The sequence below is a fragment of the Hydractinia symbiolongicarpus genome, chromosome 2 (assembly GCF_029227915.1).
Source record: "Hydractinia symbiolongicarpus strain clone_291-10 chromosome 2, HSymV2.1, whole genome shotgun sequence".
Lineage (NCBI taxonomy): Eukaryota > Metazoa > Cnidaria > Hydrozoa > Anthoathecata > Hydractiniidae > Hydractinia > Hydractinia symbiolongicarpus.
This window is the reverse complement of record NC_079876.1, coordinates 39,879,221-39,951,309: the sequence shown is the minus strand read 5'-3', so window position 1 is coordinate 39,951,309 and position 72,089 is coordinate 39,879,221. Positions and strand designations below refer to the sequence as shown.

General features: G+C 36.9%; 1 long non-coding RNA gene across 1 annotated transcript; it reads left to right on the top strand.

The window, feature by feature from the left end:
• The first annotated feature begins 29,020 nt into the window (after window positions 1-29,020).
• On the top strand, window positions 29,021-33,834 carry LOC130630746 (uncharacterized). The gene is made up of 3 exons (XR_008982116.1): window positions 29,021-29,255; window positions 29,457-29,651; window positions 33,636-33,834. It is a non-coding gene; the product is annotated as an uncharacterized LOC130630746 (long non-coding RNA).
• Window positions 33,835-72,089: the final 38,255 nt, after the last annotated feature.

Here is a 72,089-nt window from a genome sequence, read left to right as displayed (position 1 = left end):
TCCCGTAAATCCCGGACTCGGCCCGTATAGTCAAAAGTATACAAAGAAAGTACCCAGGGTGTAAACTCATTTCCCGAACGATTTTTTAAATTATTTTTTCACCACTAAAACGCATGAGACTTGTAGCTTTTAAAAATGTTTTCATTTTTGATGAGACGCTGAATAAAAGAAGTTTAATTGTCGGCAAACGAAAACCCGCCATTTCCCGTAAACCCTGGACTCGGCCCGTATAATCAAAAGTATACAAAGAAAGTACCCAGGGAGTAAACTCATTTCCCGAACGATTTTTTAAATTATTTTTTCACCACTAAAACGCATGAGACTTGTAATTTTCAAAAATGTTTTCAATTTTGATGAGACGCTTAATGAAAGTGGTTTAATCGCCGGCAAACGAAAACACGCCATTTCCCGTAAATCCCGGGCTTGGCCCGCATAGTCAAAAGTATACAAGGAAAGTACCCAGGGAGTAAACTCATTTCCCGAACGATTTTTTATATTATTTTTTCACCACTAAAACGCATGAGACTTGTAGTTTTCAAAAATGTTTTCATTTTTGATGAGACGCTGAATAAAAGAAGTTTAATGCCGGCAAACGAAAACCCGCCATTTCTTGTAAACCCTGGACTCGGCATGTATAATTAAAAGTATACAAAGAAAGTACCCAGGAAGTAAACTCATTTCCCGAACGATTTTTTAAATTATATTTTCACCACTAAAACGCATGAGACTTGTAGTTTTCAAAAATGTTTTCATTTTTGATGAGACGCTGAATAAAAGAAGTTTAATCGCCGGCAAACGAAAACCTGCGATTTCCCGTAAATCCCGGACTCGACCCGTATAGTCAAAAGTATACAAAGATAGTACCCAGGGTGTAAACTCATTTCCAGAACGATTTTTTAAATTATTATTTCACCACTAAAGCCCATGAGACTTGTAGTTTTCAAAAATGTTTTCATTTTTGATGAGACACTGGATAAAAGAAGTTCAATCGCCGGCAAACGAAAACACGCCATTTCCCGTAAATCCCGGGCTTGGCCCGCATAGTCAAAAGTATACAATAAAAGTACACAGGGTGTAAACTCATTTCCAGAACGATTTTTTAAATTATTATTTCACCACTAAAGCCCATGAGACTTGTAGTTTTCAAAAATGTTTTCATTTTTGATGAGACACTGGATAAAAGAAGTTTAATCGCCGGCAAACGAAAACACGCCATTTCCCGTAAATCCCGGGCTTGGCCCGCATAGTCAAAAGTATACAAGAAAAGTACCCAGGGAGTAAACTCATTTCCCGAACGATTTTTTATATTATTTTTTCACCACTAAAACGCATGAGACTTGTAGTTTTCAAAAATGTTTTCATTTTTGATGAGACGCTGAATAAAAAAAGTTTAATGCCGGCAAACGAAAACCCGCCATTTCCCGTAAACCCTGGACTCGGACCATATAATTAAAAGAATACAAAGAAAGTACCCCGGGAGTAAACTCATTTCCCGAACGATTTTTTAAATTATATTTTCTCCACTAAAATGCATGAGACTTGTAGTTTTCAAAAATGTTTTCATTTTTGATGAGACGCTGAATAAAAGAAGTTTAATTGTCGGCAAACGAAAACCCGCCATTTCCCGTAAACCCCGGACTCGGCCCGTATAATCAAAAGTATACAAAGAAAGTACCCAGGGAGTAAACTCAATTCCCGAACGATTTTTTAAATTATTTTTTCACCACTAAAACGCATGAGACTTGTAATTTTCAAAAATGTTTTCAATTTTGATGAGACGCTTAATGAAAGTGGTTTAATCGCCGGCAAACGAAAACACGCCATTTCCCGTAAATCCCGGGCTTGGCTCGCATAGTCAAAAGTATACAAGGAAAGTACCCAGGGAGTAAACTCATTTCCCGAACGATTTTTTATATTATTTTTTCACCACTAAAACGCATGAGACTTGTAGTTTTCAAAAATGTTTTCATTTTTGATGAGACGCTGAATAAAAGAAGTTTAATGCCGGCAAACGAAAACCCGCCATTTCTTGTAAACCCTGGACTCGGCATGTATAATTAAAAGTATACAAAGAAAGTACCCAGGAAGTAAACTCATTTCCCGAACGATTTTTTAAATTATATTTTCACCACTAAAACGCATGAGACTTGTAGTTTTCAAAAATGTTTTCATTTTTGATGAGACGCTGAATAAAAGAAGTTTAATCGCCGGCAAACGAAAACCTGCGATTTCCTGTAAATCTCGGACTCGACCCGTATAGTCAAAAGTATACAAAGATAGTACCCAGGGTGTAAACTCATTTCCAGAACGATTTTTTAAATTATTATTTCACCACTAAAGCCCATGAGACTTGTAGTTTTCAAAAATGTTTTCATTTTTGATGAGACACTGGATAAAAGAAGTTTAATCGCCGGCAAACGAAAACACGCCATTTCCCGTAAATCCCGGGCTTGGCCCGCATAGTCAAAAGTATACAATAAAAGTACCCAGGCTGTAAACTCATTTCCAGAACGATTTTTTAAATTATTATTTCACCACTAAAGCCCATGAGACTTGTAGTTTTCAAAAATGTTTTCATTTTTGATGAGACACTGGATAAAAGAAGTTTAATCGCCGGCAAACGAAAACACGCCATTTCCCGTAAATCCCGGGCTTGGCCCGCATAGTCAAAAGTATACAAGAAAAGTACCCAGGGAGTAAACTCATTTCCCGAACGATTTTTTATATTATTTTTTCACCACTAAAACGCATGAGACTTGTAGTTTTCAAAAATGTTTTCATTTTTGATGAGACGCTGAATAAAAAAAGTTTAATGCCGGCAAACGAAAACCCGCCATTTCCCGTAAACCCTGGACTCGGACCATATAATTAAAAGAATACAAAGAAAGTACCCCGGGAGTAAACTCATTTCCCGAACGATTTTTTAAATTATATTTTCTCCACTAAAATGCATGAGACTTGTAGTTTTCAAAAATGTTTTCATTTTTGATGAGACGCTGAATAAAAGAAGTTTAATCGCCGGCAAACGAAAACCTGCGATTTCCCGTAAATCCCGGACTCGACCCGTATAGTCAAAAGTATACAAAGATAGTACCCAGGGTGTAAACTCATTTCCAGAACGATTTTTTAAATTATTATTTCACCACTAAAGCCCATGAGACTTGTAGTTTTTAAAAATGTTTTCATTTTTGATGAGACGCTGAATAAAAGAAGTTTAATCGCCGGCAAACGAAAACCCGCGACTTCCCGTAAATCCCGGACTCGGCCCGTATAGTCAAAAGTATACAAAGAAAGTACCCAGGGAGTAAACTCATTTCCCGAACGATTTTTTAAATTATTTTTTCAACACTAAAACGCATGAGACTTGTAGTTTTCAGAAATGTTTTCATTTTTGATGAGACGCTTAATGAAAGTGGTTTAATCGCCGGCAAACATAAACCCGCGATTTCCCGTAAATCCCGGACTCGGCCCGTATAGTCAAAAGTATACAAAGAAAGTACCCAGGGAGTAAACTCATTTCCCGAACGATTTTTTAAATTATTTTTTCAACACTAAAACGCATGAGACTTGTAGTTTTCAGAAATGTTTTCATTTTTGATGAGACGCTTAATGAAAGTGGTTTAATCGCCGGCAAACATAAACCCGCGATTTCCCGTAAATCCCGGGCTTGCCCCGTGTAGTCGAATGTATACAAAGAAAGTACCCAGGGAGTAAACTCATTTCCCGAACGGTTTTTTAAATTTTTTTTTCACCACTAAAACGCATGAGACTTGTAGTTTTTAAAAATGTTTTCATTTTTGATGAGACGCTGAATAAAAGAAGTTTAATCGCCGGCAAACGAAAACCTGCGACTTCCCGTAAATCCTGGACTCGGCCCGTATAGTCAAAAGTATACAAAGAAAGTACCCAGGGAGTAAACTCATTTCCCGAACGATTTTTTAAATTATTTTTCACCACTAAAACGCATAAGTCTTGTAGTTTTCAAAAATGTTTTCATTTTTGATGAGACGCTGAATAAAAGAGGTTTAATCGCCGGCAAACGAAAACCCGCGATTTCCCGTAAATCCCGGGCTTGGCCCGTATAGTCAAATATATACAAAGAAAGTACCCTGCGAGTAAAATCATTTCCAGAACGATTTTTTAAATTATTTTTTCACCACTAAAACGCATAAGACTTGTAGTTTTCAAAAATGTTTTCATTTTTGATGAGACGCTGAATAAAATAAGTTTAATCGCCGGCAAACGAAAAACCGCGATTTCCCGTAAATCCCGGGCTTGGCCCGTATAGTCAAAAGTATACAAAGAAAGTACCCAGGGAGTAAACTCATTTCCCGAACGATTTTTTAAATTTTTTTTTTCATACTAAAACGCATGAGACTTGTAGTTTTCAAAAATGTTTTCATTTTTGATGAGACGCTGAATAAAATAAGTTTAATCGCCGGCAAACGAAAAACCGCGATTTCCCGTAAATCCCGGGCTTGGCCCGTATAGTCAAAAGTATACAAAGAAAGTACCCAGGGAGTAAACTCATTTCCCGAACGATTTTTTAAATTTTTTTTTTCATACTAAAACGCATGAGACTTGTAGTTTTCAGAAATGCTTTCATTTTTGATGAGACGCTTAATGAAAGAGGTTTAATCGCCGACAAACGAAAACCCGCGATTTCCCGTAAATCCCGGGCTTGGCCGTATAGTCGAATGTATACAAAAAAAGTACCCTGTGAGTAAACTCATTTCCAGAACGATTTTTAAATTATTTTTTCACTACTAAAACGCATAAGACTTGTAGTTTTCAAAATTGTTTTCATTTTTGATGAGACACTGAATAAAAGAAGTTTAATCGCCGGCAAACGAAAACCCGCGATTTCCCGTTAATCCCGGGCTTGGCCCGTATAGTCAAAAGTATAAAAAGAAAGTACCCAGGGAGTAAACTCATTTCCCGAACGATTTTTTAATTTATTTTTTCACCACTAAAACGCATGAGACTTGTAGTTTTCAAAAATGTTTTCATTTTTGACGAGACGCTGAATAAAAGAAGTTTAATCGCCGGCAAACAAAAACCTGCGATTTCCCGTAAATCCCGGACTCGGCCCGTATAGTCAAAAGTATACAAATAAAGTACCCAGGGAGTAAACTTATTTCCCGAACGATTTTTTAAATTATTTTTTCAACACTAAAACGCATGAGACTTGTAGTTTTCAGAAATGTTTTCATTTTTGATGAGACGCTTAATGAAAGTGGTTTAATCGCCGGCAAACATAAACCCGCGATTTCCCGTAAATCCCGGACTCGGCCCGTATAGTCAAAAGTATACAAAGAAAGTACCCAGGGAGTAAACTCATTTCCCGAACGATTTTTTAAATTATTTTTTCAACACTAAAACGCATGAGACTTGTAGTTTTCAGAAATGTTTTCATTTTTGATGAGACGCTTAATGAAAGTGGTTTAATCGCCGGCAAACATAAACCCGCGATTTCCCGTAAATCCCGGGCTTGCCCCGAGTAGTCGAATGTATACAAAGAAAGTACCCAGGGAGTAAACTCATTTCCCGAACGGTTTTTTAAATTTTTTTTTCACCACTAAAACGCATGAGACTTGTAGTTTTTAAAAATGTTTTCATTTTTGATGAGACGCTGAATAAAAGAAGTTTAATCGCCGGCAAACGAAAACCTGCGACTTCCCGTAAATCCTGGACTCGGCCCGTATAGTCAAAAGTATACAAAGAAAGTACCCAGGGAGTAAACTCATTTCCCGAACGATTTTTTAAATTATTTTTCACCACTAAAACGCATAAGACTTGTAGTTTTCAAAAATGTTTTCATTTTTGATGAGACGCTGAATAAAAGAGGTTTAATCGCCGGCAAACGAAAACCCGCGATTTCCCGTAAATCCCGGGCTTGGCCCGTATAGTCAAATATATACAAAGAAAGTACCCTGCGAGTAAAATCATTTCCAGAACGATTTTTTAAATTATTTTTTCACCACTAAAACGCATAAGACTTGTAGTTTTCAAAAATGTTTTCATTTTTGATGAGACGCTGAATAAAATAAGTTTAATCGCCGGCAAACGAAAAACCGCGATTTTCCGTAAATCCCGGGCTTGGCCCGTATAGTCTAAAGTATACAAAGAAAGTACCCAGGGAGTAAACTCATTTCCCGAACGATTTTTTAAATTTTTTTTTTCATACTAAAACGCATGAGACTTGTAGTTTTCAAAAATGTTTTCATTTTTGATGAGACGCTGAATAAAATAAGTTTAATCGCCGGCAAACGAAAAACCGCGATTTCCCGTAAATCCCGGGCTTGGCCCGTATAGTCAAAAGTATACAAAGAAAGTACCCAGGGAGTAAACTCATTTCCCGAACGATTTTTTAAATTTTTTTTTTCATACTAAAACGCATGAGACTTGTAGTTTTCAGAAATGCTTTCATTTTTGATGAGACGCTTAATGAAAGAGGTTTAATCGCCGACAAACGAAAACCCGCGATTTCCCGTAAATCCCGGGCTTGGCCGTATAGTCGAATGTATACAAAAAAAGTACCCTGTGAGTAAACTCATTTCCAGAACGATTTTTAAATTATTTTTTCACTACTAAAACGCATAAGACTTGTAGTTTTCAAAATTGTTTTCATTTTTGATGAGACACTGAATAAAAGAAGTTTAATCGCCGGCAAACGAAAACCCGCGATTTCCCGTTAATCCCGGGCTTGGCCCGTATAGTCAAAAGTATACAAAGAAAGTACCCAGGGAGTAAACTCATTTCCCGAACGATTTTTTAATTTATTTTTTCACCACTAAAACGCATGAGACTTGTAGTTTTCAAAAATGTTTTCATTTTTGACGAGACGCTGAATAAAAGAAGTTTAATCGCCGGCAAACAAAAACCTGCGATTTCCCGTAAATCCCGGACTCGGCCCGTATAGTCAAAAGTATACAAATAAAGTACCCAGGGAGTAAACTTATTTCCCAAACGATTTTTTAAATTATTATTTCACCACTAAAGCCCATGAGACTTGTAGTTTTTTAAAATGTTTTCATTTTTAATGAGACGCTGAATAAAAGAAGTTTAATCGCCGGCAAACGAAAACCCGCGACTTCCCGTAAATCCCGGACTCGGCCCGTATAGTCAAAAGCATACAAAGAAAGTACCCAGGAAGTAAACTCATTTCACGAACGATTTTTTGAATTATTTTTTCACCACTAAAACGCATGAGACTAGCAGTTTTCAAATTTGTTTTCATTTTTGATGAGACGCTGAATAAATGAAGTTTAATCGCCGGCAAACGAAAACCCGCGACTTCCCGTAAATCCCGGACTCGGCCCGTATAGTCAAAAGTATACAAAGAAAGTACCCAGGGAGTAAACCCATTTCCCGAACGATTTTTTAAATTATATTTTCACCACTAAAACGCATGAGACTTGTAGTTTTCAAAAATGTTTTCATTTTTGATGAGACGCTTAATGCAAGAGGTTTAATCGCCGGCAAACGAAAACCAGCGATTTCCCCTAAATCCCGGGCTTGCCCCGTGTAGTCGAATGTATACAAAGAAAGTACCCAGGGAGTAAACTCATTTCCCGAACGATTTTTTAAATTTTTTTTTCACCACTAAAACGCATGAGACTTGTAGTTTTTAAAAATGTTTTCATTTTTGATGAGACGCTGAATAAAAGAAGTTTAATCGCCGGCAAACGAAAACCTGCGACTTCCCGTAAATCCTGGACTCGGCCCGTATAGTCAAAAGTATACAAAGAAAGTACCCAGGGAGTAAACTCATTTCCCGAACGATTTTTTAAATTATTTTTCACCACTAAAACGCATAAGACTTGTAGTTTTCAAAAATGTTTTCATTTTTGATGAGACGCTGAATGAAAGAGGTTTAATCGCCGGCAAACGAAAACCCGCGATTTCCCGTAAATCCCGGGCTTTGCCCGTATAGTCGAATATATACAAAGAAAGTACCCTGCGAGTAAAATCATTTCCAGAACGATTTTTTAAATTATTTTTTCACCACTAAAACGCATAAGACTTGTAGTTTTCGAAAATGTTTTCATTTTTGATGAGACGCTGAATAAAAGAAGTTTAATCGCCGGCAAACGAAAACACGCCATTTCCCGTAAATCCCGGGCTTGGCCCGCATAGTCAAAAGTATACAATAAAAGTACCCAGGGTGTAAACTCATTTCCAGAACGATTTTTTAAATTATTATTTCACCACTAAACCCCATGAGACTTGTAGTTTTCAAAAATGTTTTCATTTTTGATGAGACGCTGAATAAAAGAAGTTTAATCGCCGGCAAACGAAAACCTGCGATTTCCTGTAAATCCCGGACTCGACCCGTATAGTCAAAAGTATACAAAGATAGTACCCAGGGTGTAAACTCATTTCCAGAACGATTTTTTAAATTATTATTTCACCACTAAAGCCCATGAGACTTGTAGTTTTCAAAAATGTTTTCATTTTTGATGAGACACTGGATAAAAGAAGTTTAATCGCCGACAAACGAAAACACGCCATTTCCCGTAAATCCCGGGCTTGGCCCGCATAGTCAAAAGTATACAATAAAAGTACCCAGGGTGTAAACTCATTTCCAGAACGATTTTTTAAATTATTATTTCACCACTAAAGCCCATGAGACTTGTAGTTTTCAAAAATGTTTTCATTTTTGATGAGACACTGGATAAAAGAAGTTTAATCGCCGGCAAACGAAAACACGCCATTTCCCGTAAATCCCGGGCTTGGCCCGCATAGTCAAAAGTATACAAGAAAAGTACCCAGGGAGTAAACTCATTTCCCGAACGATTTTTTATATTATTTTTTCACCACTAAAACGCATGAGACTTGTAGTTTTCAAAAATGTTTTCATTTTTGATGAGACGCTGAATAAAAAAAGTTTAATGCCGGCAAACGAAAACCCGCCATTTCCCGTAAACCCTGGACTCGGACCATATAATTAAAAGAATACAAAGAAAGTACCCCGGGAGTAAACTCATTTCCCGAACGATTTTTTAAATTATTTTTCACCACTAAAACGCATAAGACTTGTAGTTTTCAAAAATGTTTTCATTTTTGATGAGACGCTGAATAAAAGAGGTTTAATCGCCGGCAAACGAAAACCCGCGATTTCCCGTAAATCCCGGGCTTGGCCCGTATAGTCAAATATATACAAAGAAAGTACCCTGCGAGTAAAATCATTTCCAGAACGATTTTTTAAATTATTTTTTCACCACTAAAACGCATAAGACTTGTAGTTTTCAAAAATGTTTTCATTTTTGATGAGACGCTGAATAAAATAAGTTTAATCGCCGGCAAACGAAAAACCGCGATTTCCCGTAAATCCCGGGCTTGCCCCGTGTAGTCGAATGTATACAAAGAAAGTACCCAGGGAGTAAACTCATTTCCCGAACGATTTTTTAAATTATTTTTCACCACTAAAACGCATAAGACTTGTAGTTTTCAAAAATGTTTTCATTTTTGATGAGACGCTGAATAAAAGAGGTTTAATCGCCGGCAAACGAAAACCCGCGATTTCCCGTAAATCCCGGGCTTGGCCCGTATAGTCAAATATATACAAAGAAAGTACCCTGCGAGTAAAATCATTTCCAGAACGATTTTTTAAATTATTTTTTCACCACTAAAACGCATAAGACTTGTAGTTTTCAAAAATGTTTTCATTTTTGATGAGACGCTGAATAAAATAAGTTTAATCGCCGGCAAACGAAAAACCGCGATTTCCCGTAAATCCCGGGCTTGGCCCGTATAGTCAAAAGTATACAAAGAAAGTACCCAGGGAGTAAAGTCATTTCCCGAACGATTTTTTAAATTTTTTTTTTCATACTAAAACGCATGAGACTTGTAGTTTTCAAAAATGTTTTCATTTTTGATGAGACGCTGAATAAAATAAGTTTAATCGCCGGCAAACGAAAAACCGCGATTTCCCGTAAATCCCGGGCTTGGCCCGTATAGTCAAAAGTATACAAAGAAAGTACCCAGGGAGTAAACTCATTTCCCGAACGATTTTTTAAATTTTTTTTTTCATACTAAAACGCATGAGACTTGTAGTTTTCAGAAATGCTTTCATTTTTGATGAGACGCTTAATGAAAGAGGTTTAATCGCCGACAAACGAAAACCCGCGATTTCCCGTAAATCCCGGGCTTGGCCGTATAGTCGAATGTATACAAAAAAAGTACCCTGTGAGTAAACTCATTTCCAGAACGATTTTTAAATTATTTTTTCACTACTAAAACGCATAAGACTTGTAGTTTTCAAAATTGTTTTCATTTTTGATGAGACACTGAATAAAAGAAGTTTAATCGCCGGCAAACGAAAACCCGCGATTTCCCGTTAATCCCGGGCTTGGCCCGTATAGTCAAAAGTATACAAAGAAAGTACCCAGGGAGTAAACTCATTTCCCGAACGATTTTTTAATTTATTTTTTCACCACTAAAACGCATGAGACTTGTAGTTTTCAAAAATGTTTTCATTTTTGACGAGACGCTGAATAAAAGAAGTTTAATCGCCGGCAAACAAAAACCTGCGATTTCCCGTAAATCCCGGACTCGGCCCGTATAGTCAAAAGTATACAAATAAAGTACCCAGGGAGTAAACTTATTTCCCAAACGATTTTTTAAATTATTATTTCACCACTAAAGCCCATGAGACTTGTAGTTTTTTAAAATGTTTTCATTTTTAATGAGACGCTGAATAAAAGAAGTTTAATCGCCGGCAAACGAAAACCCGCGACTTCCCGTAAATCCCGGACTCGGCCCGTATAGTCAAAAGCATACAAAGAAAGTACCCAGGAAGTAAACTCATTTCACGAACGATTTTTTGAATTATTTTTTCACCACTAAAACGCATGAGACTAGCAGTTTTCAAATTTGTTTTCATTTTTGATGAGACGCTGAATAAATGAAGTTTAATCGCCGGCAAACGAAAACCCGCGACTTCCCGTAAATCCCGGACTCGGCCCGTATAGTCAAAAGTATACAAAGAAAGTACCCAGGGAGTAAACCCATTTCCCGAACGATTTTTTAAATTATATTTTCACCACTAAAACGCATGAGACTTGTAGTTTTCAAAAATGTTTTCATTTTTGATGAGACGCTTAATGCAAGAGGTTTAATCGCCGGCAAACGAAAACCAGCGATTTCCCCTAAATCCCGGGCTTGCCCCGTGTAGTCGAATGTATACAAAGAAAGTACCCAGGGAGTAAACTCATTTCCCGAACGATTTTTTAAATTTTTTTTTCACCACTAAAACGCATGAGACTTGTAGTTTTTAAAAATGTTTTCATTTTTGATGAGACGCTGAATAAAAGAAGTTTAATCGCCGGCAAACGAAAACCTGCGACTTCCCGTAAATCCTGGACTCGGCCCGTATAGTCAAAAGTATACAAAGAAAGTACCCAGGGAGTAAACTCATTTCCCGAACGATTTTTTAAATTATTTTTCACCACTAAAACGCATAAGACTTGTAGTTTTCAAAAATGTTTTCATTTTTGATGAGACGCTGAATAAAAGAGGTTTAATCGCCGGCAAACGAAAACCCGCGATTTCCCGTAAATCCCGGGCTTTGCCCGTATAGTCGAATATATACAAAGAAAGTACCCTGCGAGTAAAATCATTTCCAGAACGATTTTTTAAATTATTTTTTCACCACTAAAACGCATAAGACTTGTAGTTTTTAAAAATGTTTTCATTTTTGATGAGACGCTGAATAAAATAAGTTTAATCGCCGGCAAACGAAAAACCGCGATTTCCCGCAAATCCCGGGCTTGGCCCGTATAGTCAAAAGTATACAAAGAAAGTACCCAGGGAGTAAACTCATTTCCCGAACGATTTTTTAAATTTTTTTTTTCATACTAAAACGCATGAGACTTGTAGTTTTCAGAAATGCTTTCATTTTTGATGAGACGCTTAATGAAAGAGGTTTAATCGCCGACAAACGAAAACCCGCGATTTCCCGTAAATCCCGGGCTTGGCCGTATAGTCGAATGTATACAAAAAAAGTACCCTGTGAGTAAACTCATTTCCAGAACGATTTTTAAATTATTTTTTCACTACTAAAACGCATAAGACTTGTAGTTTTCAAAATTGTTTTCATTTTTGATGAGACACTGAATAAAAGAAGTTTAATCGCCGGCAAACGAAAACCCGCGATTTCCCGTTAATCCCGGGCTTGGCCCGTATAGTCAAAAGTATACAAAGAAAGTACCCAGGGAGTAAACTCATTTCCCGAACGATTTTTTAATTTATTTTTTCACCACTAAAACGCATGAGACTTGTAGTTTTCAAAAATGTTTTCATTTTTGATGAGACGCTGAATAAAAGAAGTTTAATCGCCGGCAAACAAAAACCTGCGATTTCCCGTAAATCCCGGACTCGGCCCGTATAGTCAAAAGTATACAAAGAAAGTACCCAGGGAGTAAACTTATTTCCCAAACGATTTTTTAAATTATTATTTCACCACTAAAGCCCATGAGACTTGTAGTTTTTTAAAATGTTTTCATTTTTAATGAGACGCTGAATAAAAGAAGTTTAATCGCCGGCAAACGAAAACCCGCGACTTCCCGTAAATCCCGGACTCGGCCCGTATAGTCAAAAGCATACAAAGAAAGTACCCAGGAAGTAAACTCATTTCACGAACGATTTTTTGAATTATTTTTTCACCACTAAAACGCATGAGACTAGCAGTTTTCAAATTTGTTTTCATTTTTGATGAGACGCTGAATAAAAGAAGTTTAATCGCCGGCAAACAAAAACCTGCGATTTCCCGTAAATCCCGGACTCGGCCCGTATAGTCAAAAGTATACAAAGAAAGTACCCAGGGAGTAAACTTATTTCCCAAACGATTTTTTAAATTATTATTTCACCACTAAAGCCCATGAGACTTGTAGTTTTTTAAAATGTTTTCATTTTTAATGAGACGCTGAATAAAAGAAGTTTAATCGCCGGCAAACGAAAACCCGCGACTTCCCGTAAATCCCGGACTCGGCCCGTATAGTCAAAAGCATACAAAGAAAGTACCCAGGAAGTAAACTCATTTCACGAACGATTTTTTGAATTATTTTTTCACCACTAAAACGCATGAGACTAGCAGTTTTCAAATTTGTTTTCATTTTTGATGAGACGCTGAATAAAAGAAGTTTAATCGCCGGCAAACGAAAACCCGCGACTTCCCGTAAATCCCGGACTCGGCCCGTATAGTCAAAAGTATACAAAGATAGTACCCAGGGTGTAAACTCATTTCCAGAACGAATTTTTAAATTTATTATTTCACCACTAAAGCCCATGAGACTTGTAGTTTTTAAAAATGTTTTCATTTTTGATGAGACGCTGAATAAAAGAAGTTTAATCGCTGGCAAACGAAAACCCGCGACTTCCCGTAAATCCCGGACTCGGCCCGTATAGTCAAAAGTATACAAAGAAAGTACCCAGGGTGTAAACTCATTTCCCGAACGATTTTTTAAATTATTTTTTCAACACTAAAACGCATGAGACTTGTAGTTTTCAGAAATGTTTTCATTTTTGATGAGACGCTTAATGAAAGTGGTTTAATCGCCGGCAAACATAAACCCGCGATTTCCCGTAAATCCCGGGCTTGGCCCGTATAGTCGAATGTATACAAAGAAAGTACCCTGTGAGTAAACTCATTTCCAAAACGATTTTTTATATTATTTTTTCACCACTAAAACGCATGAGACTTGTAGTTTTCAAAAATGTTTTAATTTTTGATGGGACGCTGAATAAAAAAAGTTTAATAGCTGGCAAACGAAAACCCGCAATTTCCCGTAAATCCCGGACTCGACCGGTATAGTCAAAATTATACAAAGAAAGTACCCAGGGAGTAAACTCATTTTCCGAAGGATTTTTTAAATCATTTTTTCACCATTAAAACACATGAGACTTGTAGTTTTCAAAAATGTTTTCAGTTTTGATGAGACGCTGAATAAAAGAAGTTTAATCGCCGGCAAACAAAAACCTGCGATTTCCCGTAAATCCCGGACTCGGCCCGTATAGTCAAAAGTATACAAAGAAAGTACCCAGGGAGTAAACTTATTTCCCAAACGATTTTTTAAATTATTATTTCACCACTAAAGCCCATGAGACTTGTAGTTTTTTAAAATGTTTTCATTTTTAATGAGACGCTGAATAAAAGAAGTTTAATCGCCGGCAAACGAAAACCCGCGACTTCCCGTAAATCCTGGATTCGGCCCGTATAGTCAAAAGCATACAAAGAAAGTACCCAGGAAGTAAACTCATTTCACGAACGATTTTTTGAATTATTTTTTCACCACTAAAACGCATGAGACTTGCAGTTTTCAAATTTGTTTTCATTTTTGATGAGACGCTGAATAAAAGAAGTTTAATCGCCGGCAAACGAAAACCCGCGACTTCCCGTAAATCCCGGACTCGGCCCGTATAGTCAAAAGTATACAAAGATAGTACCCAGGGTGTAAACTCATTTCCAGAACGAATTTTTAAATTTATTATTTCACCACTAAAGCCCATGAGACTTGTAGTTTTTAAAAATGTTTTCATTTTTGATGAGACGCTGAATAAAAGAAGTTTAATCGCTGGCAAACGAAAACCCGCGACTTCCCGTAAATCCCGGACTCGGCCCGTATAGTCAAAAGTATACAAAGAAAGTACCCAGGGTGTAAACTCATTTCCCGAACGATTTTTTAAATTATTTTTTCAACACTAAAACCCATGAGACTTGTAGTTTTCAAAAATGTTTTAATTTTTGATGGGACGCTGAATAAAAAAAGTTTAATAGCTGGCAAACGAAAACCCGCAATTTCCCGTAAATCCCGGACTCGACCGGTATAGTCAAAATTATACAAAGAAAGTACCCAGGGAGTAAACTCATTTTCCGAACGATTTTTTAAATTATTTTTTCACCACTAAAACATATGAGACTTGTAGTTTTCAAAAATGTTTTCATTTTTGATGAAACGCTGAATAAAAGAAGTTTAATCGCCGGCAAACGAAAACACGCCATTTCCCGTAAATCCCGGGCTTGGCCCGCATAGTCAAAAGTATACAATAAAAGTACCCAGGGTGTAAACTCATTTCCAGAACGATTTTTTAAATTATTATTTCACCACTAAACCCCATGAGACTTGTAGTTTTCAAAAATGTTTTCATTTTTGATGAGACGCTGAATAAAAGAAGTTTAATCGCCGGCAAACGAAAACCTGCGATTTCCTGTAAATCCCGGACTCGACCCGTATAGTCAAAAGTATACAAAGATAGTACCCAGGGTGTAAACTCATTTCCAGAACGATTTTTTAAATTATTATTTCACCACTAAAGCCCATGAGACTTGTAGTTTTCAAAAATGTTTTCATTTTTGATGAGACACTGGATAAAAGAAGTTTAATCGCCGGCAAACGAAAACACGCCATTTCCCGTAAATCCCGGGCTTGGCCCGCATAGTCAAAAGTATACAATAAAAGTACCCAGGGTGTAAACTCATTTCCAGAACGATTTTTTAAATTATTATTTCACCACTAAAGCCCATGAGACTTGTAGTTTTCAAAAATGTTTTCATTTTTGATGAGACACTGGATAAAAGAAGTTTAATCGCCGGCAAACGAAAACACGCCATTTCCCGTAAATCCCGGGCTTGGCCCGCATAGTCAAAAGTATACAAGAAAAGTACCCAGGGAGTAAACTCATTTCCCGAACGATTTTTTATATTATTTTTTCACCACTAAAACGCATGAGACTTGTAGTTTTCAAAAATGTTTTCATTTTTGATGAGACGCTGAATAAAAAAAGTTTAATGCCGGCAAACGAAAACCCGCCATTTCCCGTAAACCCTGGACTCGGACCATATAATTAAAAGAATACAAAGAAAGTACCCCGGGAGTAAACTCATTTCCCGAACGATTTTTTAAATTATTTTTCACCACTAAAACGCATAAGACTTGTAGTTTTCAAAAATGTTTTCATTTTTGATGAGACGCTGAATAAAAGAGGTTTAATCGCCGGCAAACGAAAACCCGCGATTTCCCGTAAATCCCGGGCTTGGCCCGTATAGTCAAATATATACAAAGAAAGTACCCTGCGAGTAAAATCATTTCCAGAACGATTTTTTAAATTATTTTTTCACCACTAAAACGCATAAGACTTGTAGTTTTCAAAAATGTTTTCATTTTTGATGAGACGCTGAATAAAATAAGTTTAATCGCCGGCAAACGAAAAACCGCGATTTCCCGTAAATCCCGGGCTTGCCCCGTGTAGTCGAATGTATACAAAGAAAGTACCCAGGGAGTAAACTCATTTCCCGAACGATTTTTTAAATTATTTTTCACCACTAAAACGCATAAGACTTGTAGTTTTCAAAAATGTTTTCATTTTTGATGAGACGCTGAATAAAAGAGGTTTAATCGCCGGCAAACGAAAACCCGCGATTTCCCGTAAATCCCGGGCTTGGCCCGTATAGTCAAATATATACAAAGAAAGTACCCTGCGAGTAAAATCATTTCCAGAACGATTTTTTAAATTATTTTTTCACCACTAAAACGCATAAGACTTGTAGTTTTCAAAAATGTTTTCATTTTTGATGAGACGCTGAATAAAATAAGTTTAATCGCCGGCAAACGAAAAACCGCGATTTCCCGTAAATCCCGGGCTTGGCCCGTATAGTCAAAAGTATACAAAGAAAGTACCCAGGGAGTAAACTCATTTCCCGAACGATTTTTTAAATTTTTTTTTTCATACTAAAACGCATGAGACTTGTAGTTTTCAAAAATGTTTTCATTTTTGATGAGACGCTGAATAAAATAAGTTTAATCGCCGGCAAACGAAAAACCGCGATTTCCCGTAAATCCCGGGCTTGGCCCGTATAGTCAAAAGTATACAAAGAAAGTACCCAGGGAGTAAACTCATTTCCCGAACGATTTTTTAAATTTTTTTTTTCATACTAAAACGCATGAGACTTGTAGTTTTCAGAAATGCTTTCATTTTTGATGAGACGCTTAATGAAAGAGGTTTAATCGCCGACAAACGAAAACCCGCGATTTCCCGTAAATCCCGGGCTTGGCCGTATAGTCGAATGTATACAAAAAAAGTACCCTGTGAGTAAACTCATTTCCAGAACGATTTTTAAATTATTTTTTCACTACTAAAACGCATAAGACTTGTAGTTTTCAAAATTGTTTTCATTTTTGATGAGACACTGAATAAAAGAAGTTTAATCGCCGGCAAACGAAAACCCGCGATTTCCCGTTAATCCCGGGCTTGGCCCGTATAGTCAAAAGTATACAAAGAAAGTACCCAGGGAGTAAACTCATTTCCCGAACGATTTTTTAATTTATTTTTTCACCACTAAAACGCATGAGACTTGTAGTTTTCAAAAATGTTTTCATTTTTGACGAGACGCTGAATAAAAGAAGTTTAATCGCCGGCAAACAAAAACCTGCGATTTCCCGTAAATCCCGGACTCGGCCCGTATAGTCAAAAGTATACAAATAAAGTACCCAGGGAGTAAACTTATTTCCCAAACGATTTTTTAAATTATTATTTCACCACTAAAGCCCATGAGACTTGTAGTTTTTTAAAATGTTTTCATTTTTAATGAGACGCTGAATAAAAGAAGTTTAATCGCCGGCAAACGAAAACCCGCGACTTCCCGTAAATCCCGGACTCGGCCCGTATAGTCAAAAGCATACAAAGAAAGTACCCAGGAAGTAAACTCATTTCACGAACGATTTTTTGAATTATTTTTTCACCACTAAAACGCATGAGACTAGCAGTTTTCAAATTTGTTTTCATTTTTGATGAGACGCTGAATAAATGAAGTTTAATCGCCGGCAAACGAAAACCCGCGACTTCCCGTAAATCCCGGACTCGGCCCGTATAGTCAAAAGTATACAAAGAAAGTACCCAGGGAGTAAACCCATTTCCCGAACGATTTTTTAAATTATATTTTCACCACTAAAACGCATGAGACTTGTAGTTTTCAAAAATGTTTTCATTTTTGATGAGACGCTTAATGCAAGAGGTTTAATCGCCGGCAAACGAAAACCAGCGATTTCCCCTAAATCCCGGGCTTGCCCCGTGTAGTCGAATGTATACAAAGAAAGTACCCAGGGAGTAAACTCATTTCCCGAACGATTTTTTAAATTTTTTTTTCACCACTAAAACGCATGAGACTTGTAGTTTTTAAAAATGTTTTCATTTTTGATGAGACGCTGAATAAAAGAAGTTTAATCGCCGGCAAACGAAAACCTGCGACTTCCCGTAAATCCTGGACTCGGCCCGTATAGTCAAAAGTATACAAAGAAAGTACCCAGGGAGTAAACTCATTTCCCGAACGATTTTTTAAATTATTTTTCACCACTAAAACGCATAAGACTTGTAGTTTTCAAAAATGTTTTCATTTTTGATGAGACGCTGAATAAAAGAGGTTTAATCGCCGGCAAACGAAAACCCGCGATTTCCCGTAAATCCCGGGCTTTGCCCGTATAGTCGAATATATACAAAGAAAGTACCCTGCGAGTAAAATCATTTCCAGAACGATTTTTTAAATTATTTTTTCACCACTAAAACGCATAAGACTTGTAGTTTTTAAAAATGTTTTCATTTTTGATGAGACGCTGAATAAAATAAGTTTAATCGCCGGCAAACGAAAAACCGCGATTTCCCGCAAATCCCGGGCTTGGCCCGTATAGTCAAAAGTATACAAAGAAAGTACCCAGGGAGTAAACTCATTTCCCGAACGATTTTTTAAATTTTTTTTTTCATACTAAAACGCATGAGACTTGTAGTTTTCAGAAATGCTTTCATTTTTGATGAGACGCTTAATGAAAGAGGTTTAATCGCCGACAAACGAAAACCCGCGATTTCCCGTAAATCCCGGGCTTGGCCGTATAGTCGAATGTATACAAAAAAAGTACCCTGTGAGTAAACTCATTTCCAGAACGATTTTTAAATTATTTTTTCACTACTAAAACGCATAAGACTTGTAGTTTTCAAAATTGTTTTCATTTTTGATGAGACACTGAATAAAAGAAGTTTAATCGCCGGCAAACGAAAACCCGCGATTTCCCGTTAATCCCGGGCTTGGCCCGTATAGTCAAAAGTATACAAAGAAAGTACCCAGGGAGTAAACTCATTTCCCGAACGATTTTTTAATTTATTTTTTCACCACTAAAACGCATGAGACTTGTAGTTTTCAAAAATGTTTTCATTTTTGATGAGACGCTGAATAAAAGAAGTTTAATCGCCGGCAAACAAAAACCTGCGATTTCCCGTAAATCCCGGACTCGGCCCGTATAGTCAAAAGTATACAAAGAAAGTACCCAGGGAGTAAACTTATTTCCCAAACGATTTTTTAAATTATTATTTCACCACTAAAGCCCATGAGACTTGTAGTTTTTTAAAATGTTTTCATTTTTAATGAGACGCTGAATAAAAGAAGTTTAATCGCCGGCAAACGAAAACCCGCGACTTCCCGTAAATCCCGGACTCGGCCCGTATAGTCAAAAGCATACAAAGAAAGTACCCAGGAAGTAAACTCATTTCACGAACGATTTTTTGAATTATTTTTTCACCACTAAAACGCATGAGACTAGCAGTTTTCAAATTTGTTTTCATTTTTGATGAGACGCTGAATAAAAGAAGTTTAATCGCCGGCAAACAAAAACCTGCGATTTCCCGTAAATCCCGGACTCGGCCCGTATAGTCAAAAGTATACAAAGAAAGTACCCAGGGAGTAAACTTATTTCCCAAACGATTTTTTAAATTATTATTTCACCACTAAAGCCCATGAGACTTGTAGTTTTTTAAAATGTTTTCATTTTTAATGAGACGCTGAATAAAAGAAGTTTAATCGCCGGCAAACGAAAACCCGCGACTTCCCGTAAATCCCGGACTCGGCCCGTATAGTCAAAAGCATACAAAGAAAGTACCCAGGAAGTAAACTCATTTCACGAACGATTTTTTGAATTATTTTTTCACCACTAAAACGCATGAGACTAGCAGTTTTCAAATTTGTTTTCATTTTTGATGAGACGCTGAATAAAAGAAGTTTAATCGCCGGCAAACGAAAACCCGCGACTTCCCGTAAATCCCGGACTCGGCCCGTATAGTCAAAAGTATACAAAGATAGTACCCAGGGTGTAAACTCATTTCCAGAACGAATTTTTAAATTTATTATTTCACCACTAAAGCCCATGAGACTTGTAGTTTTTAAAAATGTTTTCATTTTTGATGAGACGCTGAATAAAAGAAGTTTAATCGCTGGCAAACGAAAACCCGCGACTTCCCGTAAATCCCGGACTCGGCCCGTATAGTCAAAAGTATACAAAGAAAGTACCCAGGGTGTAAACTCATTTCCCGAACGATTTTTTAAATTATTTTTTCAACACTAAAACGCATGAGACTTGTAGTTTTCAGAAATGTTTTCATTTTTGATGAGACGCTTAATGAAAGTGGTTTAATCGCCGGCAAACATAAACCCGCGATTTCCCGTAAATCCCGGGCTTGGCCCGTATAGTCGAATGTATACAAAGAAAGTACCCTGTGAGTAAACTCATTTCCAAAACGATTTTTTATATTATTTTTTCACCACTAAAACGCATGAGACTTGTAGTTTTCAAAAATGTTTTAATTTTTGATGGGACGCTGAATAAAAAAAGTTTAATAGCTGGCAAACGAAAACCCGCAATTTCCCGTAAATCCCGGACTCGACCGGTATAGTCAAAATTATACAAAGAAAGTACCCAGGGAGTAAACTCATTTTCCGAAGGATTTTTTAAATCATTTTTTCACCATTAAAACACATGAGACTTGTAGTTTTCAAAAATGTTTTCAGTTTTGATGAGACGCTGAATAAAAGAAGTTTAATCGCCGGCAAACAAAAACCTGCGATTTCCCGTAAATCCCGGACTCGGCCCGTATAGTCAAAAGTATACAAAGAAAGTACCCAGGGAGTAAACTTATTTCCCAAACGATTTTTTAAATTATTATTTCACCACTAAAGCCCATGAGACTTGTAGTTTTTTAAAATGTTTTCATTTTTAATGAGACGCTGAATAAAAGAAGTTTAATCGCCGGCAAACGAAAACCCGCGACTTCCCGTAAATCCTGGATTCGGCCCGTATAGTCAAAAGCATACAAAGAAAGTACCCAGGAAGTAAACTCATTTCACGAACGATTTTTTGAATTATTTTTTCACCACTAAAACGCATGAGACTTGCAGTTTTCAAATTTGTTTTCATTTTTGATGAGACGCTGAATAAAAGAAGTTTAATCGCCGGCAAACGAAAACCCGCGACTTCCCGTAAATCCCGGACTCGGCCCGTATAGTCAAAAGTATACAAAGATAGTACCCAGGGTGTAAACTCATTTCCAGAACGAATTTTTAAATTTATTATTTCACCACTAAAGCCCATGAGACTTGTAGTTTTTAAAAATGTTTTCATTTTTGATGAGACGCTGAATAAAAGAAGTTTAATCGCTGGCAAACGAAAACCCGCGACTTCCCGTAAATCCCGGACTCGGCCCGTATAGTCAAAAGTATACAAAGAAAGTACCCAGGGTGTAAACTCATTTCCCGAACGATTTTTTAAATTATTTTTTCAACACTAAAACCCATGAGACTTGTAGTTTTCAGAAATGTTTTCATTTTTGATGAGACGCTTAATGAAAGTGGTTTAATCGCCGGCAAACATAAACCCGCGATTTCCCGTAAATCCCGGGCTTGGCCCGTATAGTCGAATGTATACAAAGAAAGTACCCTGTGAGTAAACTCATTTCCAAAACGATTTTTTATATTATTTTTTCACCACTAAAACGCATGAGACTTGTAGTTTTCAAAAATGTTTTAATTTTTGATGGGACGCTGAATAAAAAAAGTTTAATAGCTGGCAAACGAAAACCCGCAATTTCCCGTAAATCCCGGACTCGACCGGTATAGTCAAAATTATACAAAGAAAGTACCCAGGGAGTAAACTCATTTTCCGAACGATTTTTTAAATCATTTTTTCACCATTAAAACACATGAGACTTGTAGTTTTCAAAAATGTTTTCATTTTTGATGAGACGCTTAATGAAAGAGGTTTAATCGCCGGCAAACGAAAACCAGCGATTTCCCCTAAATCCCGGGCTTGGCCCGTGTAGTCGAATGTATACAAAGAAAGTACCCAGGGAGTAAACTCATTTCCCGAACGATTTTTTAAATTTTTTTTTTCACCACTAAAACGCATGAGACTTGTAGTTTTTAAAAATGTTTCCATTGTTGATGAGACGCTGAATAAAAGAAGTTTAATCGCCGGCAAACGAAAACCCATGACTTCCCGTAAATCCTGGACTCAGCCCGTATAGTCAAAAGTATACAAAGAAAGTACCCAGGGTGTAAACTCATTTCCCGAACGATTTTTTAAATTATTTTTTCACCACTAAAACACATGAGACTTGTAGTTTTCAAAAATGTTTTCATTTTTGATGAGACGCTGAATAAAAGATGTTTAATCGCCGGCAAACGAAAACCCGCGATTTCCCGTAAATCCCGGGCTTGGCCCGTATAGTCGAACATATACAAAGAAAGTACCCTGCGAGTAAACTCATTTCCAGAACGATTTTTTAAATTATTTTTTCACCACTAAAACATATGAGACTTGTAGTTTTCAAAAATGTTTTCATTTTTGATGAGACGCTGAATAAAAGATGTTTAATCGCCGGCAAACGAAAACCCGCGATTTCCCGTAAATCCCGGGCTTGGCCCGTATAGTCGAATATATACAAAGAAAGTACCCTGCGAGTAAACTCATTTCCAGAACGATTTTTTAAATTATTTTTTCACCACTAAAACGCATAAGACTTGTAGTTTTCAAAAATGTTTTCATTTTTGATGAGACGCTGAATAAAAGAAGTTTAATCGCCGGCAAACGAAAAACCGCGATTTCCCGTAAATCCCGGGCTTGGCCCGTATAGTCGAATGTATACAAAAAAAGTACCCTGTGAGTAAACTCATTTCCCGAACGATTTTTTAATTTATTTTTTCACCACTAAAACGCATGAGACTTGTAGTTTTCAAAAATGTTTTCATTTTTGATGAGACGCTGAATAAAAGAAGTTTAATCGCCGGCAAACGAAAACCTGCGATTTCCTGTAAATCCCGGACTCGGCCCGTATAGTCAAAAGTATACAAAGAAAGTACCCAGGGAGTAAACTCATTTCCCAAACGATTTTTTAAATTATTATTTCACCACTAAAGCCCATGAGACTTGTAGTTTCTAAAAATGTTTTCATTTTTGATGAGACGCTGAATAAAAGAAGTTTAATCGCCGGCAAACGAAAACCCACGACTTCCGGTAAATCCCGGACTCGGTCCGTATAGTCAAAAGTATACAAAGAAAGTACCCAGGGAGTAAACTCATTTGCCGAACGATTTTTTAATTTTTTTTTTCATACTAAAACGCATGAGACTTGTAGTTTTCAAAAATTTTTTCATTTTTGATGAGACGCTGAATAAAAGAAGTTTAATCGCCGGCAAACGAAAACCTGCGATTTCCCGTAAATCCCGGACTCGGCCCGTATAGTCAAAAGTATACAAAGAAAGTACCCTGCGAGTAAACTCATTTCCAGAACGATTTTTTAAATTATTATTTCACCACTAAAGCCCATGAGACTTTTAGTTTTTAAAAATGTTTTCATTTTTGATGAAACGCTGAATAAAAGAAGTTTAATCGCCGGCAAACGAAAAACCGCGATTTCCCGTAAATCCCGGGCTTGGCCCGTATAGTCGAATGTATACAAAAAAAGTACCCAGGAAGTAAACTCATTTCCCGAACGATTTTTTAATTTATTTTTTCACCACTGAAACGCATAAGACTTGTAGTTTTCAAAAATGTTTTCATTTTTGATGAGACGCTGCATAAAAGAAGTTTAATCGCCGGCAAACGAAAACCTGCGATTTCCCGTAAATCCCGGACTCGGCCCGTATAGTCAAAAGTATACAAAGAAAGTACCCAGGGAGTAAACTCATTTCCCAAACGATTTTTTAAATTATTATTTCACCACTAAAGCCCATGAGACTTGTAGTTTTTAAAAATGTTTTCATTTTTGATGAGACGCTGAATAAAAGAAGTTTAATCGCCGGCAAACGAAAACCCGCGACTTCCCGTAAATCCCGGACTCGGCCCGTATAGTCAAAAGTATACAAAGAAAGTACCCAGGGAGTAAACTCATTTGCCGAACGATTTTTTAAATTTTTTTTTCATACTAAAACGCATGAGACTTGTAGTTTTCAAAAATGTTTTCATTTTTGATGAGACGCTGAATAAAAGAAGTTTAATCGCCGGCAAACGAAAACCTGCGATTTCCCGTAAATCCCGGACTCGGCCCGTATAGTCAAAAGTATACTAAGAAAGTACCCAGGGAGTAAACTCATATCCCAAACGATTTTTTAAATTATTATTTCACCACTAAAGCCCATGAGACTTGTAGTTTTTAAAAATGTTTTCATTTTTGATGAGACGCTGAATAAAAGAAGTTTAATCGCCGGCAAACGAAAACCCGCGACTTCCCGTAAATCCCGGACTCGGCCCGTATAGTCAAAAGTATACAAAGAAAGTACCCAGGAAGTAAACTCATTTCACGAACGATTTTTTAAATTATTTTGTCACCACTAAAACGCATGAGACTAGCAGTTTTCAAATTTGATTTCATTTTTGATGAGACGCTGAATAAAAGAAGTTTAATCGCCGGCAAACGAAAACCCGCGACTTCCCGAAAATCCCGGACTCGGCCCGTATAGTCAAAAGTATACAAAGAAAGTACCCAGGGAGTAAACCCATTTCCCGAACGATTTTTTAAATTATATTTTCACCACTAAAACCCATGAGACTTGTAGTTTTTAAAAATGTTTTCAATTGTGATGAGACGCTGAATAAAAGAAGTTTAATCGCCGGCAAACGAAAACCTGCGATTTCCCGTAAATCCAGGACTCGGCCCGGATAGTCAAAAGTATACAAAGAAAGTACCCACAGTGTAAACTCATTTGCCGAACGATTTTTTAAAATTTTTTTTCATACTAAAACGCATGAGACTTGTAGTTTTCAAAAATGTTTTCATTTTTGATGAGACGCTGAATAAAAGAAGTTTAATCGCCGGCAAACGAAAACCTGCGATTTCCCGTAAATCCCGGACTCGGCCCGTATAGTCAAAAGTATACAAAGAAAGTACCCAGGGTGTAAACTCATTTCCCGAACGATTTTTTAAATTATTTTTTCACCACTAAAACACATGAGACTTGTAGTTTTCAAAAATGTTTTCATTTTTGATGAGACGCTGAATAAAAGATGTTTAATCGCCGGCAAACGAAAACCCGCGATTTCCCGTAAATCCCGGGCTTGGCCCGTATAGTCGATTATATACAAAGAAAGTACCCTGCGAGTAAACTCATTTCCAGAACGATTTTTTAAATTATTTTTTCACCACTAAAACACATGAGACTTGTAGTTTTCAAAAATGTTTTCATTTTTGATGAGACGCTGAATAAAAGATGTTTAATCGCCGGCAAACGAAAACCCGCGATTTCCCGTAAATCCCGGGCTTGGCCCGTATAGTCGAATATATACAAAGAAAGTACCCTGCGAGTAAACTCATTTCCAGAACGATTTTTTAAATTATTTTTTCACCACTAAAACACATGAGACTTGTAGTTTTCAAAAATGTTTTCATTTTTGATGAGACGCTGAATAAAAGATGTTTAATCGCCGGCAAACGAAAACCTGCGATTTCCCGTAAATCCCGGGCTTGGCCCGTATAGTCGAATATATACAAAGAAAGTACCCTGCGAGTAAACTCATTTCCAGAACGATTTTTTAAATTATTTTTTCACCACTAAAACCCATGAGACTTGTAGTTTTTAAAAATGTTTTCAATTTTGATGAGACGCTATACAAAAGAAGTTTAATCGCCGGCAAACGAAAACCCGCGATTTCCCGTAAATCCCGGTCTCGGCCCGTATAGTCAAAAGTATACAAGGAAAGTACCCAGTGAGTAAACTCATTTCCCTAACGAATTTTTAAATTATTTTTTCACCACTAAAACGCATGAGACTTGTAGTTTTCAAAAATGTTTTCATTTGTGATGAGACGCTGAATAAAAGAAGTTTAATCGCCGGCAAACGAAAACCTGCGATTTCCCGTAAATCCAGGACTCGGCCCGGATAGTCAAAAGTATACAAAGAAAGTACCCACAGTGTAAACTCATTTGCCGAACGATTTTGTAAAATTTTTTTTCATACTAAAACGCATGAGACTTGTAGTTTTCAAAAATGTTTTCATTTTTGATGAGACGCTGAATAAAAGAAGTTTAATCGCCGGCAAACGAAAACCTGCGATTTCCCGTAAATCCCGGACTCGGCCCGTATAGTCAAAAGTATACAAAGAAAGTACCCAGGGTGTAAACTCATTTCCCGAACGATTTTTTAAATTATTTTTTCACCACTAAAACACATGAGAGTTGTAGTTTTCAAAAATGTTTTCATTTTTGATGAGACGCTGAATAAAAGATGTTTAATCGCCGGCAAACGAAAACCCGCGATTTCCCGTAAATCCCGGGCTTGGCCCGTATAGTCGATTATATACAAAGAAAGTACCCTGCGAGTAAACTCATTTCCAGAACGATTTTTTAAATTATTTTTTCACCACTAAAACACATGAGACTTGTAGTTTTCAAAAATGTTTTCATTTTTGATGAGACGCTGAATAAAAGATGTTTAATCGCCGGCAAACGAAAACCTGCGATTTCCCGTAAATCCAGGACTCGGCCCGGATAGTCAAAAGTATACAAAGAAAGTACCCACAGTGTAAACTCATTTGCCGAACGATTTTGTAAAATTTTTTTTCATACTAAAACGCATGAGACTTGTAGTTTTCAAAAATGTTTTCATTTTTGATGAGACGCTGAATAAAAGAAGTTTAATCGCCGGCAAACGAAAACCTGCGATTTCCCGTAAATCCCGGACTCGGCCCGTATAGTCAAAAGTATACAAAGAAAGTACCCAGGGTGTAAACTCATTTCCCGAACGATTTTTTAAATTATTTTTTCACCACTAAAACACATGAGACTTGTAGTTTTCAAAAATGTTTTCATTTTTGATGAGACGCTGAATAAAAGATGTTTAATCGCCGGCAAACGAAAACCCGCGATTTCCCGTAAATCCCGGGCTTGGCCCGTATAGTCGATTATATACAAAGAAAGTACCCTGCGAGTAAACTCATTTCCAGAACGATTTTTTAAATTATTTTTTCACCACTAAAACACATGAGACTTGTAGTTTTCAAAAATGTTTTCATTTTTGATGAGACGCTGAATAAAAGATGTTTAATCGCCGGCAAACGAAAACCCGCGATTTCCCGTAAATCCCGGGCTTGGCCCGTATAGTCGAATATATACAAAGAAAGTACCCTGCGAGTAAACTCATTTCCAGAACGATTTTTTAAATTATTTTTTCACCACTAAAACACATGAGACTTGTAGTTTTCAAAAATGTTTTCATTTTTGATGAGACGCTGAATAAAAGATGTTTAATCGCCGGCAAACGAAAACCCGCGATTTCCCGTAAATCCCGGGCTTGGCCCGTATAGTCGAATATATACAAAGAAAGTACCCTGCGAGTAAACTCATTTCCAGAACGATTTTTTAAATTATTTTTTCACCACTAAAACCCATGAGACTTGTAGTTTTTAAAAATGTTTTCAATTTTGATGAGACGCTATACAAAAGAAGTTTAATCGCCGGCAAACGAAAACCCGCGATTTCCCGTAAATCCCGGTCTCGGCCCGTATAGTCAAAAGTATACAAGGAAAGTACCCAGTGAGTAAACTCATTTCCCTAACGAATTTTTAAATTATTTTTTCACCACTAAAACGCATGAGACTTGTAGTTTTCAAAAATGTTTTCATTTGTGATGAGACGCTGAATAAAAGAAGTTTAATCGCCGGCAAACGAAAACCTGCGATTTCCCGTAAATCCAGGACTCGGCCCGGATAGTCAAAAGTATACAAAGAAAGTACCCACAGTGTAAACTCATTTGCCGAACGATTTTTTAAAATTTTTTTTCATACTAAAACGCATGAGACTTGTAGTTTTCAAAAATGTTTTCATTTTTGATGAGACGCTGAATAAAAGAAGTTTAATCGCCGGCAAACGAAAACCTGCGATTTCCCGTAAATCCCGGACTCGGCCCGTATAGTCAAAAGTATACAAAGAAAGTACCCAGGGTGTAAACTCATTTCCCGAACGATTTTTTAAATTATTTTTTCACCACTAAAACACATGAGACTTGTAGTTTTCAAAAATGTTTTCATTTTTGATGAGACGCTGAATAAAAGATGTTTAATCGCCGGCAAACGAAAACCCGCGATTTCCCGTAAATCCCGGGCTTGGCCCGTATAGTCGAATGTATACAAAAAAAGTACCCTGTGAGTAAACTCATTTCCCGAACGATTTTTTAATTTATTTTTTCACCACTAAAACGCATGAGACTTGTAGTTTTCAAAAATGTTTTCATTTTTGATGAGACGCTGAATAAAAGAAGTTTAATCGCCGGCAAACGAAAACCCGCGACTTCCCGTAAATCCCGGACTCGGCCCGTATAGTCAAAAGTATACAAAGAAAGTACCCAGGGAGTAAACTCATTTGCCGAACGATTTTTTAAATTTTTTTTTCATACTAAAACGCATGAGACTTGTAGTTTTCAAAAATGTTTTCATTTTTGATGAGACGCTGAATAAAAGAAGTTTAATCGCCGGCAAACGAAAACCTGCGATTTCCCGTAAATCCCGGACTCGGCCCGTATAGTCAAAAGTATACAAAGAAAGTACCCTGCGAGTAAACTCATTTCCAGAACGATTTTTTAAATTATTATTTCACCACTAAAGCCCATGAGACTTGTAGTTTTTAAAAATGTTTTCATTTTTGATGAGACGCTGAATAAAAGTAGGCTGTTCAGTCACGTGACTTTTTGCCGTGTTCGGAAATTCAGCTTAAAACAAGCTCGCACACGGCAACGCGTATTTTGTTATTGCGCGTGATGGCACTTATTTTAAATCGTCGAATTCGGCACCTATTTCGCTTAAGACAGATGGTGTATGGGCAGATAGTGATTGTTAAGTACCTTAAATTTGTTTTTTTGAATGAGACTTGTTTAAACGACCAACAGTGTATTCAGATTTCGACGAGGGAAATGTAAACTTGGCGCAAACAGAGGAAAGTGCATGACGTATCAGGTAGTCTCACTTGAAATTAGTTTATATTAAAAATATCCTTTCAATTTCTATTCTTATTCCTAACTTTCCTGCATGACAAATCTGGAGAAAAAGCATTTTTTGTTTATATCGAACCCCCGTCTTAAAGTTCTATGTGACTTGCTGCAGTGCAACAACGAATTTCGACTTTTTATTTATTTTATTTTATTATATAATTTATAGTCTTGGAATGATGGCTATTAATCATGGCTATGTGCTAGATATTCCAGTTAACATTAGACACAGCTACTAAACTAAAGCACCAAAGCTAGCTAGCTACCTAGCTATATATATATTAGCCGAAGTAGTGGACCAGAAGATGGAGTGTGTGATGTTGTGTTTAATTATTCCATACCACTGTGTGGTTAATAGATAAAGGTATATTTTGCTTACTACTAGTGTGATTTGGTTTTTAAACACTTAAAGTATTAGGCTTGGAAATTTGTTGATTCCAGATACCAATTTGTTACCCACTCAGTTCTTGCAAACTGTTTACTGTTTACCATTATTCTTTTTTACAAAAACGCCTCTCTTCCAACTTTCCAGGCCTAAAGTTAGCTAAGAGTCAGAGTAGGTTACTTTATAGCTAGCTTATACTGTTTTAAAAAGCAAGATTTAGATAATAATTGAAGAGATAATGATTATATAATGTTATTTTTGTAAATATTCCATTGTTTAGTATGTATAGCTATATCATAATTGCTGACGTAAACTAGAAAGGCAGATAATACACAGTCTAGGTAGGAATGGTATTTTAAAAATAATATGCATTGGTTAAAAGTTTTGCAGCTTATGTTAGACAATAAAATTATTAGTGCAGTTTCGCTTGATATATTTTCAGCTTTAAAAATGAGTATTAAAAATAAACAAGTTTATGATCTTTTTTCTTCATTGAATGAAAAAAGCATTAAAGAAGTAAGTGATGGATTTGTTTTACTTGGTGTTGAAATAACATGTCCAGAAAAAGCGTTATATACAAAAGTTAAAAGACTAGTAGAGAAAGTAAATGGTCTGAAAAAAAGGAAAGCTAATTCTGCTATAGAAACTTTGTTGGAAGCTGAGTTTAGTGTTCCAGTGCAAATTACCCCACATCAGCGATCTATTGATGCGGCTAGTTCTAGAAATGAAGTTTTGTTTAAAGAGAAAATGAAACAATTAAAGGAGGAAAACAAAAGTTTAAAAAGAAAGTGCGAAAATTTTCAAGAATTAGAAATTCAATACAACACACAAGTCAAAGAGGTTAAGAAACTTAGTAACGAGTTATTTGTAGCAATGAAGGATGAAAATAAGTTGACAGCAGAATATCGTCGTATAAAGAACAATTATCTTGAAGTAGAGGAAAAACTTAGAAATGTGGAATTGAAATTTAAAGATAATAGCAAAGCGAGGGCAGATAAATTGAGAAATTTATCAAAGAAAATTAAAAACAGAGATGATAAAATTAATAAAATGGAATCAGAAATAGCTGAATTGATATCTGGTACTGAGAATAAAAGTGATGAGTTGGATGACATGAAAGTAAACTTGAACAGACTCAATGATAAATTAGAAAACAGTGAAACTATAGTTGATGATCTGCGGAATGAGAAAGCAAAACTGAAAAGAAAGACGCACAGTTTGTTGCTAAAAATTGAAAACCAGAAAAAATTGATTGACCACAAAGAAGTGAATGATATGAAGTGTTTAAAAAGTGATTATGACAAACTCTGTACAAACATGAAGCAACTTACTGAAGAAAATCGTGATTTGCAAATGCTCGTTTCGTTATTAAACGACAATGAAATTGTAACATTTGAAGGTGGTCGTTATTCAGACGAAATAAGAGAAGTTGTTATGGAATTACTTTCCTTGAATGTCAGCATGGGAAAGGTAAATGATGTGATCAAGGTTGTACTTGAAAAACTTGCAAAAAAAAGGGTTGACAGGTTGCCTTCACAAGGTTTAAAAAGTCATTTAATGCAAGAAGCATTAATTTTAGCACAATTACAGGTTGCAGAAGCAATGATTGATAATGACAAGGAGGCGTTTGGTAATTGTTTACATGGAGATGGTACATCAAAATACCATAAACATTATCAAAATTTTCAGATTACAACATCGAAAGGAAAAACTTTAACATTTGGATTATCAGAAGTTGCAGGTGGAGATGCGGCAATAGTAATGAAAAATTTTACTGACACAATTGATGACATGTGTGACATTCTGAAAGAATGTGACAAGGATGCAAATTTTTCCCGGCTTGTCACATCAATCAAATCTACAATGTCGGATCTTGGCCCTATTAATCCTTTATTTAACTCACAACTGAAATCTTTAAGGGAAAAATTATTACCAAATGTTGTAGAAAACTGGAATTATTTAAGCGAAACACAAAAAACGGACATGACCGATATGGGAAATTTCTTTTGCAAATTACATCTTCTGCCAAATTTTGCCTCAGAGGCAGATAAAGTTCTGCATTCATTTGAGAGAATGGTCCTCTGTGATGACTATGAAACAGTATTTGCCTTCAATAGTGCAAAAGAATCTTCTGCTTCTAGATTAGTGCGTACAGCTTGTAAAGCTTTTCATGTGCGTGGAAGTGACGAATGTGGAGTAGCATCGTATTTTAACTCGTTTTTAGCTGGTCGCAATCAGAAATCTTACTTTGTACCATTTATTGGAAATCGTTTTAACATATTGTTTTATAACGCTGCTGCATTATATTACCATCGTGATGCAGTCGTATCTTTTCTTTCATCATGGCCTGATCCTAATAATTTACTGAAAGCTGTAAATGAAGACGTATCAAATAAGTTGTTTCTTAGTGAAGTCAGAGCACTTGGCATTATTGATAAATTATTGACTGGTCCATTGTGGCGATTAATAGAGTCTTGTGAAAGTATCCTCGAAATAAATCCATACCTGTTACAACTTAAAGTCAAACTATCTGCACTCTGCAACAATTGTTCATCACTTCTATCTGGCAGTCATATTTTCCAAGAGGATGGTATTATTGTACACAACAAAGATGAATTATTTATCAAGCTATTTGAGGATACAGGTGATGATGAATTGGATATTCTAACACAGCAAGCCCTTGAAATTATTTGCCATGCAATTCTCATCATCTTAGAGCGTCAATGTAAGGATCAACTGCCTGGAGGAAAGTACTGGAGCCCCAGTCAGATAATAAAGGAGACGTCATCAATTGTACCAGTAACCAATAAGGCTTCTGAAAGTGACTTTGCAATTTTGGATTTGTTAGTGAAAACGAAGCCAAGTGCCAATGTTGAAACATTGCAGGCTTTAACCATGTGGTCGCGTAACAAAACACTTGATTGGTTTGAACAGAAGTCTTATGATGAGAAAAAAAGTATGATGGAATCAGCCAGACATAATGTGGAAAAAATGAAGGCGAAGTATAAATCAAGGAGAAAAGAACTGTTGGAGGAGAGGAAAAGGAAATTGCTTGCTAAACAAGATATGAAAAAGAAAGCTGAAGAGAAAATAGCATTGAAGAAAGTGGAAGCTTTTAACAAATTGCTTGAGCTAAATGTCCAGGCTTGGATATCTGTTGATGAACTGAAAAAAAACATCATGGATATATCATCACAAAAACGTGCAGAAGTTTTGCTAGCGCAAATGAATTTTTACAGGCATGTTATGCCTTTCAAATGCAATTCCAAATTGTTTAACAAAACAAAACAGAGTGGAAACAAAAGAGTTGATTTGTCTTGGGAAGAGCTTCTTGAAAACTTTGTTAAAATCATGCATGTAACATTTTCATCATCTGCAGAAAAGGTAACAAAGGATAACCTGAAGTCGAAGGAAGATAGAGATGAAGTAGTTGCAACCCAAAAAAAGGAACTGATGGAAAAGATCAAGAAAGAAAGGATGAAAAAACTGTCTGAACAACAAAAAAGCAACAAACTCCCTTCCTTCATCAAAGACCCTGATTGTTTAGTTGGTTTACACATACGGCATCATTTAAAGGAAGAAGATGAAGAGGATGCATATTGGTGTAAAGGGGAAATTCTAAGTGTAGCAAAACGACATTCCAATCCTAAACGCACGTTGTTTAATGTAGTATATGAGTCAGAACCTGAGACAGTTTGGAGTTTTCCAATAATTTTAGATTTTGAGAAGGGAGACGTTATTATGTTATCTTAGAATATAGTTAGTTATAGTATAGTTATATATTTGAGGGAAGAAATTTTTGTGGTAATGTATTTCGTTCAAACCGTGGAACTTTTTTATGGCAAAAACTTCTTCCTTTGAGGATCATTGTTTTGTCAACTTGTGACATGTGGTATATATTGTTCTATTAAAACATTTAGCACTTATGGTAGCTTAATATTTTGCGTTCTTTTTTTTATTTAGGTGCTAAAAGGTGCAGTTGTTCCATTTTCATCTGGTCTGCATATTTATACTCTGTCAAATATTTTGCAAGCTTTAAGAGTGTTTGTCAAAGTTTTATAGTTACCAACTTAGTGTTTTACAGTGGTTCCTGTGGACTTTCTTTTTACATTTCCTTAAATTTGAAATATCTTTTCAGCTATTACGTTATTTTCTCTGGCTGGTCTGCAAAAATATAAATTTCTTACATTTCTATGAAGTCTCTCAATGTTAAGATTACAGTTTATAAACATTTTTGCCGGTTATTGTATAATTGTTTTGCTTTTATACATTGATTTTATGTTATTTTTGAGCTACAGCATCATTTTTACTATCTGGTCTGCAAATTACACTCTTGTCAAATATTTTGTACTCTTCAAGAGTGTTTGTAAAATTTTTGAATAGTTACTAATTTGTGGTGTTTTATTATGTTCCTGTGAATTTTTTTCGCATTTTCATCAATTTGGAAAGATTTTTTCAACTATGACGTCATTTTTTCTATCTGGTCTGCAAATTACACTCTTGTCAGATATTTGTACTCCTTAAGAGTGTTTGTATAATTTTTGAATAGTTACTAATTTGTGGTGTTTTATTATGTTCCTGTGAACTTTTTTGCATTTTCATCAATTTGGAAAGATTTTTTCAACTATGACGTCATTTTTTCTATCTGGTCTGCAAATTTACACCCTTGTCCGAAATTTCGTACACTCTAATGAACTTTGTTTAACGTTAAGATTACAGTTTATAAAATTGTTTACTGGTTGTTGTATACTTTCTTGCGCTTTTAGAGCAATTTGTAGTAATATTTGAGCTATGACGTCATCATTACGTCATTTCTAAAAATAAACCATCAAAAATTAATATATTTTTTCTTTTACAAATATACTATCTACTGTAAAAATTTTAAGTTCTTACCATGTCTCAATCTGGAGTTATTGATTTTTAAAGATAGAAATTGTGAAAAAAAACCTATACATGACCCCCGTCTTTGTGCCGTGTTTTGTTGCGAAATTGGCCGAAAAACGCAACAAAAAAGGGCTATACTATCTATCATAAAAATAACAATAACTAGAGAATGGCTTGGAGTTAGGAGTTGCGCGACCCCTCGTTGAAACCGTATAGAAATGTAGAAAACGTTGCATACGGCTAGAAGGTCGAGCGGCGCATAGAAAAATTTGACCTGAACAGCCTAATAAAAGAAGTTTAATCGCCGGCAAACGAAAAACCGCGATTTCCCGTAAATCCCGGGCTTGGCCCGTATAGTCGAATGTATACAAAAAAAGTACCCAGGAAGTAAACTCATTTCCCGAACGATTTTTTAATTTATTTTTTCACCACTAAAACGCATGAGACTTGTAGTTTTCAAAAATGTTTTCATTTTTGATGAGACGCTGCATAAAAGAAGTTTAATCGCCGGCAAACGAAAACCTGCGATTTCCCGTAAATCCCGGACTCGGCCCGTATAGTCAAAAGTATACAAAGAAAGTACCCAGGGAGTAAACTCATTTCCCAAACGATTTTTTAAATTATTATTTCACCACTAAAGCCCATGAGACTTGTAGTTTTTAAAAATGTTTTCATTTTTGATGAGACGCTGAATAAAAGAAGTTTAATCGCCGGCAAACGAAAACCCGCGACTTCCCGTAAATCCCGGACTCGGCCCGTATAGTCAAAAGTATACAAAGAAAGTACCCAGGGAGTAAACTCATTTGCCGAACGATTTTTTAAATTCTTTTTTCATACTAAAACGCATGAGACTTGTAGTTTTTAAAAATGTTTTCATTTTTGATGAGACGCTGAATAAAAGAAGTTTAATCGCCGGCAAACGAAAAACCGCGATTTCCCGTAAATCCCGGGCTTGGCCCGTATAGTCGAATGTATACAAAAAAAGTACCCAGGAAGTAAACTCATTTCCCGAACGATTTTTTAATTTATTTTTTCACCACTAAAACGCATGAGACTTGTAGTTTTCAAAACTGTTTTCATTTTTGATGAGACGCTGCATAAAAGAAGTTTAATCGCCGGCAAACGAAAACCTGCGATTTCCCGTAAATCCCGGACTCGGCCCGTATAGTCAAAAGTATACAAAGAAAGTACCCAGGGAGTAAACTCATTTCCCAAACGATTTTTTAAATTATTATTTCACCACTAAAGCCCATGAGACTTGTAGTTTTTAAAAATGTTTTCATTTTTGATGAGACGCTGAATAAAAGAAGTTTAATCGCCGGCAAACGAAAAACCGCGATTTCCCGTAAATCCCGGGCTTGGCCCGTATAGTCGAATGTATACAAAAAAAGTACCCAGGAAGTAAACTCATTTCCCGAACGATTTTTTAATTTATTTTTTCACCACTAAAACGCATGAGACTTGTAGTTTTCAAAAATGTTTTCATTTTTGATGAGACGCTGAATAAAAGATGTTTAATCGCCGGCAAACGAAAACCTGCGATTTCCCGTAAATCCCGGACTCGGCCCGTATAGTCAAAAGTATACAAAGAAAGTACCCAGGGAGTAAACCCATTTCCCGAACGATTTTTTAAATTATATTTTCACCACTAAAGCCCATGAGACTTGTAGTTTTTAAAAATGTTTTCAATTTTGATGAGACGCTATACAAAAGAAGTTTAATCGCCGGCAAACGAAAACCCGCGATTTCCCGTAAATCCCGGTCTCGGCCCGTATAGTCAAAAGTATACAAGGAAAGTACCCAGTGAGTAAAGTCATTTCCCTAACGAATTTTTAAATTATTTTTTCACCACTATAACGCATGAGACTTGTAGTTTTCAAAAATGTTTTCATTTGTGATGAGACGCTGAATAAAAGAAGTTTAATCGCCGGCAAACGAAAACCTGCGATTTCCCGTAAATCCAGGACTCGGCCCGGATAGTCAAAAGTATACAAAGAAAGTACCCACGGTGTAAACTCATTTGCCGAACGATTTTTTAAAATTTTTTTTCATACTAAAACGCATGAGACTTGTAGTTTTCAAAAATGTTTTCATTTTTGATGAGACGCTGAATAAAAGAAGTTTAATCGCCGGCAAACGAAAACCTGCGATTTCCCGTAAATCCTGGACTCGGCCCTTATAGTCAAAAGTATACAAAGAAAGTACCCAGGGAGTAAACTCATTTCCCAAACGATTTTTTAAATTATTATTTCACCACTAAAGCCCATGAGACTTGTAGTTTTTAAAAATGTTTTCAATTTTGATGAGACGCTGAACAAAAGAAGTTTAATCGACGGCAAACGAAAACCCGCGACTTCCCGTAAATCCCGGTAAATACCGGTCTCGGCCCGTATAGTCAAAAGTATACAAGGAAAGTACCCAGTGAGTAAACTCATTTCCCTAAGGAATTTTTAAATTATTTTTTCACCACTAAAACGCATGAGACTTGTAGTTTTCAAAAATGTTTTCATTTTTGATGAGACGCTGAATGAAAGAGGTTTAATCGCCTACAAACGAAAACCTGCGATTTCCCGTAAATCCCGGACTCGGCCCGTATAGTCAAAAGTATACAAAGAAAGTACCCAGGGAGTAAACCCATTTCCCGAACGATTTTTTAAATTATATTTTCACCACTAAAGCCCATGAGACTTGTAGTTTTTAAAAATGTTTTCAATTTTGATGAGACGCTATACAAAAGAAGTTTAATCGCCGGCAAACGAAAACCCGCGATTTCCCGTAAATCCCGGTCTCGGCCCGTATAGTCAAAAGTATACAAGGAAAGTACCCAGTGAGTAAACTCATTTCCCTAACGAATTTTTAAATTATTTTTTCACCACTAAAACGCATGAGACTTGTAGTTTTCAAAAATGTTTTCATTTTTGATGAGACGCTGAATAAAAGATGTTTAATCGCCGGCAAACGAAAACCTGCGATTTCCCGTAAATCCCGGACTCGGCCCGTATAGTCAAAAGTATACAAAGAAAGTACCCAGGGAGTAAACCCATTTCCCGAACGATTTTTTAAATTATATTTTCACCACTAAAGCCCATGAGACTTGTAGTTTTTAAAAATGTTTTCAATTTTGATGAGACGCTATACAAAAGAAGTTTAATCGCCGGCAAACGAAAACCCGCGATTTCCCGTAAATCCCGGTCTCGGCCCGTATAGTCAAAAGTATACAAGGAAAGTACCCAGTGAGTAAAGTCATTTCCCTAACGAATTTTTAAATTATTTTTTCACCAATATAACGCATGAGACTTGTAGTTTTCAAAAATGTTTTCATTTGTGATGAGACGCTGAATAAAAGAAGTTTAATCGCCGGCAAACGAAAACCTGCGATTTCCCGTAAATCCAGGACTCGGCCCGGATAGTCAAAAGTATACAAAGAAAGTACCCACGGTGTAAACTCATTTGCCGAACGATTTTTTAAAATTTTTTTTCATACTAAAACGCATGAGACTTGTAGTTTTCAAAAATGTTTTCATTTTTGATGAGACGCTGAATAAAAGAAGTTTAATCGCCGGCAAACGAAAACCTGCGATTTCCCGTAAATCCTGGACTCGGCCCTTATAGTCAAAAGTATACAAAGAAAGTACCCAAGGAGTAAACTCATTTCCCAAACGATTTTTTAAATTATTATTTCACCACTAAAGCCCATGAGACTTGTAGTTTTTAAAAATGTTTTCAATTTTGATGAGACGCTGAACAAAAGAAGTTTAATCGACGGCAAACGAAAACCCGCGACTTCCCGTAAATCCCGGTAAATACCGGTCTCGGCCCGTATAGTCAAAAGTATACAAGGAAAGTACCCAGTGAGTAAACTCATTTCCCTAAGGAATTTTTAAATTATTTTTTCACCACTAAAACGCATGAGACTTGTAGTTTTCAAAAATGTTTTCATTTTTGATGAGACGCTGAATGAAAGAGGTTTAATCGCCTACAAACGAAAACCTGCGATTTCCCGTAAATCCCGGACTCGGCCCGTATAGTCAAAAGTATACAAAGAAAGTACCCAGGGAGTAAACCCATTTCCCGAACGATTTTTTAAATTATATTTTCACCACTAAAGCCCATGAGACTTGTAGTTTTTAAAAATGTTTTCAATTTTGATGAGACGCTATACAAAAGAAGTTTAATCGCCGGCAAACGAAAACCTGCGATTTCCCGTAAATCCCGGACTCGGCCCGTATAGTCAAAAGTATACAAAGAAAGTACCCAGGGAGTAAACCCATTTCCCGAACGATTTTTTAAATTATATTTTCACCACTAAAGCCCATGAGACTTGTAGTTTTTAAAAATGTTTTCAATTTTGATGAGACGCTGAACAAAAGAAGTTTAATCGACGGCAAACGAAAACCCGCGACTTCCCGTAAATCCCGGTAAATACCGGTCTCGGCCCGTATAGCCAAAAGTATACAAGGAAAGTACCCAGTGAGTAAACTCATTTCCCTAAGGAATTTTTAAATTATTTTTTCACCACTAAAACGCATGAGACTTGTAGTTTTCAAAAATGTTTTCATTTTTGATGAGACGCTGAATGAAAGAGGTTTAATCGCCTACAAACGAAAACCTGCGATTTCCCGTAAATCCCGGACTCGGCCCGTATAGTCAAAAGTATACAAAGAAAGTACCCAGGGAGTAAACCCATTTCCCGAACGATTTTTTAAATTATATTTTCACCACTAAAGCCCATGAGACTTGTAGTTTTTAAAAATGTTTTCAATTTTGATGAGACGCTATACAAAAGAAGTTTAATCGCCGGCAAACGAAAACCCGCGATTTCCCGTAAATCCCGGTCTCGGCCCGTATAGTCAAAAGTATACAAGGAAAGTACCCAGTGAGTAAACTCATTTCCCTAACGAATTTTTAAATTATTTTTTCACCACTAAAACGCATGAGACTTGTAGTTTTCAAAAATGTTTTCAATTTTGATGAGACGCTATACAAAAGAAGTTTAATCGCCGGCAAACGAAAACCCGCGATTTCCCGTAAATCCCGGTCTCGGCCCGTATAGTCAAAAGTATACAAGGAAAGTACCCAGTGAGTAAAGTCATTTCCCTAACGAATTTTTAAATTATTTTTTCACCACTATAACGCATGAGACTTGTAGTTTTCAAAAATGTTTTCATTTGTGATGAGACGCTGAATAAAAGAAGTTTAATCGCCGGCAAACGAAAACCTGCGATTTCCCGTAAATCCAGGACTCGGCCCGGATAGTCAAAAGTATACAAAGAAAGTACCCACGGTGTAAACTCATTTGCCGAACGATTTTTTAAAATTTTTTTTCATACTAAAACGCATGAGACTTGTAGTTTTCAAAAATGTTTTCATTTTTGATGAGACGCTGAATAAAAGAAGTTTAATCGCCGGCAAACGAAAACCTGCGATTTCCCGTAAATCCTGGACTCGGCCCTTATAGTCAAAAGTATACAAAGAAAGTACCCAGGGAGTAAACTCATTTCCCAAACGATTTTTTAAATTATTATTTCACCACTAAAGCCCATGAGACTTGTAGTTTTTAAAAATGTTTTCAATTTTGATGAGACGCTGAACAAAAGAAGTTTAATCGACGGCAAACGAAAACCCGCGACTTCCCGTAAATCCCGGTAAATACCGGTCTCGGCCCGTATAGTCAAAAGTATACAAGGAAAGTACCCAGTGAGTAAACTCATTTCCCTAAGGAATTTTTAAATTATTTTTTCACCACTAAAACGCATGAGACTTGTAGTTTTCAAAAATGTTTTCATTTTTGATGAGACGCTGAATGAAAGAGGTTTAATCGCCTACAAACGAAAACCTGCGATTTCCCGTAAATCCCGGACTCGGCCCGTATAGTCAAAAGTATACAAAGAAAGTACCCAGGGAGTAAACCCATTTCCCGAACGATTTTTTAAATTATATTTTCACCACTAAAGCCCATGAGACTTGTAGTTTTTAAAAATGTTTTCAATTTTGATGAGACGCTATACAAAAGAAGTTTAATCGCCGGCAAACGAAAACCCGCGATTTCCCGTAAATCCCGGTCTCGGCCCGTATAGTCAAAAGTATACAAGGAAAGTACCCAGTGAGTAAACTCATTTCCCTAACGAATTTTTAAATTATTTTTTCACCACTAAAACGCATGAGACTTGTAGTTTTCAAAAATGTTTTCATTTTTGATGAGACGCTGAATAAAAGATGTTTAATCGCCGGCAAACGAAAACCTGCGATTTCCCGTAAATCCCGGACTCGGCCCGTATAGTCAAAAGTATACAAAGAAAGTACCCAGGGAGTAAACCCATTTCCCGAACGATTTTTTAAATTATATTTTCACCACTAAAGCCCATGAGACTTGTAGTTTTTAAAAATGTTTTCAATTTTGATGAGACGCTATACAAAAGAAGTTTAATCGCCGGCAAACGAAAACCCGCGATTTCCCGTAAATCCCGGTCTCGGCCCGTATAGTCAAAAGTATACAAGGAAAGTACCCAGTGAGTAAAGTCATTTCCCTAACGAATTTTTAAATTATTTTTTCACCACTATAACGCATGAGACTTGTAGTTTTCAAAAATGTTTTCATTTGTGATGAGACGCTGAATAAAAGAAGTTTAATCGCCGGCAAACGAAAACCTGCGATTTCCCGTAAATCCAGGACTCGGCCCGGATAGTCAAAAGTATACAAAGAAAGTACCCACGGTGTAAACTCATTTGCCGAACGATTTTTTAAAATTTTTTTTCATACTAAAACGCATGAGACTTGTAGTTTTCAAAAATGTTTTCATTTTTGATGAGACGCTGAATAAAAGAAGTTTAATCGCCGGCAAACGAAAACCTTGGATTTCCCGTAAATCCTGGACTCGGCCCTTATAGTCAAAAGTATACAAAGAAAGTACCCAGGGAGTAAACTCATTTCCCAAACGATTTTTTAAATTATTATTTCACCACTAAAGCCCATGAGACTTGTAGTTTTTAAAAATGTTTTCAATTTTGATGAGACGCTGAACAAAAGAAGTTTAATCGACGGCAAACGAAAACCCGCGACTTCCCGTAAATCCCGGTAAATACCGGTCTCGGCCCGTATAGTCAAAAGTATACAAGGAAAGTACCCAGTGAGTAAACTCATTTCCCTAAGGAATTTTTAAATTATTTTTTCACCACTAAAACGCATGAGACTTGTAGTTTTCAAAAATGTTTTCATTTTTGATGAGACGCTGAATGAAAGAGGTTTAATCGCCTACAAACGAAAACCTGCGATTTCCCGTAAATCCCGGACTCGGCCCGTATAGTCAAAAGTATACAAAGAAAGTACCCAGGGAGTAAACCCATTTCCCGAACGATTTTTTAAATTATATTTTCACCACTAAAGCCCATGAGACTTGTAGTTTTTAAAAATGTTTTCAATTTTGATGAGACGCTATACAAAAGAAGTTTAATCGCCGGCAAACGAAAACCTGCGATTTCCCGTAAATCCCGGACTCGGCCCGTATAGTCAAAAGTATACAAAGAAAGTACCCAGGGAGTAAACCCATTTCCCGAACGATTTTTTAAATTATATTTTCACCACTAAAGCCCATGAGACTTGTAGTTTTTAAAAATGTTTTCAATTTTGATGAGACGCTGAACAAAAGAAGTTTAATCGACGGCAAACGAAAACCCGCGACTTCCCGTAAATCCCGGTAAATACCGGTCTCGGCCCGTATAGCCAAAAGTATACAAGGAAAGTACCCAGTGAGTAAACTCATTTCCCTAAGGAATTTTTAAATTATTTTTTCACCACTAAAACGCATGAGACTTGTAGTTTTCAAAAATGTTTTCATTTTTGATGAGACGCTGAATGAAAGAGGTTTAATCGCCTACAAACGAAAACCTGCGATTTCCCGTAAATCCCGGACTCGGCCCGTATAGTCAAAAGTATACAAAGAAAGTACCCAGGGAGTAAACCCATTTCCCGAACGATTTTTTAAATTATATTTTCACCACTAAAGCCCATGAGACTTGTAGTTTTTAAAAATGTTTTCAATTTTGATGAGACGCTATACAAAAGAAGTTTAATCGCCGGCAAACGAAAACCCGCGATTTCCCGTAAATCCCGGTCTCGGCCCGTATAGTCAAAAGTATACAAGGAAAGTACCCAGTGAGTAAACTCATTTCCCTAACGAATTTTTAAATTATTTTTTCACCACTAAAACGCATGAGACTTGTAGTTTTCAAAAATGTTTTCATTTGTGATGAGACGCTGAATAAAAGAAGTTCAATCGCCGGCAAACGAAAACCTGCGATTTCCCGTAAATCCCGGACTCGGTCCGGATAGTCAAAAGTATACAAGGAAAGTACTCAGTGAGTAAACTCATTTCCCTAACGAATTTTTAAATTATTTTTTCACCACTAAAACGCATGAGACTTGTAGTTTTCAAAAATGTTTTCAATTTTGATGAGACGCTGAACAAAAGAAGTTTAATCGACGGCAAACGAAAACCCGCGACTTCCCGTAAACCCCGGTAAATCCCGGTCTCGGCCCGTATAGTCAAAAGTATACAAGGAAAGTACCCAGTGAGTAAACTCATTTCCCTAACGAATTTTTAAATTATTTTTTCACCACTAAAACGCATGAGACTTGTAGTTTTCAAAAATGTTTTCATTTTTGATGAGACGCTGAATGAAAGAGGTTTAATCGCCTACAAACGAAAACCTGCGATTTCCCGTAAATCCCGGACTCGGCCCGTATAGTCAAAAGTATACAAAGAAAGTACCCAGGGAGTAAACCCATTTCCCGAACGATTTTTTAAATTATATTTTCACCACTAAAGCCCATGAGACTTGTAGTTTTTAAAAATGTTTTCAATTTTGATGAGACGCTATACAAAAGAAGTTTAATCGCCGGCAAACGAAAACCCGCGATTTCCCGTAAATCCCGGTCTCGGCCTGTATAGTCAAAAGTATACAAGGAAAGTACCCAGTGAGTAAACTCATTTCCCTAACGAATTTTTAAATTATTTTTTCACCACTAAAACGCATGAGACTTGTAGTTTTCAAAAATGTTTTCATTTGTGATGAGACGCTGAATAAAAGAAGTTCAATCGCCGGCAAACGAAAACCTGCGATTTCCCGTAAATCCCGGACTCGGTCCGGATAGTCAAAAGTATACAAGGAAAGTACTCAGTGAGTAAACTCATTTCCCTAACGAATTTTTAAATTATTTTTTCACCACTAAAACGCATGAGACTTGTAGTTTTCAAAAATGTTTTCATTTTTGATGAAACGCTGAATAAAAGAAGTTTAATCGCCGGCAAACGAAAACCTGCGATTTCCCGTAAATCCTGGACTCGGCCCATATAGTCAAAAGTATACAAAGAAAGTACCCACGGTGTAAACTCATTTCCCAAACGATTTTTTAATTTATTTTTTTACCACTAAAACGCATGAGACTTGTAGTTTTCAAAAATGTTTTCATTTTTGATGAGACGCTGAATAAAAGAAGTTTAATCGCCGGCAAACGAAAACCCGCGATTTCCCGTAAATCCCGGACTCGGCCCGTATAGTCAAAAGTATACAAGGAAAGTACCCAGTGAGTAAACTCATTTACCGAACGAATTTTTAAAATATTTTTGCACCAATAAAACGCATGAGACTTGTAGTTTTCAGAAATGTTTTCATTTTTGATGAGACGCTTAATGAAAGTGGTTTAATCGCCGGCAAACGAAAACCCGCGATTTCCCGTAAATCCCGGGCTTGGCCCATATAGTCGAATGTATACAAAGAAAGTACCCTGTGAGTAAACTCATTTCCAAAACGATTTTTTAAATTATCTTTTCACCACTAAAACGCTTGAGACTTGTAGTTTTCAAAAATGTTTTCATTTTTGATGAGACGCTGAATAAAAGAAGTTTAATCGCCGGCAAACGAAAACCCGCCATTTCCCGTAAACCCCGGACTCGGCCCGAATAGTCAAAAGTATACAAAGAAAGTACCCAGGGAGTAAACTCATTTCCCGAACGGTTTTTTAAATTATTTTTTCACCACTAAAACGCATGAGACTTGTAGTTTTCAAAAATGTTTTCATTTTTGATGAGACGCTGAATAAAAGAAGTTTAATCGCCGGCAAACGAAAACCCGCGATTTCCCGTAAATCCCGGACTCGGCCCGTATAGTCAAAAGTATACAAGGAAAGTACCCAGTGAGTAAACTCATTTCCCAAACGATTTTTTAAATTATTATTTCACCACTAAAGCCCATGAGACTTGTAGTTTTTAAAAATGTTTTCATTTTTGATGAGACGCTGAATAAAAGAAGTTTAATCGCCGGCAAACGAAAACCCGCGATTTCCCGTAAATCCCGGACTCGGCCCGTATAGTCAAAAGTATACAAGGAAAGTACCCAGTGAGTAAACTCATTTACTGAACGAATTTTTAAAATATTTTTGCACCACTAAAACGCATGAGACTTGTAGTTTTCAGAAATGTTTTCATTTTTGATGAGACGCTTAATGAAAGTGGTTTAATCGCCGGCAAACGAAAACCCGCGATTTCCCGTAAATCCCGGGCTTGGCCCATATAGTCGAATGTATACAAAGAAAGTACCCTGTGAGTAAACTCATTTCCAAAACGATTTTTTAAATTATCTTTTCACCACTAAAACGCTTGAGACTTGTAGTTTTCAAAAATGTTTTCATTTTTGATGAGACGCTGAATAAAAGAAGTTTAATCGCCGGCAAACGAAAACCCGCCATTTCCCGTAAACCCCGGACTCGGCCCAAATAGTCAAAAGTATACAAAGAAAGTACCCAGGGAGTAAACTCATTTCCCGAACGATTTTTTAAATTATTTTTTCACCACTAAAACGCATGAGACTTGTAGTTTTCAAAAATGTTTTCATTTTTGATGAGACGCTTAATGAAAGAGGTTTAATCGCCGGCAAACGAAAACCCGCGATTTCCCATAAATTCCGGGGTTGGCCCATATAGTCGAATGTATACAAAGAAAGTACCCTGTGAGTAAACTCATTTCCAAAACGATTTTTTAAATTATCTTTTCACCACTAAAACGCTTGAGACTTGTAGTTTTCAAAAATGTTTTCATTTTTGATAAGACGCTGAATAAAAGAAGTTTAATCGCCGGCAAACGAAAACCCGCCATTTCCCGTAAACCCCGGACTCGGCCCGAATAGTCAAAAGTATACAAAGAAAGTACCCAGGCAGTAAACTCATTTCCCGAACGATTTTTTAAATTATTTTTTCACCACTAAAACGCATGAGACTTGTAGTTTTCAAAAATGTTTTCATTTTTGATGAGACGCTGAATAAAAAAGGTTTAATCGCCGGCAAACGAAAACCTGCGATTTCCCGTAAATCCCGGACTCGGCCCGTATAGTCAAAAGTATACAAAGAAAGTACCCGGGGTGTAAACTCATTTCCCGAACGATTTTTAAATTATTAGTTCACCACTAAAGCCCATGAAACTTGTAGTTTTTAAAAATGTTTTCATTTCTGATGAGACGCTTAATAAAAGAGGTTTAATCGCCGGCAAACGAAATCCCGCGACTTCCCGTAAATCCCGAGCTTGGCCCGTATAGTCGAATGTATACAAAGAAAGTACCCAGGGAGTAAACTCATTTCTCGAACGATTTTTTAAATTTTTTTTTCACCACTAAAACGCATGAGACTTGTAGTTTTCAAAAATGTTTTCATTTTTGATGAGACGCTTAATGAAAGAGGTTTAATCGCCGGCAAACGAAAACCCGCGATTTCCCGTAAATCCCGGGCTTGGCCCGTATAGTCAAATGTATACAAAGAAAGTACCCTGTGAGTGAACTCATTTCCAGAACGATTTTTTAAATTATTTTTTCACCACTAAAACGCATAAGACTTGTAGTTTTCAAAAATGTTTTCATTTCTGATGAGAAGCTGAATAAAAGAAGTTTAACCGCCGGCAAACGAAAACCTGCGATTTCCCGTAAATCCCTGGCTTGGCACGTATTTTCGAATGTATACAAAGATAGTACCCAGGGAGTAAACTCATTTCCCGAACGATTTTTTAAATTATTTTTTCACCACTATAACGCATGAGACTTGTAGTTTTCAAAAATGTTTTCATTTTTGATGAGACGCTGAATAAAAAAGGTTTAATCGCCGGCAAACGAAAACCTGCGATTTCCCGTAAATCCCGGACTCGGCCCGTATAGTCAAAAGTATACAAAGAAAGTACCCGGGGTGTAAACTCATTTCCCGAACGATTTTTAAATTATTATTTCACCACTAAAGCCCATGAGACTTGCAGTTTTTAAAAATTTTTTCATTTCTGATGAGACGCTTAATAAAAGAGGTTTAATCGCCGGCAAACGAAATCCCGCGACTTCCCGTAAATCCCGGGCTTGGCCCGTATAGTCAAATGTATACAAAGAAAGTACCCAGGGAGTAAACTCATTTCCCGAACGATTTTTTAAATTTTTTTTTCACCACTAAAACGCATGAGACTTGTAGTTTTCAAAAATGTTTTCATTTTTGATGAGACGCTTAATGAAAGAGGTTTAATCGCCGGCAAACGAAAACCCGCGATTTCCCGTAAATCCCGGGCTTGGCCCGTATAGTCAAATGTATACAAAGAAAGTACCCTGTGAGTGAACTCATTTCCAGAACGATTTTTTAAATTATTTTTTCACCACTAAAACGCATAAGACTTGTAGTTTTCAAAAATGTTTTCATTTCTGATGAGAAGCTGAATAAAAGAAGTTTAACCGCCGGCAAACGAAAACCTGCGATTTCCCGTTAATCCCTGGCTTGGCCCGTATAGTCGAATGTATACAAAGATAGTACCCAGGGAGTAAACTCATTTCCCGAACGATTTTTTAAATTTTTTTTTCACCACTAAAACGCATGAGACTTGTAGTTTTCAAAAATGTTTTCATTTTTGATGAGACGCTTAATGAAAGAGGTTTAATCGCCGGCAAACGAAAACCCGCGATTTCCCGTAAATCCCGGGCTTGGCCCATATAGTCGAATGTATACAAAAAAAGTACCCTGTGAGTAAACTCATTTCCAAAACGATTTTTTAAATTATCTTTTCACCACTAAAACGCTTGAGACTTGTAGTTTTCAAAAATGTTTTCATTTTTGATGAGACGCTGAATAAAAGAAGTTTAATCGCCGGCAAACGAAAACCCGTCATTTCCCGTAAACCCCGGACTCGGCCCGAATAGTCAAAAGTATACAAAGAAAGTACCCAGGGAGTAAACTCATTTCCCGAACGATTTTTTAAATTATTTTTTCACCACTAAAACGCATGAGACTTGTAGTTTTCAAAAATGTTTTCATTTTTGATGAGACGGTGAATAAAAAAGGTTTAATCGCCGGCAAACGAAAACCTGCGATTTCCCGTAAATCCCGGACTCGGCCCGTATAGTCAAAAGTATACAAAGAAAGTACCCGGGGTGTAAACTCATTTCCCGAACGATTTTTAAATTATTATTTCACCACTAAAGCCCATGAGACTTGCAGTTTTTAAAAAATTTTTCATTTCTGATGAGACGCTTAATAAAAGAGGTTTAATCGCCGGCAAACGAAATCCCGCGACTTCCCGTAAATCCCGGGCTTGGCCCGTATAGTCAAATGTATACAAAGAAAGTGCCCAGGGAGTAAACTCATTTCCCGAATGATTTTTTAAATTTTTTTTTCACCACTAAAACGCATGAGACTTGTAGTTTTCAAAAATGTTTTCATTTTTGATGAGACGCTTAATGAAAGAGGTTTAATCGCCGGCAAACGAAAACCCGCGATTTCCCGTAAATCCCGGGCTTGGCCCGTATAGTCAAATGTATACAAAGAAAGTACGCTGTGAGTGAACTCATTTCCAGAACGATTTTTTAAATTATTTTTTCACCACTAAAACGCATAAGACTTGTAGTTTTCAAAAATGTTTTCATTTCTGATGAGAAGCTGAATAAAAGAAGTTTAACCGCCGGCAAACGAAAACCTGCGATTTCCCGTTAATCCCTGGCTTGGCCCGTATAGTCGAATGTATACAAAGATAGTACCCAGGGAGTAAACTCATTTCCCGAACGATTTTTTAAATTTTTTTTTCACCACTAAAACGCATGAGACTTGTAGTTTTCAAAAATGTTTTCATTTTTGATGAGACGCTTAATGAAAGAGGTTTAATCGCCGGCAAACGAAAACCCGCGATTTCCCGTAAATCCCGGGCTTGGCCCATATAGTCGAATGTATACAAAAAAAGTACCCTGTGAGTAAACTCATTTCCAAAACGATTTTTTAAATTATCTTTTCACCACTAAAACGCTTGAGACTTGTAGTTTTCAAAAATGTTTTCATTTTTGATGAGACGCTGAATAAAAGAAGTTTAATCGCCGGCAAACGAAAACCCGTCATTTCCCGTAAACCCCGGACTCGGCCCGAATAGTCAAAAGTATACAAAGAAAGTACCCAGGGAGTAAACTCATTTCCCGAACGATTTTTTAAATTATTTTTTCACCACTAAAACGCATGAGACTTGTAGTTTTCAAAAATGTTTTCATTTTTGATGAGACGCTTAATGAAAGAGGTTTAATCGCCGGCAAACGAAAACCCGCGATTTCCCATAAATTCCGGGGTTGGCCCATATAGTCGAATGTATACAAAGAAAGTACCCTGTGAGTAAACTCATTTCCAAAACGATTTTTTAAATTATCTTTTCACCACTAAAACGCTTGAGACTTGTAGTTTTCAAAAATGTTTTCATTTTTGATAAGACGCTGAATAAAAGAAGTTTAATCGCCGGCAAACGAAAACCCGCCATTTCCCGTAAACCCCGGACTCGGCCCGAATAGTCAAAAGTATACAAAGAAAGTACCCAGGCAGTAAACTCATTTCCCGAACGATTTTTTAAATTATTTTTTCACCACTAAAACGCATGAGACTTGTAGTTTTCAAAAATGTTTTCATTTTTGATGAGACGCTGAATAAAAAAGGTTTAATCGCCGGCAAACGAAAACCTGCGATTTCCCGTAAATCCCGGACTCGGCCCGTATAGTCAAAAGTATACAAAGAAAGTACCCGGGGTGTAAACTCATTTCCCGAACGATTTTTAAATTATTAGTTCACCACTAAAGCCCATGAAACTTGTAGTTTTTAAAAATGTTTTCATTTCTGATGAGACGCTTAATAAAAGAGGTTTAATCGCCGGCAAACGAAATCCCGCGACTTCCCGTAAATCCCGGGCTTGGCCTGTATAGTCGAATGTATACAAAGAAAGTACCCAGGGAGTAAACTCATTTCCCGAACGATTTTTTAAATTTTTTTTTCACCACTAAAACGCATGAGACTTGTAGTTTTCAAAAATGTTTTCATTTTTGATGAGACGCTTAATGAAAGAGGTTTAATCGCCGGCAAACGAAAACCCGCGATTTCCCGTAAATCCCGGGCTTGGCCCGTATAGTCAAATGTATACAAAGAAAGTACCCTGTGAGTGAACTCATTTCCAGAACGATTTTTTAAATTATTTTTTCACCACTAAAACGCATAAGACTTGTAGTTTTCAAAAATGTTTTCATTTCTGATGAGAAGCTGAATAAAAGAAGTTTAACCGCCGGCAAACGAAAACCTGCGATTTCCCGTAAATCCCTGGCTTGGCCCGTATTTTCGAATGTATACAAAGATAGTACCCAGGGAGTAAACTCATTTCCCGAACGATTTTTTAAATTATTTTTTCACCACTATAACGCATGAGACTTGTAGTTTTCAAAAATGTTTCATTTTTGATGAGACGCTTAATAAAAAAGGTTTAATCGCCGGCAAACGAAAACCTGCGATTTCCCGTAAATCCCGGACTCGGCCCGTATAGTCAAAAGTATACAAAGAAAGTACCCGGGGTGTAAACTCATTTCCCGAACGATTTTTAAATTATTATTTCACCACTAAAGCCCATGAGACTTGCAGTTTTTAAAAAATTTTTAATTTCCGATGAGACGCTTAATAAAAGAGGTTTAATCGCCGGCAAACGAAATCCCGCGACTTCCCGTAAATCCCGGGCTTGGCCCGTATAGTCAAATGTATACAAAGAAAGTACCCAGGGAGTAAACTCATTTCCCGAACGATTTTTTAAATTTTTTTTTCACCACTAAAACGCATGAGACTTGTAGTTTTCAAAAATGTTTTCATTTTTGATGAGACGCTTAATGAAAGAGGTTTAATCGCCGGCAAACGAAAACCCGCGATTTCCCGTAAATCCCGGGCTTGGCCCGTATAGTCAAATGTATACAAAGAAAGTACCCTGTGAGTGAACTCATTTCCAGAACGATTTTTTAAATTATTTTTTCACCACTAAAACGCATAAGACTTGTAGTTTTCAAAAATGTTTTCATTTCTGATGAGAAGCTGAATAAAAGAAGTTTAACCGCTGGCAAACGAAAACCTGCGATTTCCCGTTAATCCCTGGCTTGGCCCGTATAGTCGAATGTATACAAAGATAGTACCCAGGGAGTAAACTCATTTCCCGAACGATTTTTTAAATTTTTTTTTCACCACTAAAACGCATGAGACTTGTAGTTTTCAAAAATGTTTTCATTTTTGATGAGACGCTTAATGAAAGAGGTTTAATTGCCGGCAAACGAAAACCCGCGATTTCCCGTAAATCCCGGGCTTGGCCCATATAGTCGAATGTATACAAAAAAAGTACCCTGTGAGTAAACTCATTTCCAAAACGATTTTTTAAATTATCTTTTCACCACTAAAACGCTTGAGACTTGTAGTTTTCAAAAATGTTTTCATTTTTGATGAGACGCTGAATAAAAGAAGTTTAATCGCCGGCAAACGAAAACCCGTCATTTCCCGTAAACCCCGGACTCGGCCCGAATAGTCAAAAGTATACAAAGAAAGTACCCAGGGAGTAAACTCATTTCCCGAACGATTTTTTAAATTATTTTTTCACCACTAAAACGCATGAGACTTGTAGTTTTCAAAAATGTTTTCATTTTTGATGAGACGCTGAATAAAAAAGGTTTAATCGCGGGCAAACGAAAACCTGCGATTTCCCGTAAATCCTGGACTCGGCCCGTATAGTCAAAAGTATACAAAGAAAGTACCCAGGGTGTAAACTCATTTCCCGAACGATTTTCAAATTATTATTTCACCACTAAAGCCCATGAGACTTGTAGTTTTTAAAAATGTTTTCATTTCTGATGAGACGCTTAATAAAAGAGGTTTAATCGCCGGCAAACGAAATCCCGCGACTTCCCGTAAATTCCGGGCTTGGCCCGTATAGTCGAATGTATACAAAGAAAGTACCCAGGGAGTAAACTCATTTCCCGAACGATTTTTTAAATTTTTTTTTCACCACTAAAACGCATGAGACTTGTAGTTTTCAAAAATGTTTTCATTTTTGATGAGACGCTTAATGAAAGAGGTTCAATCGCCGACAAACGAAAACCCGCGATTTCACGTAAATCCCGGGCTTGGCCCGTATAGTCAAATGTATACAAAGAAAGTACCCTGTGAGTGAACTCATTTCCAGAACGATTTTTTGAATTATTTTTTCACCACTAAAACGCATCAGACTTGTAGTTTTCAAAAATGTTTTCATTTCTGGTGAGAAGCTGAATAAAAGAAGTTTAACCGCCGGCAAACAAAAACCTGCGATTTCCCGTAAATCCATGGCTTGGCCCGTATATTCAAAAGTATACAAAGATAGTACCCAGGGAGTAAACTCATTTCCCGAACGATTTTTTAATTTATTTTTTCACCACTAAAACGCATAAGACTTGTAGTTTTCAAAAATGTTTTCATTTTGGATGAGACGCTGAATAAAAGAAGTTTAATCGCCGGCAAACGAAAACCTGCGATTTCCCGTAAATCCCGGACTCGGCTCGTATAGTCAAAAGTATACAAAGAAAGTACCCAGGGAGTAAACTAATTTCCCAAACGATTTTTTAAATTATTATTTCACCACTAAAGCCCATGAGACTTGTAGTTTTTAAAAATGTTTTCATTTTTGATGAGACGCTGAATAAAAGAAGTTTAATCGCCGGCAAACGAAAACCCGCGACTTCTCGTAAATCCCGGGCTTGGCCCGTATAGTCAAAAGTATACAAAGAAAGTACCCAGGGATTAAACTCATTTTATGAACGATTTTTTAAATTTTTTTTTCACCACTAAAACGCATGAGACTTGTAGTTTTCAGAAATGTTTTCATTTTTGATGAGACGCTTAATGAAAGAAGTTTAATCGCCGGCAAACGAAAACCCGCGATTTCCCGTAAATCCCGGGCTTGGCCCGTATAGTCGAATGTATACAAAGAAAGTACCCTGTGAGTAAACTCATTTCCAAAACGATTTTTTAAATTATCTTTTCACCACTAAAACGCTTGAGACTTGTAGTTTTTAAAAATGTTTTCATTTTTGATGAGACGCTGAATAAAAAAGGTTTAATCGCCGGCAAACGAAAACCTGCGATTTCCCGTAAATCCCGTACTCGGCCCGTATAGTCAAAAGTATACAAAGAAAGTACCCGGGGTGTAAACTCATTTCCCGAACGATTTTTAAATTATTATTTCACCACTAAAGCCCATGAGACTTGTAGTTTTTAAAAATGTTTTCATTTTTGATGAGACGCCTAATAAAAGAGGTTTAATCGCCGGCAAACGAAATCCCGCGACTTCCCGTAAATCCCGGGCTTGGCCCGTATAGTCGAATGTATACAAAAAAAGTACCCAGGGAGTAAACTCATTTCCCGAACGATTTTTTAAATTTTTTTTTCACCACTAAAACGCATGAGACTTGTAGTTTTCAAAAATGTTTTCATTTTTGATGAGACGCCTAATGAAAGAGGTTTAATCGCCGGCAAACGAAAACCCGCGATTTCCCGTAAATCCCGGGCTTGGCCCGTATAGTCAAATGTATACAAAGAAAGTACCCTGTGAGTAAACTCATTTCCAGAACGATTTTTTAATTATTTTTTCACCACTAAAACGCATAAGACTTGTAGTTTTCAAAAATGTTTTCATTTCTGATGAGAAGCTGAATAAAAGAAGTTTAACCGCCGGCAAACGAAAACCTGCGATTTCCCGTAAATCCCTGGCTTGGCCCGCATAGTCAAAAGTATACAAAGATAGTACCCAGGGAGTAAACTCATTTCCCGAACGATTTTTTAATTTATTTTTTCACCACTAAAACGCATGAGACTTGTAGTTTTCAAAAATGTTTTCATTTTTGATGAGACGCTGAATAAAAGAAGTTTAATCGCCGGCAAACGAAAACCCGCGATTTCCCGTAAATCCCGGACTCGGCCCGTATAGTCAAAAGTATACAAAGAAAGTACCCAGGGAGTAAACTCAATTCCCGAACGATTTTTTAAATTATTTTTTCACCACTAAAACGCAAGAGACTTGTAGTTTTCAGAAATGTTTTCATTTTTGATGAGACGGTTAATAAAAGTGGTTTAATCGCCGGCAAACGAAAACCCGCGATTTCCCGTAAATCTCGGGCTTGGCCCGTATAGTCGAATGTATACAAAGAAATTACCCTGTGAGTAAACTCATTTCCAAAACGATTTTTTAAATTATCTTTTCACCACTAAAACGCTTGAGACTTGTAGTTTTCAAAAATGTTTTCATTTTTGATGAGACGCTGAATAAAAGAAGTTTAATCGCCGGCAAACGAAAACCCGTCATTTCCCGTAAACCCCGGACTCGGCCCGAATAGTCAAAAGTATACAAAGAAAGTACCCAGGGAGTAAACTCATTTCCCGAACGATTTTTTAAATTATTTTTTCACCACTAAAACGCATGAGACTTGTAGTTTTCAAAAATGTTTTCATTTTTGATGAGACGCTGAATAAAAAAGGTTTAATCGCGGGCAAACGAAAACCTGCGATTTCCCGTAAATCCTGGACTCGGCCCGTATAGTCAAAAGTATACAAAGAAAGTACCCAGGGTGTAAACTCATTTCCCGAACGATTTTCAAATTATTATTTCACCACTAAAGCCCATGAGACTTGTAGTTTTTAAAAATGTTTTCATTTCTGATGAGACGCTTAATAAAAGAGGTTTAATCGCCGGCAAACGAAATCCCGCGACTTCCCGTAAATTCCGGGCTTGGCCCGTATAGTCGAATGTATACAAAGAAAGTACCCAGGGAGTAAACTCATTTCCCGAACGATTTTTTAAATTTTTTTTTCACCACTAAAACGCATGAGACTTGTAGTTTTCAAAAATGTTTTCATTTTTGATGAGACGCTTAATGAAAGAGGTTCAATCGCCGACAAACGAAAACCCGCGATTTCACGTAAATCCCGGGCTTGGCCCGTATAGTCAAATGTATACAAAGAAAGTACCCTGTGAGTGAACTCATTTCCAGAACGATTTTTTGAATTATTTTTTCACCACTAAAACGCATCAGACTTGTAGTTTTCAAAAATGTTTTCATTTCTGGTGAGAAGCTGAATAAAAGAAGTTTAACCGCCGGCAAACAAAAACCTGCGATTTCCCGTAAATCCATGGCTTGGCCCGTATATTCAAAAGTATACAAAGATAGTACCCAGGGAGTAAACTCATTTCCCGAACGATTTTTTAATTTATTTTTTCACCACTAAAACGCATAAGACTTGTAGTTTTCAAAAATGTTTTCATTTTGGATGAGACGCTGAATAAAAGAAGTTTAATCGCCGGCAAACGAAAACCTGCGATTTCCCGTAAATCCCGGACTCGGCTCGTATAGTCAAAAGTATACAAAGAAAGTACCCAGGGAGTAAACTAATTTCCCAAACGATTTTTTAAATTATTATTTCACCACTAAAGCCCATGAGACTTGTAGTTTTTAAAAATGTTTTCATTTTTGATGAGACGCTGAATAAAAGAAGTTTAATCGCCGGCAAACGAAAACCCGCGACTTCTCGTAAATCCCGGGCTTGGCCCGTATAGTCAAAAGTATACAAAGAAAGTACCCAGGGATTAAACTCATTTTATGAACGATTTTTTAAATTTTTTTTTCACCACTAAAACGCATGAGACTTGTAGTTTTCAGAAATGTTTTCATTTTTGATGAGACGCTTAATGAAAGAAGTTTAATCGCCGGCAAACGAAAACCCGCGATTTCCCGTAAATCCCGGGCTTGGCCCGTATAGTCGAATGTATACAAAGAAAGTACCCTGTGAGTAAACTCATTTCCAAAACGATTTTTTAAATTATCTTTTCACCACTAAAACGCTTGAGACTTGTAGTTTTTAAAAATGTTTTCATTTTTGATGAGACGCTGAATAAAAAAGGTTTAATCGCCGGCAAACGAAAACCTGCGATTTCCCGTAAATCCCGTACTCGGCCCGTATAGTCAAAAGTATACAAAGAAAGTACCCGGGGTGTAAACTCATTTCCCGAACGATTTTTAAATTATTATTTCACCACTAAAGCCCATGAGACTTGTAGTTTTTAAAAATGTTTTCATTTTTGATGAGACGCCTAATAAAAGAGGTTTAATCGCCGGCAAACGAAATCCCGCGACTTCCCGTAAATCCCGGGCTTGGCCCGTATAGTCGAATGTATACAAAAAAAGTACCCAGGGAGTAAACTCATTTCCCGAACGATTTTTTAAATTTTTTTTTCACCACTAAAACGCATGAGACTTGTAGTTTTCAAAAATGTTTTCATTTTTGATGAGACGCCTAATGAAAGAGGTTTAATCGCCGGCAAACGAAAACCCGCGATTTCCCGTAAATCCCGGGCTTGGCCCGTATAGTCAAATGTATACAAAGAAAGTACCCTGTGAGTAAACTCATTTCCAGAACGATTTTTTAATTATTTTTTCACCACTAAAACGCATAAGACTTGTAGTTTTCAAAAATGTTTTCATTTCTGATGAGAAGCTGAATAAAAGAAGTTTAACCGCCGGCAAACGAAAACCTGCGATTTCCCGTAAATCCCTGGCTTGGCCCGCATAGTCAAAAGTATACAAAGATAGTACCCAGGGAGTAAACTCATTTCCCGAACGATTTTTTAATTTATTTTTTCACCACTAAAACGCATGAGACTTGTAGTTTTCAAAAATGTTTTCATTTTTGATGAGACGCTGAATAAAAGAAGTTTAATCGCCGGCAAACGAAAACCCGCGATTTCCCGTAAATCCCGGACTCGGCCCGTATAGTCAAAAGTATACAAAGAAAGTACCCAGGGAGTAAACTCAATTCCCGAACGATTTTTTAAATTATTTTTTCACCACTAAAACGCAAGAGACTTGTAGTTTTCAGAAATGTTTTCATTTTTGATGAGACGGTTAATAAAAGTGGTTTAATCGCCGGCAAACGAAAACCCGCGATTTCCCGTAAATCTCGGGCTTGGTCCGTATAGTCGAATGTATACAAAGAAATTACCCTGTGAGTAAACTCATTTCGAAAACGATTTTTTAAATTATCTTTTCACCACTAAAACGCATGAGACTTGCAGTTTTCAAAAATGTTTTCATTTTTGATGAGACGCTTAATAAAAGAGGTTTAATCGCCGGCAAACGAAATCCCACGACTTCCCGTAAATCCCGGGCTTGGCCCGTATAGTCGAATGTATATAAAGAAAGTACCCAGGGAGTAAACTCATTTCCCGAACGATTTTTTAAATTTTTTTTTTTCACCACTAAAACGCATGAGACTTGTAGTTTTCAAAAATGTTTTCATTTTTGATGAGACGCTTAATAAAAGAGGTATAATCGCCGGCAAACGAAAACCCGCGATTTCCCGTAAATCCCGGGCTTGGCCCGTATAGTCGAATGTATACAAAGAAAGTACCCTGTGAGTAAGCTCATTTCCAGAACGATTTTTTAAATTATTTTTTCACCACTAAAACGCATAAGACTTGTAGTTTTCAAAAATATTTTCATTTCTGATGAGAAGCTGAATAAAAGAAGTTTAATCGCCGGCAAACGAAAACCCGCGATTTCCCGTAAATCCCGGGCTTGGCCCGTATAATCAAAAGTATACAAAGATAGTACCCAGGGAGTAAACTCATTTCCCGAACGATTTTTTAATTTATTTTTTCACCACTAAAACGCATGGGACTTGTAGTTTTCAAAAATGTTTTTATTTTGGATGAGACGCTGAATAAAAGAAGTTTAATCGCCGGCAAACGAAAACCTGCGATTTCCCGTAAATCCCGGACTCGGCCCGTATAGTCAAAAGTATACAAAGAAAGTACCTAGGGAGTAAACTAATTTCCCAAACGATTTTTTAAATTACTATTTCCCCACTAAAGCCCATGAGACTTGTAGTTTTTAAAAATGTTTTCATTTTTGATGATACGCTGAATAAAAGAAGTTTAATCGCCGGCAAACGAAAACCCGCGATTTCCCGTAAATCCCGGACTCGGCCCGTATAGTCAAAAGTATACAAAGAAAGTACCCAGGGAGTAAACTCAATTCCCGAACGATTTTTTAAATTATTTTTTCACCACTAAAACGCAAGAGACTTGTAGTTTTCAGAAATGTTTTCATTTTTGATGAGACGGTTAATAAAAGTGGTTTAATCGCCGGCAAACGAAAACCCGCGATTTCCCGTAAATCTCGGGCTTGGCCCGTATAGTCAAATGTATACAAAGAAAGTACCCTGTGAGTGAACTCATTTCCAGAACGATTTTTTGAATTATTTTTTCACCACTAAAACGCATAAGACTTGTAGTTTTCAAAAATGTTTTCATTTCTGGTGAGAAGCTGAATAAAAGAAGTTTAACCGCCGGCAAACAAAAACCTGCGATTTCCCGTAAATCCCTGGCTTGGCCCGTATAATCAAAAGTATACAAAGATAGTACCCAGGGAGTAAACTCATTTCCCGAACGATTTTTTAAATTATTTTTTCACCACTAAAACGCATAAGACTTGTAGTTTTCAAAAATGTTTTCATTTTGGATGAGACGCTGAATAAAAGAAGTTTAATCGCCGGCAAACGAAAACCTGCGATTTCCCGTAAATCCCGGACTCGGCTCGTATAGTCAAAAGTATACAAAGAATGTACCCAGGGAGTAAACTAATTTCCCAAACGATTTTTTAAATTATTATTTCACCACTAAAGCCCATGAGACTTGTAGTTTTTAAAAATGTTTTCATTTTTGATGAGACGCTGAATAAAAGAAGTTTAATCGCCGGCAAACGAAAACCCGCGACTTCTCGTAAATCCCGGGCTTGGCCCGTATAGTCAATAGTATACAAAGAAAGTACCCAGGGATTAAACTCATTTTATGAACGATTTTTTAAATTTTTTTTTCACCACTAAAACGCATGAGACTTGTAGTTTTCAGAAATGTTTTCATTTTTGATGAGACGCTTAATGAAAGAAGTTTAATCGCCGGCAAACGAAAACCCGCGATTTCCCGTAAATCCCGGGCTTGGCCCGTATAGTCGAATGTATACAAAGAAAGTACCCTGTGAGTAAACTCATTTCCAAAACGATTTTTTAAATTATCTTTTCACCACTAAAACGCTTGAGACTTGTAGTTTTTAAAAATGTTTTCATTTTTGATGAGACGCTGAATAAAAAAGGTTTAATCGCCGGCAAACGAAAACCTGCGATTTCCCGTAAATCCCGGACTCGGCCCGTATAGTCAAAAGTATACAAAGAAAGTACCCGGGGTGTAAACTCATTTCCCGAACGATTTTTAAATTATTATTTCACCACTAAAGCCCATGAGACTTGTAGTTTTTAAAAATGTTTTCATTTTTGATGAGACGCTTAATAAAAGAGGTTTAATCGCCGGCAAACGAAATCCCGCGACTTCCCGTAAATCCCGGGCTTGGCCCGTATGGTCGAATGTATACAAAGAAAGTACCCAGGGAGTAAACTCATTTCCCGAACGATTTTTTAAATTTTTTTTTCACCACTAAAACGCATGAGACTTGTAGTTTTCAAAAATGTTTTCATTTTTGATGAGACGCCTAATGAAAGAGGTTTAATCGCCGGCAAACGAAAACCCGCGATTTCCCGTAAATCCCGGGCTTGGCCCGTATAGTCAAATGTATACAAAGAAAGTACCCTGTGAGTAAACTCATTTCCAGAACGATTTTTTAAATTATTTTTTCACCACTAAAACGCATGAGACTTGTAGTTTTCAGAAATGTTTTCATTTTTGATGAGACGCTTAATGAAAGAAGTTTAATCGCCGGCAAACGAAAACCCGCGATTTCCCGTAAATCCCGGGCTTGGCCCGTATAGTCGAATGTATACAAAGAAAGTACCCTGTGAGTAAACTCATTTCCAAAACGATTTTTTAAATTATCTTTTCACCACTAAAACGCTTGAGACTTGTAGTTTTTAAAAATGTTTTCATTTTTGATGAGACGCTGAATAAAAAAGGTTTAATCGCCGGCAAACGAAAACCTGCGATTTCCCGTAAATCCCGGACTCGGCCCGTATAGTCAAAAGTATACAAAGAAAGTACCCGGGGTGTAAACTCATTTCCCGAACGATTTTTAAATTATTATTTCACCACTAAAGCCCATGAGACTTGTAGTTTTTAAAAATGTTTTCATTTTTGATGAGACGCTTAATAAAAGAGGTTTAATCGCCGGCAAACGAAATCCCGCGACTTCCCGTAAATCCCGGGCTTGGCCCGTATGGTCGAATGTATACAAAGAAAGTACCCAGGGAGTAAACTCATTTCCCGAACGATTTTTTAAATTTTTTTTTCACCACTAAAACGCATGAGACTTGTAGTTTTCAAAAATGTTTTCATTTTTGATGAGACGCCTAATGAAAGAGGTTTAATCGCCGGCAAACGAAAACCCGCGATTTCCCGTAAATCCCGGGCTTGGCCCGTATAGTCAAATGTATACAAAGAAAGTACCCTGTGAGTAAACTCATTTCCAGAACGATTTTTTAAATTATTTTTTCACCACTAAAACGCATAAGACTTGTAGTTTTCAAAAATGTTTTCATTTCTGATGAGAAGCTGAATAAAAGAAGTTTAACCGCCGGCAAACGAAAACCTGCGATTTCCCGTAAATCCCTGGCTTGGCCCGTATAGTCAAAAGTATACAAAGATAGTACCCAGGGAGTAAACTCATTTCCCGAACGATTTTTTAATTTATTTTTTCACCACTAAAACGCATGAGACTTGTAGTTTTCAAAAATGTTTTCATTTTTGATGAGACGCTGAATAAAAGAAGTTTAATCGCCGGCAAACGAAAACCCGCGATTTCCCGTAAATCCCGGACTCGGCCCGTATAGTCAAAAGTATACAAAGAAAGTACCCAGGGAGTAAACTCAATTCCCGAACGATTTTTTAAATTATTTTTTTACCACTAAAACGCAAGAGACTTGTAGTTTTCAGAAATGTTTTCATTTTTGATGAGACGGTTAATAAAAGTGGTTTAATCGCCGGCAAACGAAAACCCGCGATTTCCCGTAAATCTCGGGCTTGGCCCGTATAGTCGAATGTATACAAAGAAATTACCCTGTGAGTAAACTAATTTCCAAAACGATTTTTTAAATTATCTTTTCACCACTAAAACGCATGAGACTTGCAGTTTTCAAAAATGTTTTCATTTTTGATGAGACGCTTAATAAAAGAGGTTTAATCGCCGGCAAACGAAATCCCACGACTTCCCGTAAATCCCGGGCTTGGCCCGTATAGTCGAATGTATATAAAGAAAGTACCCAGGGAGTAAACTCATTTCCCGAACGATTTTTTAAATTTTTTTTTTCACCACTAAAACGCATGAGACTTGTAGTTTTCAAAAATGTTTTCATTTTTGATGAGACGGTTAATAAAAGAGGTATAATCGCCGGCAAACGAAAACCCGCGATTTCCCGTAAATCCCGGGCTTGGCCCGTATAGTCGAATGTATACAAAGAAAGTACCCTGTGAGTAAGCTCATTTCCAGAACGATTTTTTAAATTATTTTTTCACCACTAAAACGCATAAGACTTGTAGTTTTCAAAAATATTTTCATTTCTGATGAGAAGCTGAATAAAAGAAGTTTAATCGCCGGCAAACGAAAACCCGCGATTTCCCGTAAATCCCGGGCTTGGCCCGTATAGTCAAAAGTATACAAAGATAGTACCCAGGGAGTAAACTCATTTCCCGAACGATTTTTTAATTTATTTTTTCACCACTAAAACGCATGGGACTTGTAGTTTTCAAAAATGTTTTTATTTTGGATGAGACGCTGAATAAAAGAAGTTTAATCGCCGGCAAACGAAAACCTGCGATTTCCCGTAAATCTCGGGCTTGGCCCGTATAGTCGAATGTATACAAAGAAATTACCCTGTGAGTAAACTAATTTCCAAAACGATTTTTTAAATTATCTTTTCACCACTAAAACGCATGAGACTTGCAGTTTTCAAAAATGTTTTCATTTTTGATGAGACGCTTAATAAAAGAGGTTTAATCGCCGGCAAACGAAATCCCACGACTTCCCGTAAATCCCGGGCTTGGCCCGTATAGTCGAATGTATATAAAGAAAGTACCCAGGGAGTAAACTCATTTCCCGAACGATTTTTTAAATTTTTTTTTTCACCACTAAAACGCATGAGACTTGTAGTTTTCAAAAATGTTTTCATTTTTGATGAGACGGTTAATAAAAGAGGTATAATCGCCGGCAAACGAAAACCCGCGATTTCCCGTAAATCCCGGGCTTGGCCCGTATAGTCGAATGTATACAAAGAAAGTACCCTGTGAGTAAGCTCATTTCCAGAACGATTTTTTAAATTATTTTTTCACCACTAAAACGCATAAGACTTGTAGTTTTCAAAGATATTTTCATTTCTGATGAGAAGCTGAATAAAAGAAGTTTAATCGCCGGCAAACGAAAACCCGCGATTTCCCGTAAATCCCGGGCTTGGCCCGTATAGTCAAAAGTATACAAAGATAGTACCCAGGGAGTAAACTCATTTCCCGAACGATTTTTTAATTTATTTTTTCACCACTAAAACGCATGGGACTTGTAGTTTTCAAAAATGTTTTTATTTTGGATGAGACGCTGAATAAAAGAAGTTTAATCGCCGGCAAACGAAAACCTGCGATTTCCCGTAAATCCCGGACTCGGCCCGTATAGTCAAAAGTATACAAAGAAAGAACCTAGGGAGTAAACTAATTTCCCAAACGATTTTTTAAATTACTATTTCCCCACTAAAGCCCATGAGACTTGTAGTTTTTAAAAATGTTTTCATTTTTGATGATACGCTGAATAAAAGAAGTTTAATCGCCGGCAAACGAAAACCCGCGATTTCCCGTAAATCCCGGACTCGGCCCGTATAGTCAAAAGTATACAAAGAAAGAACCTAGGGAGTAAACTAATTTCCCAAACGATTTTTTAAATTACTATTTCCCCACTAAAGCCCATGAGACTTGTAGTTTTTAAAAATGTTTTCATTTTTGATGATACGCTGAATAAAAGAAGTTTAATCGCCGGCAAACGAAAACCCGCGATTTCCCGTAAATCCCGGACTCGGCCCGTATAGTCAAAAGTATACAAAGAAAGTACCCAGGGAGTAAACTCAATTCCCGAACGATTTTTTAAATTATTTTTTCACCACTAAAACGCAAAAGACTTGTAGTTTTCAGAAATGTTTTCATTTTTGATGAGACGGTTAATAAAAGTGGTTTAATCGCCGGCAAACGAAAACCCGCGATTTCCCGTAAATCTCGGGCTTGGCCCGTATAGTCGAATGTATACAAAGAAATTACCCTGTGAGTAAACTCATTTCCAAAACGATTTTTTAAATTATCTTTTCACCACTAAAACGCATGAGACTTGCAGTTTTCAAAAATGTTTTCATTTTTGATGAGACGCTTAATAAAAGAGGTTTAATCACCGGCAAACGAAATCCCACGACTTCCCGTAAATCACGGGCTTGGCCCGTATAGTCGAATGTATATAAAGAAAGTACCCAGGGAGTAAACTCATTTCCCGAACGATTTTTTAAATTTTTTTTTTTTACCACTAAAACGCATGAGACTTGTAGTTTTCAAAAATGTTTTCATTTTTGATGATACGCTGAATAAAAGAAGTTTAATCGCCGGCAAACGAAAACCCGCGATTTCCCGTAAATCCCGGACTCGGCCCGTATAGTCAAAAGTATACAAAGAAAGTACCCAGGGAGTAAACTCAATTCCCGAACGATTTTTTAAATTATTTTTTCACCACTAAAACGCAAAAGACTTGTAGTTTTCAGAAATGTTTTCATTTTTGATGAGACGGTTAATAAAAGTGGTTTAATCGCCGGCAAACGAAAACCCGCGATTTCCCGTAAATCTCGAGCTTGGCCCGTATAGTCGAATGTATACAAAGAAATTACCCTGTGAGTAAACTCATTTCCAAAACGATTTTTTAAATTATCTTTTCACCACTAAAACGCATGAGACTTGCAGTTTTCAAAAATGTTTTCATTTTTGATGAGACGCTTAATAAAAGAGGTTTAATCACCGGCAAACGAAATCCCACGACTTCCCGTAAATCACGGGCTTGGCCCGTATAGTCGAATGTATATAAAGAAAGTACCCAGGGAGTAAACTCATTTCCCGAACGATTTTTTAAATTTTTTTTTTCACCACTAAAACGCATGAGACTTGTAGTTTTCAAAAATGTTTTCATTTTTGATGAGACGCTTAATAAAAGAGGTATAATCGCCGGCAAACGAAAACCCGCGATTTCCCGTAAATCCCGGGCTTGGCCCGTATAGTCGAATGTATACAAAGAAAGTACCCTGTGAGTAAGCTCATTTCCAGAACGATTTTTTAAATTATTTTTTCACCACTAAAACGCATAAGACTTGTAGTTTTCAAAAATATTTTCATTTCTGATGAGAAGCTGAATAAAAGAAGTTTAATCGCCGGCAAACGAAAACCCGCGATTTCCCGTAAATCCCTGGCTTGGCCCGTATAGTCAAAAGTATACAAAGATAGTACCCAGGGAGTAAACTCATTTCCCGAACGATTTTTTAATTTATTTTTTCACCACTAAAACGCATGGGACTTGTAGTTTTCAAAAATGTTTTTATTTTGGATGAGACGCTGAATAAAAGAAGTTTAATCGCCGGCAAACGAAAACCTGCGATTTCCCGTAAATCCCGGACTCGGCCCGTATAGTCAAAAGTATACAAAGAAAGTACCTAGGGAGTAAACTAATTTCCCAAACGATTTTTTAAATTACTATTTCCCCACTAAAGCCCATGAGACTTGTAGTTTTTAAAAATGTTTTCATTTTTGATGATACGCTGAATAAAAGAAGTTTAATCGCCGGCAAACGAAAACCCGCGATTTCCCGTAAATCCCGGACTCGGCCCGTATAGTCAAAAGTATACAAAGAAAGTACCCAGGGAGTAAACTCAATTCCCGAACGATTTTTTAAATTATTTTTTCACCACTAAAACGCAAGAGACTTGTAGTTTTCAAAAATGTTTTCATTTTTGATGAGACGCTTAATAAAAGAGGTATAATCGCCGGCAAACGAAAACCCGCGATTTCCCGTAAATCCCGGGCTTGGCCCGTATAGTCGAATGTATACAAAGAAAGTACCCTGTGAGTAAGCTCATTTCCAGAACGATTTTTTAAATTATTTTTTCACCACTAAAACGCATAAGACTTGTAGTTTTCAAAAATATTTTCATTTCTGATGAGAAGCTGAATAAAAGAAGTTTAATCGCCGGCAAACGAAAACCCGCGATTTCCCGTAAATCCCGGGCTTGGCCCGTATAGTCAAAAGTATACAAAGATAGTACCCAGGGAGTAAACTCATTTCCCGAACGATTTTTTAATTTATTTTTTCACCACTAAAACGCATGGGACTTGTAGTTTTCAAAAATGTTTTTATTTTGGATGAGACGCTGAATAAAAGAAGTTTAATCGCCGGCAAACGAAAACCTGCGATTTCCCGTAAATCCCGGACTCGGCCCGTATAGTCAAAAGTATACAAAGAAAGTACCTAGGGAGTAAACTAATTTCCCAAACGATTTTTTAAATTACTATTTCCCCACTAAAGCCCATGAGACTTGTAGTTTTTAAAAATGTTTTCATTTTTGATGATACGCTGAATAAAAGAAGTTTAATCGCCGGCAAACGAAAACCCGCGATTTCCCGTAAATCCCGGACTCGGCCCGTATAGTCAAAAGTATACAAAGAAAGTACCCAGGGAGTAAACTCAATTCCCGAACGATTTTTTAAATTATTTTTTCACCACTAAAACGCAAGAGACTTGTAGTTTTCAGAAATGTTTTCATTTTTGATGAGACGGTTAATAAAAGTGGTTTAATCGCCGGCAAACGAAAACCCGCGATTTCCCGTAAATCTCGGCTTGGCCCGTATAGTCGAATGTATACAAAGAAATTACCCTGTGAGTAAACTCATTTCCAAAACGATTTTTTAAATTATCTTTTCACCACTAAAACGCATGAGACTTGCAGTTTTCAAAAATGTTTTCATTTTTGATGAGACGCTTAATAAAAGAGGTTTAATCGCCGGCAAACGAAATCCCACGACTTCCCGTAAATCACGGGCTTGGCCCGTATAGTCGAATGTATATAAAGAAAGTACCCAGGGAGTAAACTCATTTCCCGAACGATTTTTTAAATTTTTTTTTTTCACCACTAAAACGCATGAGACTTGTAGTTTTCAAAAATGTTTTCATTTTTGATGAGACGCTTAATAAAAGAGGTATAATCGCCGGCAAACGAAAACCCGCGATTTCCCGTAAATCCCGGGCTTGGCCCGTATAGTCGAATGTATACAAAGAAAGTACCCTGTGAGTAAGCTCATTTCCAGAACGATTTTTTAAATTATTTTTTCACCACTAAAACGCATAAGACTTGTAGTTTTCAAAAATATTTTCATTTCTGATGAGAAGCTGAATAAAAGAAGTTTAATCGCCGGCAAACGAAAACCCGCGATTTCCCGTAAATCCCGGGCTTGGCCCGTATAGTCAAAAGTATACAAAGATAGTACCCAGGGAGTAAACTCATTTCCCGAACGATTTTTTAATTTATTTTTTCACCACTAAAACGCATGGGACTTGTAGTTTTCAAAAATGTTTTTATTTTGGATGAGACGCTGAATAAAAGAAGTTTAATCGCCGGCAAACGAAAACCTGCGATTTCCCGTAAATCCCGGACTCGGCCCGTATAGTCAAAAGTATACAAAGAAAGTACCTAGGGAGTAAACTAATTTCCCAAACGATTTTTTAAATTACTATTTCCCCACTAAAGCCCATGAGACTTGTAGTTTTTAAAAATGTTTTCATTTTTGATGATACGCTGAATAAAAGAAGTTTAATCGCCGGCAAACGAAAACCCGCGATTTCCCGTAAATCCCGGACTCGGCCCGTATAGTCAAAAGTATACAAAGAAAGTACCCAGGGAGTAAACTCAATTCCCGAACGATTTTTTAAATTATTTTTTCACCACTAAAACGCAAGAGACTTGTAGTTTTCAGAAATGTTTTCATTTTTGATGAGACGGTTAATAAAAGTGGTTTAATCGCCGGCAAACGAAAACCCGCGATTTCCCGTAAATCCCGGGCTTGGCCCGTATAGTCAAAAGTATACAAAGATAGTACCCAGGGAGTAAACTCATTTCCCGAACGATTTTTTAATTTATTTTTTCACCACTAAAACGCATGGGACTTGTAGTTTTCAAAAATGTTTTTATTTTGGATGAGACGCTGAATAAAAGAAGTTTAATCGCCGGCAAACGAAAACCTGCGATTTCCCGTAAATCCCGGACTCGGCCCGTATAGTCAAAAGTATACAAAGAAAGTACCTAGGGAGTAAACTAATTTCCCAAACGATTTTTTAAATTACTATTTCCCCACTAAAGCCCATGAGACTTGTAGTTTTTAAAAATGTTTTCATTTTTGATGATACGCTGAATAAAAGAAGTTTAATCGCCGGCAAACGAAAACCCGCGATTTCCCGTAAATCCCGGACTCGGCCCGTATAGTCAAAAGTATACAAAGAAAGTACCCAGGGAGTAAACTCAATTCCCGAACGATTTTTTAAATTATTTTTTCACCACTAAAACGCAAGAGACTTGTAGTTTTCAGAAATGTTTTCATTTTTGATGAGACGGTTAATAAAAGTGGTTTAATCGCCGGCAAACGAAAACCCGCGATTTCCCGTAAATCACGGGCTTGGCCCGTATAGTCGAATGTATATAAAGAAAGTACCCAGGGAGTAAACTCATTTCCCGAACGATTTTTTAAATTTTTTTTTTTCACCACTAAAACGCATGAGACTTGTAGTTTTCAAAAATGTTTTCATTTTTGATGAGACGCTTAATAAAAGAGGTATAATCGCCGGCAAACGAAAACCCGCGATTTCCCGTAAATCCCGGGCTTGGCCCGTATAGTCGAATGTATACAAAGAAAGTACCCTGTGAGTAAGCTCATTTCCAGAACGATTTTTTAAATTATTTTTTCACCACTAAAACGCATAAGACTTGTAGTTTTCAAAAATATTTTCATTTCTGATGAGAAGCTGAATAAAAGAAGTTTAATCGCCGGCAAACGAAAACCCGCGATTTCCCGTAAATCCCGGGCTTGGCCCGTATAGTCAAAAGTATACAAAGATAGTACCCAGGGAGTAAACTCATTTCCCGAACGATTTTTTAATTTATTTTTTCACCACTAAAACGCATGGGACTTGTAGTTTTCAAAAATGTTTTTATTTTGGATGAGACGCTGAATAAAAGAAGTTTAATCGCCGGCAAACGAAAACCTGCGATTTCCCGTAAATCCCGGACTCGGCCCGTATAGTCAAAAGTATACAAAGAAAGTACCTAGGGAGTAAACTAATTTCCCAAACGATTTTTTAAATTACTATTTCCCCACTAAAGCCCATGAGACTTGTAGTTTTTAAAAATGTTTTCATTTTTGATGATACGCTGAATAAAAGAAGTTTAATCGCCGGCAAACGAAAACCCGCGATTTCCCGTAAATCCCGGACTCGGCCCGTATAGTCAAAAGTATACAAAAAAAGTACCCAGGGAGTAAACTCATTTCCCGAACGATTTTTTAAATTATTTTTTCACCACTAAAACGCAAGAGACTTGTAGTTTTCAGAAATGTTTTCATTTTTGATGAGACGCTGAAAAAAAGAAGTTTAATCGCCGGCAAACGAAAACCCGCCATTTCCCGTAAACCCCGGACTCGGCCCGTATAGTCAAAATATACAAAGAAAGTACCCAGGGAGTAAACTCATTTCCCAAACGATTTTTTAAATTATTATTTCACCACTAAAGCCCATGAGACTTGTAGTTTTTAAAAATGTTTTCATTTTTGATGAGACGCTGAATAAAAGAAGTTTAATCGCCGGCAAACAAAAACCCGCGATTTCCCGTAAATCCCGGACTCGGCCCGTATAGTCAAAAGTATACAAGGAAAGTACCCAGTGAGTAAACTCATTTCCCGAACGAATTTTTAAATTATTTTTTCACCACTAAAACGCATGAGACTTGTAGTTTTCAGAAATGTTTTCATTTTTGATGAGACGCTTAATGAAAGTGGTTTAATCGCCGGCAAACGAAAACCCGCGATTTCCCGTAAATCCCGGGCTTGGCCCGTATAGTCGAATGTATACAAAGAAATTACCCTGTGAGTAAACTCATTTCCAAAACGATTTTTTAAATTATCTTTTCACCACTAAAACGCATGAGACTTGTAGTTTTCAAAAATGTTTTCATTTTTGATGAGACGCTGAATAAAAGAAGTTTAATCGCCGGCAAACGAAAACCCGCCATTTCCCGTAAACCCCGGACTCGGCCCGTATAATCAAAAGTATACAAAGAAAGTACCCAGGGAGTAAACTCATTTCCCAAACGATTTTTTAAATTATTATTTCACCACTAAAGCCCATGAGACTTGTAGTTTTTAAAAATGTTTTTATTTTTGATGAGACGCTGAATAAAAGAAGTTTAATCGCCGGCAAACGAAAACCCGCGATTTCCCGTAAATCCCGGACTCGGCCCGTATAGTCAAAAGTATAAAAGGAAATTACCCAGTGAGTAAACTCATTTCCCGAACGAATTTTTAAATTATTTTTTCACCACTAAAACGCATGAGATTTGTAGTTTTCAGAAATGTTTTCATTTTTGATGAGACGCTTAATGAAAGTGGTTTAATCGCCGGCAAACGAAAACCCGCCATTTCCCGTAAATCCCGGGCTTGGCCCGTATAGTCGAATGTATACAAAGAAAGTACCCGGGGTGTAAACTCATTTCCCGAACGATTTTTTAAATTATTATTTCACCACTAAAGCCCATGAGACTTTTAGTTTTTAAAAATGTTTTCATTTTTGATGAGACGCTGAATAAAAGAAGTTTAATTGCCGGCAAACGAAAACCCGCGACTTCCCGTAAATCCCGGACTCGGCCCGTATAGTCAAAAGTATACAAAGAAAGTATCCAGGGAGTAAACTCATTTCCCGAACGATTTTTTAAATTAATTTTCACCATTAAAACGCATGAGACTTGTAGTTTTCAGAAATGTTTTCATTTTTGATAAGACGCTTAATGAAAGTGGTTTAATCGCCGGCAAACGAAAACCCGCAATTTCCCGTAAATCCCGGGCTTGGCCCGTATAGTCGAATGTATACAAAGAAAGTACCCTGTGAGTAAACTCATTTCCGAAACGATTTTTTCAATTATCTTTTCACCACTAAAACGTATGAGACTTGCAGTTTTCAAAAATGTTTTCATTTTTGATGACACGCTTAATAAAAGAGGTTTAATCGCCGGCAAACGAAATCCCGTGACTTCCCGTAAATTCCGGGATTGGCCCGTATAATCGAATGTATACAAAGAAATTACCCTGTGAGTAAACTCATTTCCAAAACGATTTTTTAAATTATCTTTTCACAACTAAAACGCATGAGACTTGTAGTTTTTAAAAATGTTTTCATTTTTGTTGAGACGCTGAATAAAAGAAGTTTAATTGCCGGCAAACGAAAACCCGCGACTTCCCGTAAATCCCGGACTCGGCCCGTATAGTCAAAAGTATACAAAGAAAGTATCCAGGGAGTAAACTCATTTCCCGAACGATTTTTTAAATTAATTTTCACCATTAAAATGCATGAGACTTGTAGTTTTCAGAAATGTTTTCATTTTTGATAAGACGCTTAATGAAAGTGGTTTAATCGCCGGCAAACGAAAACCCGCGATTTCCCGTAAATCCCGGGCTTGGCCCGTATAGTCGAATGTATACAAAGAAAGTACCCGGGGTGTAAACTCATTTCCCGAACGATTTTTTAAATTATTATTTCACCACTAAAGCCCATGAGACTTGTAGTTTTTAAAAATGTTTTCATTTTTGATGAGACGCTGAATAAAAGAAGTTTAATTGCCGGCAAACGAAAACCCGCGACTTCCCGTAAATCCCGGACTCGGCCCGTATAGTCAAAAGTATACAAAGAAAGTATCCAGGGAGTAAACTCATTTCCCGAACGATTTTTTAAATTAATTTTCACCATTAAAACGCATGAGACTTGTAGTTTTCAGAAATGTTTTCATTTTTGATAAGACGCTTAATGAAAGTGGTTTAATCGCCGGCAAACGAAAACCCGAAATTTCCCGTAAATCCCGGGCTTGGCCCGTATAGTCGAATGTATACAAAGAAAGTACCCTGTGAGTAAACTCATTTCCGAAACGATTTTTTCAATTATCTTTTCACCACTAAAACGTATGAGACTTGCAGTTTTCAAAAATGTTTTCATTTTTGATGACACGCTTAATAAAAGAGGTTTAATCGCCGGCAAACGAAATCCCGTGACTTCCCGTAAATTCCGGGATTGGCCCGTATAATCGAATGTATACAAAGAAATTACCCTGTGAGTAAACTCATTTCCAAAACGATTTTTTAAATTGTCTTTTCACCACTAAAACGCATGAGACTTGTAGTTTTTAAAAATGTTTTCATTTTTGATGAGACGCTGAATAAAAGAAGTTTAATCGCCGGCAAACGAAAACCCGCGATTTCCCGTAAATCCCGGACTCGGCCCGTTTAGTCAAAAGTATACAAGGAAAGTACCCAGTGAGTAAACTCATTTCTCAAACGAATTTTTCAATTATCTTTTCACCACTAAAACGTATGAGACTTGCAGTTTTCAAAAATGTTTTCATTTTTGATGAGACGCTTAATAAAAGAGGTTTAATCGCCGGCAAACGAAATCCCGTGACTTCCCGTAAATCCCGGGCTTGGCCCGTATAATCGAATGTATACAAAGAAATTACCCTGTGAGTAAATTCATTTCCAAAACGATTTTTTAAATTATCTTTTCACCACTAAAACGCATGAGACTTGTAGTTTTCAAAAATGTTTTCATTTTTGATGAGACGTTGAATAAAAGAAGTTTAATCGCCGGCAAACGAAAATCCGCCATTTCCCGTAAACCCCGGACTCGGCCCGTAGAGTCAAAAGTATACAAAGAAAGTACCCAGGGAGTAAACTCATTTCCCAAACGATTTTTTAAATTATTATTTCACCACTAAAGCCCATGAGACTTGTAGTTTTTAAAAATGTTTTCATCTTTGATGAGACGCTGAATAAAAGAAGTTTAATCGCCGTGAAACGAAAACCCGCGATT